Below are 72,089 nucleotides of genomic sequence, written 5' to 3' on the forward strand. Positions count from 1 at the left end.
CAATTGCAACACATCTAGATGGATTCGACCCTCACTTTTTACAGTAGGCTCCTCGACAAAGACATCCATCAATTTCTTAATTAGAACCCACCATTTTCTCCAAAGTAGCAGCTTCCAGAACGAGAAAATTGCGAAGATTTTGTGGAATCAAATCTATTAGTAAACATTACGAAGTTCAATATGTAACAGTGAAGAAAAATAGAAGGAAAGGCGTTTGTGATGAGGTTTTCTTGGCAGTAAACAGGCAGCGTCAAACGAGGTCACAAATAGACGAAGATTTGTCGAAATACTTTGTAGATTCCCGAATTATTGTGGGCGGGTTGGTTAGATTTCATTGGAACTCCTAATGCGCAAACACGTCGTGCACATAGGATGGTGGAGAAGACGGGGAGACTTTGTTTTTCACCATAATTGTTTTATTCTATTGAATTAAAGACCAATACAAACTAATGTTTCCATTAAGATCTTAGAAGTCCTCCTAAACAGTTAGCTAAGAATTAAATTTCTTAAATCAAATCGAAAAAAAGTATTTTTTAATTTTTTATAAGGTTAAGCTCGTTTAGCGAATATCACAAGTATAATGCAAGCAACATAGGCTATCTAAAACTATAAAGAATGATCATATTTGAAAAAATATAAGGAAATATGAGTCACTGATTCCAGAGAAAAAAAGAAGTAGTAAGAAAATTGTTGCATAAGAGTGGGCACTGATTGCAGTAACGACATCCACGTCTAGAGTCATGCATAACAAATTGAATTTTGAGAAAGCGATGACGATGTCTGGACACATCCTCGAAAAGAGAAAAAAAAGACCAATTGTAGAAATATGCGTAAGTTTGATATGATTATTGCAAGTGAGTAGAAGAGTTTTTGGACGACTCCACCACCTAAAGAGATCTTTCGTGGACAAAAGAACACTACGGGAATATATGTATGCATTGCTGGTTGCTGAGCAACATTCTTAGCGCTGATCCTTGTTCTACTTAAACACACTAGAGTGCTAACGTTGAAGATTAGTCATTGAAAATGAGCGACCCGACGCAGATACGATTTCATCCCATCTCTTGGCGAAATAGCGACCTCTTGAACCTCAATATGAAGCGGCTGAGGCTAGTGAAGCCGAAGAAATGACGTGAAACCTTGCACATCTTTCTTATACATGCATGAATTTCGGTGAATAATAGAGTGTACAGCTTCTTATGTTCGTCAATTGTTTGTGGATCTTTCCAAAATTCTGCAGAAAAGTTGTTGATAAATAGAATTGTAAATGTGAAAAAAGATGTTGATGTGAAGTACCGATGAAAAGCACATATAGGCGAAGTTTATGGATGAATCAATCTCAGATATGCAATATGTTATCTGATACTCTGGATGTCTCACTGCAGGAAATCAATTTACACTAAGGATTTATGGATGAAATTTTTCCAGAAGTTTTGAAAAGTCACCATGCATGAAAGTTTTCGAATCGAAAGTGTAACTGTGTGCAAAGCATTTTGACGTCTGTTTACAGGGCACGTTGTTCATCTAGGATTACCTGTACAAATAAAATTTAAAAAAAGCACATTAAACTATTATGGTTACAAGGAGAAAAAAAAAAACAAAGATCGTAGTCTATATTTGATGGGGATCTTGATTAAAATGTTCATCCACAACACGTGTCTGTTTTTCAATAATTGAATCCCGGATGTGTATTGTAACACGGAATTAATTTCAGAGTTAAGATGCATCAACCCAGAAAACCTCCTTAGAAATTCTGGGCATGCATATTTATAAGTGAACACTCATGCAAACACATATTTCTAGATAAATGTTTTAAAAAATAAAGGTCGATCTATATTTATTTAATGAGGGTGTCCATATGGTGAGGTAAAAGTTCCGGAAAAGAAAAGGTAATGAGTGAAAATGTTTAACATATTTAGCAAAGATTACTTTCAAACTATATCTGCTCGCAAGTAGCAAATAACTCCTGCAAAAAATTGCTGTACTTAGATAAATAGAGTAAATTTAAGGGTAAAAATATATAAAATTTTTTCACGGATATCAAAGAGGAGGTATGAGTCATGTATGTATTATCAAAAAGCGAATGTATTTATGTTACTCGAGACATTCTGAAGAAGCATAGGAACGATAGCCGGATATGAAAACGAAGGCAGAAATAGGGCATAGAACATGCTGAGTATTATTTACATATGAGGCTGAAGAGGGGCTAAGGATCAATTGCGGTCGAGGAAAATCCATGGATAGAGGAATTTGTGGGAAGTTCTCGAATGTTCTCAGAGTACATTTGTATTGGTAGGGAAGGTATATGGTTGCAAACAATTCCGAAAAAGAAAAGGAAATAAATATGGTCTAACATATGAACATATGGTAAATGCATAATATAAATGATTAATAATGTGAAGAGAGGTGAAAGAAAAATGAATGTAAAGTATGATAAATATCGAGAACTTACAAAAAATAAAATTTAAAACTTGTAAATTCTTTTCAACATATATTAGATATATATAATTGTGAATTTGAGCGTTTGATATTCCAGCCACAAGCATCAAACATGTTTACATTAAACAACCGTCACAGAATTGTGAATGCGAGCGTGACCAGGTGAAATAAGATGTTAAAAAAAACATCGAGGATATCGCCAATTTATGCAGCTCTGGAAAAATGACACGTTTGTCGAAATTTCCTGCAGCTCAACGTTTCGTCTATTCAGTGTAATAGAGGTTTTCGTTTTTCGCATAGGTTTAATTTTTAGCGATATGTAGAAGTGTGCTCGCTTAAATTTCAGGACGTTTGTACTGAAAAATGCTGACAAGTTTCCTAACATACGTGAAAATTATTATTTAAATATCCAGACGAAATCGATGTTTTTCCACAAAAGAAATCCATTCTTTTAACTTTATAAATAATTTCATATTTTTTGTGTTTATATCTTATACACCTTTTCTAGAGAAGTTGAATTAAAAGCTATACAACTCATTTCTCCCTCTCTCTCTCTCTCTCTCTCTCTCTCTCTCTCTCTCTCTCTCTCTCTCTCTGATCTTCTATAATACATTATTTAGCAACTAGTTCAGTAACTTTTTTGTTATTACGGGAGTCAACCTATGGTATATTTTGTGGATTAGTACTTGTATATGGAACATAAAGGAGTCAGTTCATATAAATTACCTCAGAACGTCGTGTCGTAAAGAAAGAGTTTCGGCTGCTCTAATTAAATTTGAACTCAGACGTTGTTTTCAACCACTAGTAACAGCTCGAACTCCTTAGTTTCTGATCAAGATTGCGAAATTAAACTCTTCAAAAAATAAAAATCACCTCGTTTTTTGGATAAGAACTTGCCTGACAAAGAGAGAGAGCCATTAAGAAAACCATCTAATCAAAAAAAAGGTTCACTGTATTTCAGGTAAAATCACTGGTCAAGAGGGTTGCTTTCCAGACTTCATGTACATAATTCCAGTCAATACGATAAAATATTCGTCTAGCAATCCAATGAGCTGAATAAATGGGAGGGTGGTTTCGAATAATTGGGAAGTTTCATATTTCCAATATATTCTTGTATATTTAAATTGGGATCAATTTGTACACGATTCTTCAGGACTGGATTTCAGGATATAAAACGCCCATTTTTGGCATATAGATGCAGTTTTGCTGTAGAAAGTGGGTAATGGCGTAGTTTCAGGTAAATCTTATCGTAGTCATCCACACAATGCGGATCCGAACGTTTTTTTAAAATACTGGAATAGTGAGATAGAAGTTCAGCAATTTAATGTTAATTAATGGTATAACTTTGTGCGCAAAATAAAATTGGATACAAAAACGACCATGAAAATAAACAAAATACGATTTTGTGGTTGTGAGTGATATTGGCTAACATAAAAAAGTAAATAATTTCAGTTAGGAATTCACGTCACCTCTCTATAATGCATTTAGGATTCTCTATAATGAGAAGTAAAACTCTAAGGATATTTTCCTAGGAGTGCTCCCATGATCATTCGACCTGTGTTTTCATAGGAATACTGAACTTTTCTATTATCCAGACAATAAAGGACACTTATATCTACTGTTGAAGTTAGAACTAGGTCTAGGAGTTACTTAAATTTAACCTTGAATGCGAATATTCCGCAGACGCCTGGGGCGAGCTTCAATTTTTTTCTCACCTCATTGTCACTGCAATAATCAATATTTAGGAATGATCATGGTAAAAAAGAAAGAGTGACGTGTCACAAAAATGAAACGTCGCTCCTTCGAAGAACACCAAACTGCTTAGAAAAAGCCAGAACAACTGTTAGTACAGAATTTTACTTGTTAAACTAATAATTTCCTTCACGATCACTTTAGAACAATTGATTACAGTCACCTTGGAACTACCGTGATCTTCTTACTTCAAATTCAAATGCTTGAAAAATATAAGGAACAGACCATACAATGTGATGTTCAGAAAAAAAAAGAATAAAAATAAAGATAAAAAGACAAAGTCACTAGCGTATCAATCCTATATTTATTATACTATTATTTGTTTGTTTGTTTCTTTTTTATCCAATATATATATATATATATATATATATTTGGGATTCATCAACGCGTTTTATTCCAATTCGTAATTGTTAAGGTTCTGGAACGCGTGTTGGCCAAATACAAAGGGTTAGCAGAGGTATTAAGTCCATGTTTTTATCCTCCCATACAAGCCGATTATAATTTTATCGACTCAGGAGGGATGGAAGAGATGGTTGGCACTGGAGCGGTTTGGAACCATCCACCGTGCGTCCACAGCGGACCTCTAACCTACTACGCCACCAGCGCCGAATAATAATAAAGAAATAAGAATAAAAGAAAGGCATCTTCTTTGGACGATAAACCTTTTAACGGACGTTGATATCAAACGAATACCGTATAGTAGTGGAAATTGCACCAAAACCAAAGATTCCATGAAACTAGTGATTATTCTCAAATTACTTACTATAAATTGAAGTAAACACTCAAGGACCATAGACGAGTGCGAACAATTATCACCTTAATAAATAATCGGTTAATATCTCGAATAAAAAGGGTTTCTTAACGGAAATTTACGGACAAAATTGTCCAAGCTGATTCGAAAAAATTGATTTGGGAACTGAGTGAATTGAAAAAAAGGTTGAAAGATGAAAAAAGGAAAAAAAAAGGCCGGCAGCGTATGGATTCAGAAACGAAGCGATACTAGAAATCTCACATGCGCGTGTGATAGATGAAATTTGAGTGGGGGAAGTATTTTCCCACGGTTCAACTCACTAGCAGTTCGACAACTTCTATCTCGTGTTGGGTAGAAACATTCGCTACGTCGTGATTCTCGGCACAAATTCATCGAATTACGGCAGAACACACTACGTCGTTCGAGTCGAAACGGCAATGAACCGCTTCGTTTTGATGGTCCTGGAGCGGACGGCATTACGATAATGTGAGTCTGTAAGAAAATAGTATACATTGTAACGAAAACTGACAGTGGTGGAAATCAAACCAGCAATTTTTCCGTAACACTTTGGAGATTAATTTCGACGCTACAAAGTACGTAATCAAGGATTGAAAGTGCTTAGAAGAGAATATCAGAGGAATAACACAGTTACACAAAGTTCCATCAAAAAGAATCAGCTTGTGGTACAATTTTATAAGAGGTCGTAATCGCAGCGGGACCCTGCGCTAGCTTCAGTCAGGTTATTGAACTTAGCCTCGGTCCCACCACGTCAACTGGAGAGCACGCGGTTGCGCGATTGGACCACGAATCACTTTATTTTGACCCATCCGTAGAAATTAGAAAAGAAAAAAAAATAGAAATTTATTATCCACGTATGATCTTGAGGTAGAGTTCGGAGTGTGTCAGCTCTGCACACCTTATGACATATAAAACATGTTCATTTTGATTAGAACAATTGAAAAATCCTAGATCTTCTGAGATTCTGGATTTAATCCATCTAAACCTTCACCGGACTGTTGAAGATATGTTGTAGATAAAGTATTTCAGGCAATGAACAGTATAGTAAGTACAAAAACACTAAAATTAGCGTGTAAACAGTCTGAATCAGTCCATTTAACTTAATTATCTTCCAGGATAATTGCTTAACAATCACACATATTCTTAGAACACATTATGAAACGGTTTCCACAGAATCAAATGTTAGGAGGCAAAAATCCGGAAAATATCATGGGATAGTGATCGTTGTAATGCTTATCCTATATGAGGTATATGAGCCTAACAATGTTAATAACAATATGGCAGCCCTCTGTTTTGCGGAAGTCGCCAACGGTCTAACAGCAATACTAATATAATTTATAATATTAGGTAAAAATTCAAGAATCACAACATATCAGAACTATAAAATGAGTGAAATCTCTATATAATGTCTGCAAATAACGACGATGCAGGTACGAGTAAAATTACCAGTTACAAAAGATTTTTTAAGCATGCAAAGAGGAATTTTTAGGGGAATTTTCCAAGTTTCTCGACTTAGCATCTGCCTCCTGTGTTCGTAAGCAAGGATTGAACGAAAGATACATCGATCCGCAGCCCATTTGTATGGATAGTGATCTTTGAATTAGATGCAAAAGAATTTGTAAACAAATGCGTTTTTTTTTGGTGCACTATTGCTGTATGTAAATTAAAAAAAATTCAATAAACAAACGTGGTATATGAAGAAGTGTCCAGTACGAGGTTTAACGATGCTTTCGAGCGATACTGCCTCTTTAGCTATTCAAACATTCGGACGTTTTACTTATTTTTCAGGATTTGAGTCTGTGATCTCTCCGAAATGTAAAATCATCCTCTTCCTACTTTTATTTCTGTAATTTTCAGAATTTAGATTTTTGATAAACATTTCATTGATAAGACGGAGGGGCCCCGAATACAATTAAAGTCAGGGCAAAACTACTGATATCCGTGTTTGTCTCCGTTGTCAAGTGTCTGGAGCATCTTCGTTAAGGACCACCCAACGAACGTCCCAAAACATTCCAAAAGTCCGTCCTAAAATCCTAAAAGCGACGGAATAATCCGTCTCAAACCGTCGGAACCGTTGGAAGTGGACAAAATTAAATTTTGAAAATACTATTCGAATGCAAATGAGCTACTGATTTCGAATGTATTTCCAAAATTCACTTTTGACAAATGTCTGTGCTAAAAATAGGCAAAGTTTCCCAACCTTCGTTAACTACTTTCACATCTCCGCAATCGTGACGTTAGAATATCCGGGGGAAATATCTCCGTTGAAGGAAGAGGTGGTTTTCATAGGATTTGGGCTTAATTTCTCAAAATTAGAAGAAATGTTTTTTAATTTCGTAATTAGAATTTATTTTAAGAGTTTTTGTACCCCACATCGTACGTGGGATCGAAATTTCAATTCTCTACGGAAATTAATAGCTGTGCAAAATCTGATCGGAAATTTTTCTTAGCGAACAATTTTTTCTTGACATTATTTTAAATTGTAAATTTCTAGCTTTGAAAGTGTCACTTACAACTTTGCACTATTTCGTTATTCGTTGCAATCTTTGAGCAGCTGTCAACAGCCTACAATGAACGCTTAAATCCGGCGTATCGGTAGTTTCTCAGGATTCGCCTTCCTTTGCAAGATATGGTTCATACGCTTAAATTTGATGACAACTGGATGTGGTCTGAGTGATCAAATTTGGGAAAATTTCGACATTTTTTTTTCACAAAAACCAGGTGTACAGCAACTTCATGCGTGGGTCCCTCGGCGAGAACCTCTGTTGAAGATTCGCCCAGTCCAGCAAGGAGATAAGGAGTTTTTGGCCCGAGGATGGAAACGATGGATGAATGTCAAAAATATTTAGCATGTTAAAGAAAAATATAATGAATTTCTGTGGAATTTTCAACAATTACCTAGCTATTGCTATTATTTTTACAATGAATTTGGGATTCCATTCGGGTAAGCTTATATTCAAGTATACGTATAGAGATCATCTTGACTCCTATTGTGACGCAGTCCCAATTTTCATTTTGTCTGCAAATCTCACTGTGTAGAGTGACGAATTTGAAGTCACATTCCCATCACATGTCATGGCACGTGATGAAACGTGCAAAATCAGGACACTGACAAATTGCATTGACTTAAAATGTTAATCTTAGAAGCAAAACCATCTGTAGAAGTGTCAACAATGAAGAAAAAGTCATCTTGCAAACACATTGTATGTGAAAGGAAGCGTCTCACTGTAGGGAAATATTTTCATTTTACTCAGGATTAGAAAAAATCGACGTTGCTTTGATGACGGGTACGTATGCAACTGATTTTTGACATCCGGCATTAGCAAAAAAATACTTCCTGAATTAAAAAAAAGTCGAATCCTTACCTGTTGAGAAGAAAAAAGAACATTGATTTATAAAGAAATATGAGACAGTTACATTTAGAATGCATAAAAAGTACGAAAAGTACGAAAAATGTAGTATGTATGTCTCTACTATTAATTTAATACATTAGACCGCATGCTAATGGAAATGTCAGTGCATGTGAGGTAAAAAAAATCAGATCCGTTCTACATAGAAAAAAAAATCTATAGAACCACGTTAGAATTTTTATCTCGCTATCAAAGTCAATTTCTTTAAAAATGTAAGTGTTTTTCGGTGTATTTACTGAAATCGAATAGAAATGAAGCTGTGAGGAGAAATGTAGGAAAGTTTTCTCTTCTGTTTGAAAAAATAAAAATAAAAGGAACAGCTGTTTACGCTCGTATGGTTTGCAGTAAACACATTTTTCGCAATGGAGTACGTGCTATAAATGCTTATTACTGCTAATTCCGCCACTAATCGCTTGGCTTATGTGTATATATTTTGTTGTGCACCGATTAAACACTCCTGCTTTTTCTGGTACATATTCAGGAGAAGTAAAATCAATTTTTTTTTTAAATATTTATTACATACTTTGTCGTTTCCCAATTATGTCGGTTCTGTGTATTACTGTAAGAAAAAAAATAGTTAACACATGTACGTTGAATAATGTGTTCAAAGTTTTCTGGACGATAGAGGGCGAAAGTAATTCTTGACGAAAACTGCACCATCTTCGTAGTTTTTGGAGAAATGGACATTTACTTGCACTAGTAACCGTAAGTTTCTGCTTTCAGAACTACAATTTCCTAGTTTTTCTATATTTCGTTACAGTTTTTCTAAATATTGGTTTAAAATTGGGACAAACTCCTCACTATGTACTTTTGTTTATTACATTGAAAATTCCTCCAAAAATAATCTCCCTGTATAAATTTATTTTCTTCAAATTCGAAAACTCTAAAGTTGTGAGATCCCGCTCATTTCTTCCTAAAATCCTAAATTTCTTCCCATAAAAAACGGCCCGGAAGATGCGGATTCAAGTGTTCCGGGGCGCTATTTTCTACAACGAGTTCTATTGGAGCGCGCCAGCCGTGTGCACTCGCTACATCTTTTAGGCCGTTTTCTTACGGCGATCAGGAAGGAATGGACGGAATCCACCTCCTCTCCATAATCTAGGACCCCGTATGGGCATAACCCACCTGAAACCCGTAACACCCCAGATTCGCGGGGTGATGCCTTTAATTATGGATTATGAACAAGTTTCCAGTTTGCTATTCTTTTTTCTCAGCTTTATCTAATGGTCCAATGATATCTCTAGATTCCTCAGTAAAAAAAGAGCAACAGCGTGGAAAGTTCTAAAGATTTGCCCCTGTCTGGAACTATAACTCTTTAAGTATAGTAACTGTTTATTTATTTATTCTTATTGTTTACTTATTTTTCTTCAATTTACTTATGTTATGTTAACTGGAACACAAATACCGCACACACGATTTCTTTCAGCATCGCATGACTGGATCCAGGGGACGACTTCAAGAATATGTACATATTCGTAGCAACTTCTTCAGATAAATGTGGTCGCATCCAGCATTTTAACGGATATTTTACAGGTGATGTAACAAGTTTACATGTTGTGATCCTTGTTTTTTCCGGATATATTCTTCAGAAAAAGACGTCGGAAATTCTCTCTCGACAGCCTACAGTGACTACAATATTCGTTGAAGGAGAACGGCAACGATACGTAATTTTACGTGAGTCACATGATGCAAGTTTGGCATAACTTAATAGTTCGAATATTAATATGTTCATTTTTTAAAGCTCGAATACAGTAGATATCGGAATTCTCGGTTAAAATATACTATTTATTATTATTATTATTATTTATTAAGGAAATAGTTTTCTCCACCACTGAAATCCATTTTGAAAAGAAAAATCAAGAAATTTTCCCGATGATTGTCGATGTGTTTCATTTATTTCTCAACGATACTACACGTTTATAATGTTCCTGTAAAATTAAGGAATCTAGGCAAATCTAAATCAAGGAAAATTTCTGGAATTTTTATTCTGGGAACAGAAAAAAATTGTAAGATATTTATAAGAGGGAAATGCTAAGGATTGCAACTTATTCTTATTTACCTAGTCGCTTCAGTTTCCAAGAACTTCAAAAAAAATCCGAAGGTAAGCTTAGGAATACATGCTTAGATATTAGCCAATCTGTGCTATCGAAAAAATTACCATCAATTCACAAATTCATGAAGAAATTCTGTCAGGAAAGAAAAATAGAAGACAAATCACTGCCTAGGACTTTTTTAGTGCCATGATTTACTTCGCTTCTTATATATTTTGATTTTATTAAGCCTAGAACGTTTTCCTGCAAGAAGATTTCTGGCATCCAATGTTTTTTTTTAATCCTGACGAACCAAAAAGTGAAAAAAGACGAATCTGCTTCGAAAAAGCACTGCTACCACAATGAATTTCTTTAAAGGAATTCTTTTCCATGTGACTTAGCATCGTTTATCGAAACGCCAAAATTTTAGTGAATTAAACATCTTAAACATGTAAACTATATTAACTGTAATTATTTCTAAACTATAATTCTAAAGTTAGAAGTTCGTAATTTCAAGTTCACATATAATTCTAAATTTGAATTATTTCTCAAAATCCGAAGAAATTAGAATTGTTTTAGAATTTTTCCATTTTTAAGCATATTTAAGGTTTTTAAGTAATGCACGAGTACGGATTTTTTTTAAATAGAAGGATTAGATTTTTATGAAATGATTGGAAGAAATAGTAGGCATGTAAACATGGCATGGCTTGTTATACCATTGGAGAAGGTCGGGAACGTCAATTGTCCTATGAAGGCGGCACGTAAATGAATTCCTTGAAGAGCTTGTCACATGAAAATGTGCGCTTGATGTGTGACAATCTATAGAAGCGAGAAGCTATTTATCCAGAGAAAAATTTCGCCGAGATTGCAGCAGTCAATGTAACGGATGTGAAACAAACTCGAATGTTTATGACGGTTTTATAATTTTTTGAAAACGTATCTATTCAGGACATTCACAAGAACTTTCTAGTTTTAGTTTTACTGATCGTTAAAATTTACATTTAAATCTATAAGAAACAAAGAGCAATTTTCGGCGTTTAGAGGAGATAGAAAACCTGAGCAAAAAAAAAAAATCATAGGCTTTGAATACCTCCTCCACGCAATTCTGATGGGAAAATTTTGCACTTCAGGCTTGCAAATCCTGTTTGTCGTTCGAGATTTGTTTGCACTCTTAGAGTTCTCTAATCTATACATTTTATTCAGTAAATATAGGTACGTGGTTGCCTTTTTTTTTCTAAATTAATGAATTGGATAATAGAGGTGGGTAGCTGAACTAAACAGATCTTAAGTTTTAGTACCAAATAACGGCAAATATATGTATATATTATATAAATGTAACACTGTATAAATATTATATAAATATAAGAAATATATGTATGTAAGAAATTTTGCAAGTTGTGCAAAGAAGCCGTGGCAACCAACCAATGGAAATATTTCTAGCAAAAAAAAACAAAATAGGAGAGAAAGAAGGGGAAAAAAATCGGATAGCATTAGGAAACATGTACGCAAAGGAATATAGTCACCGCCTTATTGGATTCAGGAATCGAACAGCGTTTCTCCCATCTTTTCTTTCTGCTCTTCAATTACTGAGAACATAAGAAGATTTAGTATGCAAAGCGTTAAGGGTTCATCAGCTATACATTGAATAAAATGTGAAGATTGCTCAAGATTTTTCCTCTTAATATATACTTAAATAAAAATCTTCATATAAATCCTAGAATAACAATGTGAAAAACTTCATTCATTTATGCAGTAGATTATTCCTCGTGAATGACATATCCTTCACGTAATCATAGGATGTTCCCAGTGGGCTTGGATTTATCGCATGGGCTATTTTGTATTATTATAAACGGTTGCTAGAAAGTCAACAGTCGTTGAGAAACGTTAAAAAAAAACTCCCGCTCACATAGGTATGTCATTTCTTTCCGGAAATTACCCAACCCATCTCGTATAGTTTTCCAACAACAAATTAGAGATGAATTTCTCATAAATTCAACTATACCAACAAATTAAGAAGAGACATATGCAAATAAAATTGTACTTGGAAAGAATGACAATGAAGTGAGGTAAATTAAAGAGTTGAAAACAAGAAAAAAATAGGATTAAAAGCTGGAAAAAAGGAGAAATAAGCGCCTCAAAGTAAACAACATACAATATCCTGTGAAAAATTTATTCAAACTCCTACATTTCCTCATATTACTTGATTCGCATCTATTAGGATAGAGAGAGGAGGGAAGAGGTGAGGGAGTGGTTCTGATACCATGAAAACAACATACATCCTTTTGGAGGGCATTGAAAAGCGAAACGTCCTAAGCGAAATGTTCATTCAAAATTTAATTTTCTTGCTCAAAAATGAATTCTTCCTTTGGGTTGCAAGAAAAAACGTTATGTTGAACAAGTCGTTGTTTTTCTTTATTTTAGTGTGAATTTTTAAAAACATTGGGCAAGGTTTTTTTTTAATATTTATTGATGTTTGACTGATAGCAATTATACTTCAGGTGCTTTTAAATTTTTACAGTGTTTACTGTTGGGATTTGAAGATTTCAATTGCAATGACTCATGAAATAATTTGTTGAGGTTGTAATTTTTTAAATAATTGGTTGATAAAAATTGCTTGCCGTTGTAATTGAATATATGGACCAAAAAATTCTAACTCCACAATTTTTTTTTGAGATCTTGTTCTAAAGTCTGGATTTTAAGATCAGTAGTTACGACCATAAATCAATAAGTGAGACTAAATCTCATATATAGAGTGAAAAATTGAAGCTTTTTCGAATTCATCAAGTGTGTATGTTCTGGTAGGAGAATACGAAATACTGAGACCTACCAGGTCCCAAGGCTTCTTCTTCTAGGATTTCTTCTAGGCTATTTCCTTAGAAATATAGATGAAATAAATTCAGGATCCGACAGCTTAGCCATTGCTTCCAGGATTTCGTATTCGCATAATTTGTTCGTGCACAATAAACGGCAAAGAAGATTCAGTGAAAATGTCTTTTAGAATGCACAGATTAATTGATTGGGAGAAATCCAAATCCAAATCCAGTGACGTTATGTGAAGAGCTTTCGGATAATGTAAAATCGAGATAACTACGGAAACATAATTGGAAAGCGTTGAACGATACTGCAGTGTAATGGAACGTTCACTAAATTAAATTACTTTTTAAAATGCTGTGAATTTTGTTATCGAAGTAATGTTGTATTTTAAAATTAATCCGATTCTGGAAAACGGACCTACCCACGAAAAGGCCGTGTTCTATAGGAAAACTTAGAATCGTCTTTAGGAAAGAAGATCACATTAAAGGATGTTACTGAGACTTTAAAGGATTTGTACATGAAAAAGAATTGGAATTTGTCAGGAAGCAGACAGATAAACACAGAGTGGCTTGTTAGGATATGCTGAAGTGTGGTCTTTCCAGAAAAAAAAGGTGGAGAAGGGTTCTTCTTCGACAGCCAATAGAATGCAGGATCTCCTGAGAAGAATCTTCATGGCACCTTCCACGAAGGTGAAATAGGCCCTTCCATGAGCAATGAACATTTCCGTTGTGTTCTAACGCATGTTTTTCTGCATCTTTTTCTGAATTTAAGTGAATAAGGTGCAACACGTTGATCAATCCTTTTTTTTTGGATGGGCCGACATCAATTATGAATTGCTTGGGGGGTATAAACGTGTGTGCTCTGAACAATGAGGCTAGTTAGTTTTTAAAGTTAGCGTTTAATCTCTCCGACAAATTTGGTACCAATTTATTGACCTTTAAGGTGTGGAAACTACGGATACCCTAAGGCGGTTTTGAACTTCACCGCACAAATTATGATCACAGTCGAACTTCTTACCATCTGCGCTACGCCCATATTTCTTGCGGCTATTAGACGTAATTTTTTTTTGTGAAGATATTAAAAAAAGTTTATGCTCCATAACAATCACATGAACATCGTCTCAAAAAGGTTATTCGAAATAATTGTGAAGAAATTCAGATAGGTTGAACAAAGAAAAACTTAGAAATCTCAGTCATTGATCGAGAATTTCTTGTCATGCACTTCTCCTGGATACTCGAGCTGCAGATTTACTCGTCCAAAGTCGTAAACCTTAACAGAATCGGAATTACATCTCAATATTATCGTGTCTTTCATTAATGATTCATGACGCATCCACTTAAAATGTAATTTTTCTCAGCAAAGTAGATGGATTCTGAAGAGAAGAAACAATAAAAAGGACAAACAACAGAAAACAATAAAAATATCATAGATTTTCTTAAAAATCAATCCTATAATTTTCGCACATAACTGGTTCTTTCCTCACCACCAACGTATTTCGTTTTCATATATGATCTTTCCTTTTCTAAATTCACGTTCTAGCGAAATATTGACGTTATATTACATAGATTTTTTGTTTCCCTGATTCTTCCTTATTAGGGTCATACCTTTATTTTTCTAGTTTTCGAGGATTTTTTTTTGCTTCATTTGCTATCTTCTTAGTTCTCATTTTCCTCATAAGAATTTATAGTTACTGGAAAAAAGTGGTTGTTTAAAAGAGTTTGAAGTAATAGAAAATTCGTTAAGACCTTTCAGTTTACATTATAACGTAGCAGCTGCTCTGAAAAATTCCGAAATTCTTCTTAACGGTTTATTTTTTAGTCAAAAATTAGCCTGAACGGCAAACATATAAGATTTGTAGCCGCTTAGAAACGTTAACTTTTTGAGTGTTTGAAGTAGGAAGAAAAACCGTGGCTTTATTTTGAAGTCATTCATTCGAGAAAATTTGAAAGATGTTGGTTTATAAATGCGACTGAATTTTGTTGAGTAACACGAACGAGGAATTACAGACTCTACACATGCTCGAATGAGTTTTTTAAAATGGGAGAATATCGCTCACCGAACTATTCGATCACATTTTACAGCTATTCTGAAACCGTTGATTTTTCTCAATTTCAAAAAAAGAACTCATTCCCAATTTGAATCACTCTAATATGAAACGAACATTTATCGCTTTTTCTTGTGCAAATTTATGTGTGAGAACTTTTTTAGTAGGTTTTTGTTGCCACTAAAAAATCTTTTCTCAGTGCCTTCTCTAAACAGAATACGATTGTTGCCGACGTGGGAAAAAAAAAAAAAACTTTTTGTCATCCAAAGTTCAAAATGAAAAATTGTCTTAGTGTCGTGCTACCCGAATGGAAGATAAGCTTAAAAAATTCTAGGATATTTCTAGCTGTTAACACAATGGATCGAAATTGTATTTTACTGAGAAACGGTTTTAAATTCCACCTTGGATGGAGAATTTTATCTTGACATCTGTGATCTGTGACACGTAGAGATAGAATTACTCGTTGCAATAATTCTATTATAGTTATCACGGTTCCGTTTCGAAACAATTCTACGCTTTAAAATTGCCCTTCAAGGACTACCATTAAAGTATTCCGAGAATCCGGAAATTAAATTCACCAACACAACTCATTCAATTTATATGCACGCTTGTAGATTCTATCATTTTGCAAATAGAATTTGGCGTTGAATACCTTTCTTGCTCTTGTTCCTACTGTAACGTAGTCTTCAGGCAGTCGAATAGCCCATCGTTTATATCCGAGCTGTAGATGAAAAATGAATGGTAATGAAATTGAGAAAAAATAATGGTTATATTATAAAATAAGGAAGGCAGAGAGAGAGAGAGAGAGATTCGGATGCATCTATGTGGATGAGATAAAAACGTTGACTAACGTTCGCCGTTTGCTTCTCATCCATATCGCAGTTATGATGAATAGTCACGAAAGGCTGAATTTCCGTTTGTGTTGATGGGAATCTTGCTGTGTTTCCCTCAAGCTGGAACATTCCAGTCGCTTCTGTATGTGTTTGATCCAGAAGTTGGGCTAGATCTATTAAATAAAATTATTAGATCTATGGAAATACATCCAAAAGCGTTGACATTTGATGGAAAAGTACATGGAAAGAAAAATAAACGGCAAAACATAGACACAAAATTAAAATTAATGTAGTTTCGAGTTTAGCCGTATTAAATGCGCATATCAATAACCATACATAATAATGATGATAATATACCTAATAATAATAATATAATATAATATAATAATATAATAATGCAAATTTAATTTTTAAATTTGGAATCGATACGATTTACATACATATTCTCCAAACATCATGCTAGTTTCTATATTTCAGAGATTTCGTGGATCATATCAGTGGAAATTCAAGTCATGGTCCAAGAATAAAACCTCTAGAAATTAATGAATTACATTACAAAACTTTGTCGCCTACACATTATTTATTTTGTTATAGGGCCATTGATAATGTCGATTTTTTCCTACTCTATTTTTTTTTCGAGATTTCACTGATGGTAACATAAAATTTAAACATATTAATATGCTTTCTGATTTTCTGATTTTTTTATGACTGTTAATTGATCTTAAAGGCATCACCCCACGAATCCGAGGTGGTACGGATTCCAGGTGGAGTATTCTTATACGGGATAGTAGATTATGGAGAGAGGGTGATTCCGTCCATTTCTTTCTAATTGCTGTAAGAAAACGGTCCGAAAGATGCGGTGCGTGCACAAGGCTGGCGCGCTCCAATCGAACTCGTTGTAGAAATTAGCGCTCCGAAACGCTCGAAGCCGTATCTTCCGGGCCGCTTTCTACGGCAATTAGGAAGAAATGGACAGAATCACCCCCCCCCCCCCCTCATAATCTACGATCCCGTATACGAATACTCCACCGGAAATCCGTACCACCTCAGATTCGTGGGGTGATGCCTTTAAGAGATGAGACCTAGTCTTACTCAGAGTACAAATCTAAATTTTAAATAAGTTCGAAGTTTTTCTATGATTTCTGCCACCAATTCACTTGAAAGAGTCATGTTTTGTTCAAAAAAACTGCTTCGAAATAAGTTCTTGGGAATCAAACTTCCAAATAGAATCCTGGACTACCTGCTTTACGGTGCTGCATAGAGAACAAGAAGTTCACTCTCAACAAAACCGTATTGTTGCAATCTCATTGTTGTTCGATCTGTTTTCATAAAATTTCTACTGAAAATGGTACACCCAATATTTTTATTTTCTTTGATCACTCCCTTTCATTCCCTTCTTCTCGCAAAATAAACCTGACAAAAAGAGAATCGGATCTCTTTGATGTCCTCATTTTTCCATCGCTCTCTATTTGTTCTTGAAAACTTCAAAATTGCACTAGAAATAGTTAAAAGCGAGATCTTTGTGTTTTTCGAGGATTTTGGATGAGTGAGATATCCAAACTATGTCTTAAAAATGAAGTTTTTATTTTCTGCCTATTGAGAGCTAACTCTTAATATCCTTCGATCCAATATTTGAAATGTATTTAAAAATTCACGAAAAACCATTAAGAGAAGTAAATGCCTAACTTGTAAGGATACAAATTGATCTTTCCAAACAATGAGAATCTTTTCCTAGATGAAATAAGAGAAGAATTATCAAACAAAGAAAAAATGCTACGTCAAGCATTTTTAAACCTGGACAACATTATTGTGGAATAGTCTTTTATCTGATTTTACCAGCAGATGTGAACTTTTCACTATCCTAAAAAAATATCCTAGCAATTTTCTTGTTCTTGAAGGTAGACTTCTCAGAGGTGACGAAGAATCAAAAAAATTTTATGTGCACATTCCAAAGATAACTGAATTCATTTACTTCAAGAAAAGAGTAGTGGAATCTGCAGATTTTCAGGATGTTAAATGAAGAAAATTTTATTTATTTGAAGCAGTATCGTCATCTTATTCTATTACTTTATTACTGTTACTAGCATGATCATAAAAAAATAAAAGTAAATATGGTAAATACAATCCTTATTGTTTACCATCAGCAGCGTCTTTCTGGTAAACACGGAACAATCGCACAGTTGCACCTTTTATTCCTTTGTCACCACACAGTAACGTTCCTTTGATAGCCATCGACCTAAAGTTCATTTCTTAAAGTGTTTTCTTGAAAACAGAAATATTAACAAAATTTCTAATTCAAATGAGGGTCATAGGGGAAGTAAGTGCAAATATACAGAAAGTATAAGTAAACATCTCTTCCCTTCTTTATCTCATCTCCTCCATAAAGTGAGATCCATTTTCTTCAACATTTTTACTTTTGAATAGGGATCTAGGAGCAACTATTTCATTATTCTCACCTTTTTTTAATGACAGCTATATATATGTTTGAAAAAATTGGATTTGTGGCATAAAATTTTTTTACTCGTTTTTTTTTCGTTAATTTATGTTTTATTTTGATATTGTTGTGATGCCATCATTATGGAATGTTTTTGCTATTTATGATCCATGTTTAGTTTTACTAGGTTTGGATTAGGTTTGTATTTTTACCTTTTATTGATGGAAAACATAAACGCTGCTACAGTAGTCAAATATTTAATACAAAAATAAAATGAGTTTGTGACCAGCTACTCTGTGTAAGAAATACCGTTTGAATCGGAGTGCATCCCCTAGAATAATTTTTAAATTTAAGAGGACGACAAAATAGTGATTTGAAATATTAAATATATCCCTCCAATATTATATTAACAATAAAAATAAGAATTTTTTTAAAGAATTAATTGGGCCAAATCAAGCTTGATTACGGTATATTGGAGTAATTAATCCGGAACAGTGCAAATAACGCAGATCAACCGACTTTACATCAATAGTATAATTTCTAAAGCCTGCAATACCACTAGAAAAAAATTTAAGACAAAAGTCAGGTCAAAGAGTAGGGGAATATAAAGTAACCCATGATCTAAAGGTTCCTAAATATCAGAAATGAACTGAATGACATCTGTTAATCGACATAACTGATAGAGAGTGTTTTAAGACAGAATAAATGCACAATCCTGGCTACTTTCTAGGTTTTCCTAAGCAGGCTTAGTTCAGGATTATTAGATGAGCTGGTATCCCACGTAAGAAAACAAAGACATAGATCCCACTATCAAAACAAAATGTTTGGCTAGAAAATTTTGTTTTAAGCTATAAAATGAGCTCACTTTTGAAATATAACCTTTTTTGAACATATTAGGATAGTATCGATTCCAGTCAATTGATAATTTTTCACTATAATTAAAAAGGTATTCAAAGAACTAAATATATTCATAATTTAAAAATTACATTACCTGTTAGCAACATTTGACGGAATATCCAAGTCACCTCCCATTCCTGCCACACAGGGTACAAGTAATAGCAATAAAAGTGTAGCCATGCTGAAAAAAAATGTTAGCAATAAAATTTTTCTAACCTCTACCAAACCATGTAAACAATAGATTTGAAAGATGCTATGACCGTTGGGACAAATAAGAATGCGGTGTCAGACTATCGAGTGACTATCGTTTGTTTACTTTTCAGGACCAATTACTGATAAGGAGTCCAAGCGGCGTCCATTCGATCGGATCCGTTTTAGTACGGACAAGCTGACAGCACTGCGACAACAATAAACTGTCTATGAAAGATAATCGATAATGGGAAATGGAAATAACAAGTAAATCCTGAGATCTCTCAGGATTTATTTATTAATTCCATTTCTTGTGCTGCTTAAAATTAAAAAATAAAAAAAATAAACTTGAACTTGCTCTTCTTTACCATTGAATTTAATATAACTGGTTAATTTTATCTTATGCTTTTCTTTCTTAATCCGAATAGTAAGTTATTCTGGATTCACTATGTATTTCAGTAAATAAATCCTTGCTGTTTCAACATAATCGTTATCTATCGTCCACCTTAGGTTGAATAAACCTTGGTGAATGGAATTTTTCCAGCTTCATCTAGGATAGGATATTTTTCAAACAGTATACGTGCCCTCATCTGTCTGGTGGATATTGATTGAAAGGAGAAATTACATATTTTTGAGCTAATTGTTACCTTTGCATCCGTCGACCTAATGGTAAGTTGTGTGCAGTTAATTCCCTTGTGAACAGAAAAATGAGGACTAATGAGGTAGTACTTAGTCATTCGTCAAAAGTGGTCAACATTAGACTAGAAAAAGTTAGGGGATAGCTGAAACGAATTGAAGATTTTTTGAACTAAATTCTATGCCGATATAATAATAATATAATATAGATACAATAATATATAATAATATAATATGTACAATATAATGTTATATAATATAGATATATAGTTATAAACCCATATGTATCATAATATAGTTCTACTAGAATATTTCTTTTAAAGGTCAAAAAGGTTCGAATTGTTGTCCACACACGGTCTCAGTGGGACCCTCGCTAGCTTCATTCCGCTGGGGCTGAGCAGGGTCCCACCTTGTCAATTCGAGAGCAACCACTTAAGCAATTCCACCACAATTCAGTTGATTCGTAATTTTATTTTTATTTGATCGTAGGAGTGGAACATTCCTTTTTGGATGAACTTGGTAGATTTTAAAATGCAGGGATAAACATACATCGAAATTTTTTAAGCAGTGTTCAGGGATGAGAATTTGATTCGGTCCATTTATGGATGGATCGATTATTTGTATGAGAAGGTAACTACGTATAACGAGTGCCCTGAAGCAATATGAAGGACCAAATCCACTCTTTCCCTGGAATACATCCACGTCAGGATCTGTATAGAAATGCTAGCTGAATAGAATTTTCATCTTGAACCCCTCTGTAAGAGTTTATTGAATAAATTTGTTCTCCTCTTCGTAAATAATTTGCTGTGCACATGACCTTTGATTGTTATTTTCAAGTTCTATGAACTCAGCAAAGAAACACAATGTGTCTTGCAACGAACGAAGGACGTTGACGGTAATAACGATGTCATTTTCCGAATACTTGCTTTAAAAAAAGTACTACCTTAATTTTGATGAACATTGCACAGCTCCTCTATCTAAATTTCATTCGTCTGCAATAGAAAGGATCGCCAATAGTAGCTGTTGGAGATAATATCTGGTTCGTGTCCAACGCATTGGAAACAGAAAATTCCCGAAAAATTCCCATCCCTAGTCTGATAATGTCCTCGACATAAGAATATATGTATGTATGGGTGACTCCGTTAGCATTTGTAAAAGGAATATTGTATTGTGTGTATTGTTTTTCTCTCAAAAATTTATCATTAAAACAATATTTTATAAATCCCCAAAAACTTACGTTCATCTTTAGAAATGGATGAGACTATCAGTTTGAGTTTGAGAATTTGAGTTGAGAGAACCAAGTTTGAGAAATTTATTATTTGTCCGTCCCATGTTATTCCCACAAAATATAAAGCACCTTCATAGGATTTTTCAATATTATTTTTCAAAAGAAAATTCATATGTGTTTTTATCTTTTTTTGCTTATGTTTGTCAATGCATATCAACTTAATTTCATGTCTGAATTTATATTTCTTCACATCTAAACTTAGTTATACAATTACTATATAACTAAGCGTTCTACGGTAGTTACGGTAGTCCACCGTCGCTTTTTACCCTTTTTTTACGTCGCTTGCAACACTGTTTTAACCACATATCCAGAGGGCTTCTTTCTTTTTATGTAGTTCGGATTTTCCTGGTCACTTTTCTTCGCCCTCGGAAGCTGTTGAGCATCAATCAGAGTTCAGTATGTGGAGCAACAGTATCTTGACTTTTTCAGTGCAATACAGACGAATCTATGTTTTTGTTCACTATAAAAATGTCTTCCATTATTACTGGTTCTCAACTTTTTCTGGCTACACAGGCACAGGATAATTTGTTATTGTCGCAACTTCCATTGCCATATGAACTGAAAAATTATCGTCTTTCGTTGAAACTTGTCATAATCAAGTACCTATAGATATTCATAACACGAATCGAACAATATTGTTCATATTAGTGTTGAATTTATAAATGCAAATTTCAATTAAAAACACAAAACCGTTCAATCACCAGGAAATGCTTACATGTAGAAAAACGCACGAAAAAAAAAACACTGAGCTGAACGCTGGCGTAAAGAGTAGAAAAAAAAAGAAAATAGAAATGCAAAGAGAAAAATTGCAAGTGCTGGCGTGCAGATAGAAAAGATTAATGGTCGACTCGTAGCTTCTTTGGAAAATAAACGACTTGGTTAGGGACGAACGAACGTTTGCAAATGGAATTAGCAACGTTTTAAGAATTACATGAAAAAAAAACCAGAGAAAAAAAACGTATGAATGCAAAAATACGAACGACCTGAGTAGCTCGAAGCGAATCGATTCACGATTGAAATGCATAGGCACTTGGATTCGAATTTGATGATGAAAGAAGGATGAAATAAAACGATTTTCGAAGAAAAAAAAAACATCAATAGAAATATGTTAAATGCAAAATCTAACAAGACACGTTAATTTAAGAAAAAATAACAATTTTTTTTTTCTAATACTATAATATATCTAACAACAATATACAACAGCTACCATTGTTAAGGTGCTAGCAATAACAGGGGTATAACACGGACCGGATCTCGTAATTACCGGTATTCCACATGTTATGAGCAGATCCAACATTAACACCGAGTGCACAGATCACAAATCTATCAGATTCAACCTCAAAGCCAGAGGTCTATACAAGAGATTGGATTAATCCAGAATTTCGTTTTTTTTTTCTTATCCAGGATTCGTTGCATTTTTAGCTGCTTCTGGTACAGCTGCTGCGACAACGTCACTCTTATCTTTAGTGAGATTCATCGGAAACACTTTTTTCGACTGTAAATATAATCTATGAGTACATGAATAAACAGAAGGAGAGAAAGGAGGCAAATAATCTTTAACCTTAACTCTTGCAGTATCTATGGTTGGGAAGAGATCCTCCGATCGGCGCAGTTTCTGCCGGCGATTGCAGAACCATACTCGAACAACCTGAAACGGAGAAAGATTCATATTTATGGCATGATCAGTACAGTTATGTCACAACTACTTCTTTTGATAGTAGATGGGATATGTGAAAAAAAAACCCATTGATCCTATCAGAACACATTTAAAAAAAAAAACTGACATCTCGTTCCAAGTCCAATGCGTTTGCGATTCGAACCATTTCTTCATGTCCAGGACGTGGATTCGCTAGGAAGAAGTTATCGAGTGATTTTCGCTGAATAAAAAAAAATTGATTTGGAAACTTTCGAACAGGATTGTAAACGTATCCAGTTTTTTAGAATTTTTTTCTGCATACATATGTAACGGTGCAAACTAAATACAATTTACATTCAATTGCGCGTATAATTTTTGCACAAGCACAACAGAGTTCTACAGTTTCCCTTTCAAAAGGTAACACGATAGTCATATCTGTCCTAATATTTCATGTAAACAGTAAACTTTGCAACTGGCTGGAAATTTTCGTCGTCGGATAATAACAAACCTGTGATAAATCAAGATTCGTCCGTTTTCGACGTCTTTTCATAATAGGCTCTGAGTTCGGAACATGTACAGGGACTTCTTCTACACATTCCTCCACTTTCTCCTTTAAATATAGAAAATCTAAAAGAAAAAAGCTTCGAGATGGCAGAAATTTCATTTACTTTCGCTATCTCAATCGTTCTTAATTCCTCAACATTCGCACCATTCGCTATTGCTGCTTCCTGTCCTTCTAGCCATTCCTTCAGTAGCGGTCGAAGTTTACACATATTTTTAAACGATAGGTTCATTGCCTGTAAATTTAACCAATTAGTGACTAGAATTACATTGATACTGTAGAATTCTATCACCTCAAAACGAGATATAGTGGTTTGTGAGAAATCCGTTCCATACTTCCGGCCCAACGCAAGACCAACATCCCCTTGGGTATAGCCTTAACAAAATAAATGCAAAATTTAAAAAAAAACAGCAATCCAGTAAGGTACTGATTTCTTTACCGAGTTTGATGCGTTGTTTCTTGAAGTGCTGGGCAAAGCTTTCAAGATCATCTATTTCTGGACGCGAATTTTGTGGACTGGAGGTAGACGCCTAAATTGAGCATAGCAATCATTTTTTACAAAAAGAAGGAAGCAAACCTTGAGGGAGAGTGCCACTTCTCAGTAAATTTTGGTGATTAAGTTTGATTTTTGTGACATAAATCGAAAAAGACGAATGTGAAGACTGATCTTTTTCTGATTTCAATGAAAAATACCTCAAAGCTTACTGTAAAGTCGTCGAAGAGTTTCCGTTTTGTGGGTGGTCGAAAGGACATCCGCGGTAGAGTGCGGAATAGAGGTGAGTTGAAAACTGCATCCATATCCGATGTACTCCATTGATTTACGGATCGTGATGCCAAGGATAGTGGGTTTAAAAGCGTCGAGTTTTCACACTTGTTCATCCGTTTTGATGGTTGCTCAAGTCGTAAACAAAGCGCTTGTGTTTCGCCTCTAGGTGTAATCACTCGACTCTCTGGTGTTGAGTCACTTGTGCTGTCCGGTTGAAAAAGTAGACCGTTTGTGGCCTCTGGATGATATGTAAGAGCGAATTTTGGTGTGGTTGGCGATGCTACGGAAGAGGTGTTCATCAAGGATGAAGTGTTGACAGATGATGACGACGCTTTCGCCTTGTTTGTTCCACTTTTCGCATCACAGCTTGTAGAATCAGCAATAAGCTTGGAAATAAACGACGACAACAAAGAATGAGCATCGGTAGTGGGCCTATTTGATGAGGCATTTGTTCGATTGGTTACGGTGGTGGAGACATCCTAAAAATGACTTTTTTTAAAGTGAAAGCAGACCTGTTCAGCCATGAAGTATTTGAAGAACTATGTATCGTATGTCTTAAGAAAAAAATCCAAACTTTGAAAAAAAAAGAGAGAAAAGTGAATTTGTTTTGCCTTCACAGCACCTAGAAAAATGAAAAGCTTTCATAAAAAAACCTCAGTGGTATCTCCGTCTTACAACGTTTATTCTTTCTATTTTTTCGCTAGTTAGTGATTGCTGATCCCTAACAACAACAAGGGATCTCGATCTAACAATATGGAGTCAAAATTTAACAGGGAGCTCATAAAAACTACAAGTGTGGGGGGGACGAAAAAGCGCTCAGTAAACCCTTTATCGACCTCATTGAACTTATTAGACCTCAACTTCAGACAGAAACACGGTAACTTCATTGGATGATCTCCTAATTACTAAAAATCGAAAATTTTCCCAGCGGATTTTCAGAAACCTTGTCCATTTTACTTGAAACTATCGCAAAATAACTGACCATTTGTTTTGTTGCTTCTGTTACATCAGACGAATCGTTCCTTGTGGATGTGCTCAGCAATGATGTCAAAACTGCAAGAAATGTTTGTGAAGTAGAATAATATCTATAATATTTAAGAATTAATAATTTGCCTCATTGCAACAGTCTTCAAGTAAGAATGAATTAGTCTAAGGAACAACTTATTTGCATCATAGCGAAAGTCGCTACATTTCAAAATGAGGATCATTTGCATCAGCCTTTTCGAGGGATTGCTATGAACTTACCAGCTTGCGAATCATTCTGAGCGATGTCCCTTAGGCAAGTTGACGGCAGTGGATTTAGAGCAGCTATCCGAGCTTGCTCATTTAGAAGTTGAGTGGTGGCGAAAGCAAGCGCAGGATTTCCTGGAAGAAAATCCACCATAACCATTATCACAAGTGGGAAGCCCATACTTTGCAATATACAATGTCAAGACTTCCATTTCGTTTCAAATTAAGAATTCATTGGATTCATGACATTTTCATAAAATAACTTGCAATGTTTTAAAGTATTAAGCAATAGCAAAATGAGCATGAAGGGGAATTTCGATCAGATTCCAAATTTTGCTCAATTTTACTAAATCCTAAATCCATTAAAAAAACCATGTAACAAAAGACAGTAAGTGGAACAAAAAATTTCTTAGCAGTGAAGAAACTGTATGTACACGGTGAGGAAGATCGACAAGGAGTTACTCTACAGTAAATACTAGAATATATGTGTTTTTAGGATACGTGGGAAATCACGAATAATTAAACTAAACGAGGCTCCAATTATCTCAATCATCACCCTTCCAACTCCTTGTTTTCAGGATGTAATCATTGTGTAAATATCTCTAATGTTCCCACACCAAGCAATTTCGAAGAATATAACCATTTCATCAATTCAGGTTGAACCACTAGCTCGTCAAAAACTCCGTCAAATTTTTTTCGCCGATATTTTTTGATCTTTCCAGAGATTAATAATAATATTAATATTAATGATCTTTCCAGATTCCTCAGTCCAAAACTTCTTCATTTATTCTTGAAATAACTCCCTTAGTGGAATATTTGTAGCGAGGCGATCTTAGAATTGCTGCTGGAGATGTCTAGATCATTAGGAGGGCTGCCTGTTGCGAGACGGCATTTTTATGAGGGTCATTTGTTGGAGATAAACGGGAGAAGATAAGCGATGAAGCAAAACTAGCAAAATAGTAGTAAAAGGTATTTTTAGAACCTTTTTGACAACATCGAATTTCTATTCCGTTCAAATGCATCATGAACCGAGTTATTTTCCAAATCCAGTTAAGGACTGGCTTCTTTTTTCTTTCAAAATTACCAGATTACGATCATGTGAAATTATGTTCGGACCTGAGGTTAATAAAAGTTGAAGTGTAGCCGCTTGACCACCGCCTGGACTCGATCCAACCAACATAATGAGCCGTCGTAACATCTCCATTTGATCCATGGATCTCTTCGCGCTTGGTTCAGCACTTTCTTCCACCCTAAAAAAGAATGTTTTTGTTGTTTTTTAGTCCTATACAAAAATACACGGCATATTTTTACTTATATAAACAAATATTCGTGAAGCAATTGAATTTTCTCATGTTGCACTCAGAATAAAGATCACAAACAACACTGTAAGTTTAGCTTCTATTCCTATTCCTAAACAGTGCCTTAGCCAAAAGAACAATCAAAACGCATATATTTTTATAAGCCTCAATTTTGGCAAAATTTTGGATCGTAGTGAGTCGCAATGACTGTTATATCGTATCTTGTCTGCGTTTTAGAGCGTTACTGTAGTGAAACTTTGGTGATAATAATTTTTAGAAATTTTGTTTAAGATCGGTTTCAGTGTTTTTACCGAATCTGGTGCAGTATATGTACCTTTTTGAATGCATGGATTGATTCAATCCTGCATTTCAATGTCAGGAAACATTGAAATTTTTTGAGGAACTGCTTCAAAGTCTAAAGTAGGTTAAAATAGTGGTAGTAGTTTAAAGTAGATTAAAATTTGTTTCGAATGCACAACAAATCGTCGTTCGTGCGACTTACAAGATGGGACCCTTTACCTAATGACCATAAAAACAAGTTTTTTGTAAGGTGTTCTTCAGAGAAACGAGATAGATGAATAGAAAACAAGTATAAAACTGAAGGATAAAGTGAGGAAACATTTCATTTCAATATTATTGAGAAAATAGGTAGGCTATACACTAAAATTGCTGAACAAACTCGTTGAATAAACGGAGGCATCTAGCATCAGGATGCGTGCATAAACCCTGAATAATTGCATTGATCCGATTACACAATAATGCGCTACTATAATTACTTCGCTACTAACTTTATCGTTCACTTAAAATATATAATGAGACTCAAATATCGAATATACCACTAGTTCAAGTCAATTCCAACATATTTTAAATAAGAAATATCCTAAAATACTCTCGAAAAATAATATTAAGTATTCTTGCAACGTCTTCTTCATTTTAAAGAACATTTCAAAACATGGGAAATTTTTACATTCAATTTAATTTTAAAAAGAGGAAATTTCTGAAAAAATTCGGCAGATTTCATTGATCAGAGAACTAATCAGAGCAAAAATGAAACGAAATCTTTGCGATAATTGTCGGGATAATTACAAAATTTTAGATATTATGTGAATGAGTAACCACATTTTAATAACAAGCAGCCCAAGTTTTAAAATGTCAACCAACTTCAGTTGCAATTAATGCGAATTTTAGCCTACTTCAACTCCAGTATAGGTTTATGCCTCACGATACCATTTAAAAAATAAGATGCTGAAAAAATCGTAAACATAAAATAAATTCTGCAATGTGGTTTTAGGGACCTTGCAAAGTACGGACAAGTTTTACTGGTCAGGACAATGGTGGTTTTTTGTCCTGTAGTACCAAACTGCATGAGATTGATTTTATTTATCGGTTCTGAATTTATTCGTATGATTTTTTTCTCCTTTTCTTAACCTTTAGCCATAGTTTTTAGAGTTATAATAGTCCACACCAGTGGTAGTGGAACAGTTGAGAAAATTTTGTAGGGGTGAAATAATAATAGGATCAAATAATGATGATTAGTAGTAAAAAGTATGATAAGTATAAAACACAAAAATATAGTATGAAATAAAAAATATAAAAAAGGATTATAATTAATCCCCTCGACACAAGAATTAAAAGGAGATGTGAACAAACACCATCTTGAATTCTAGTCTAACGAATTTGGACTGACCGTTCTTGTTTACTTTACGAACGTTTCTTTAAACAAACAAATAAAGTTCTTTTGAAGAAGATGGAGACCACATGCTGAAAGTAACAAGGTACGCTGCATTTCTTGTCCAGAAAGTAAACATCAAGAAAATTTCAAGGATTAACCGACTTGAAACTGAGAATCATGACGTAAATATCGCTCATCTACATACGAACCACCTCAAAACTTTGAATAGCAGTGGAGAATGCAAGGAAACTCTAAGGAATTAAAAGAATTATAATGAAATAGAGAGACTCACACTTTCTGTAGTGATCCCATGTTTGGAATCGGATCCGGCGGGCATTCCTCTGACATCGCTTGATTCAGTTGTCGTTTCATGTAACTTTGCGGTGATGTCCGTTTTTCGAGGTTGTCCGCGTTACTCGAACTGACAACGTGATTACTCGAATCGATCACAATTGTGTTTGGATCGACCGCAAACGTTGCGGATCCGATATGAAATTGTTGAGGTTCAGGTGACGGTAATGAGGTTGGTGAGATCGTTCTATCGTCAACTGAGGTCGACGTTCTTTCATTAACATTTAGTTGTTGAAGTTGATGATGATATTGTTCGACATCGACATGTGTTGTAACGACTTCAGGTTCGGTGATGGACGTATTCGAATTGCATGACTCTTCATCGCACTGCAAAACAATGGATAAGCGTTGTTATTGTGCATTCAGGATAATGACAAAGCGTTCAGCCTCATACAATTAAACGCTAACATTCCGCAAATTTATACGATTTTCATTCCAAACATGATGAATAGTGTCCTTTGGAGGACAAATGCTCATACACATGCATGGTATCATATATGTTCTATATGACACATGAATTTTTGAACTTAACTTTTAAACATTTTCGACGAAACAAATCAAAATCAAGGAACAAAGAAGAAGAACTACGGGAAGACGAAACTGCAGAGCGTGAATAGCGTCAGAACATAACTAAAAATTCTGAAATTATCCCAAATGATTAAAGTACAACTTGGGGAAATTCTTTTAAGAAAAATCAAAACACTCAAAGTTACAAAGAAAATCAGAAATTACCCTTTTTTCTTCGAATGTCAAAGTTCCGCGTAGTCCCAAATAATTTAACCTTCAATTTAACATTTTGGAACAGAAATTGCATCGCAACATTTTTTGCAAGCGTTTGAAGATATATGAAGTTAAAATTTCGGTTAATAAAAGATGAATAATACGTCAACGATGACTTCAATAGTCTCCTCTCCCCTATAAAAGGTTTGGCCCAAAGATGTTGTTTGGATTGGTGAAACCAAACCAATCTCATTATGACCTTGTCAAATTCGTACCTTTCCTGGAATAGCAAGTAGTACTATCGAACCTAACAAAACACTTTTAAATTATTTCAAAACATGAAAAATGTAACAAGCGAATAGAACTTTCCATACTGAATACGAAAAACACTTTTCTTTCTGGATGGAACTAAAAACATTTTGCCACAAGTACAGCAGTTAAAAATTTTTTGGATCTATTTGCTGAAAAAAACTCTATTGAACAAAAATGTGCCAATTAAACACTCTGAATCAGTTACACAGCTGCTTTGGAGAAAATCCTTGCTTAGCAAATGGTTAATTCTGTTATTTTAAAGAAGGAGCCACCAACAATAAATAATGTGTTAGACAATAGAATACGCTGTTTCTATTCGAATATTACGAACTTCACGAAAAAAAAAACCATTCCAGCAACTTTTTTTTCCTAAAACAACAAAAGAAGTGAGACATTATGCGGCTTATCAGGAAGCGAAAAGCAAACACAACCATGGTAGCCAGAAATTTGCTTATTTGCAAGCACTGGATGATTACAAATATGCATACACGCAAACTGCATGAAAATTTCAGGCTGGGAAATTCGGAGAGCACCTAAAATTATGAAATAAAATTTGAATAAGCTACATCAGCGATAGAACACATAAAATGAGTTTTGTTATAAGAAAAACGTGATGCAAAAAGGGGCCAAAATTTGTCATTTCATCCGTAAAACGACTGTTTTGATCCATGTTGCTTCCTAAGCTTTTAAAAATCGTTGGATAATTTTGCACTTTGTCGAAAGCAACGGGAAATTTATTGATATCATTCGAAGACATCAACTTCTACATCATTACTTATGTTTAATGATAAACACCCTCTACAATTTTCTCGCTATCCACAAAACTTTTGAATGAAAATAAAGAAAAAAAAAGGATAACAGGGAAGAGGATCCAGTTAATGATTTCACGTTCTGACATCGTGTCAAGAAGTTGTACGCACTCATAGCTAATGCTTTTGAGGAAATCAAGCAGAACTGGTTTCCCGATTCGTAACGATGTATGTGGTCCATATGGCAAAATAATTGCTAAATTAATTTCAAAAAATAATAGATAAGAGGAAAGAACAGTTCGTATTCTACTATAGTTATATTAAGAATAAAAGATAGTGTTTCTCAAACTCAAACCTTCCCCTAGTCTACTAATTTACAGACAATCTATTGACGTCCGGAAATGCCAATAATAAAAAAAAAAGAATCGAAAAAAGCTTATCAGTCTTTGTGCTTTTGTAAGAGGACAAAAAAAAAATCCGTAAAGAAACTCCAGCAGTGGTGATGGAAGCATGATCACATCCGGTTTAGTTACGATAAATCCAAGAGAAAATATAGTGAGGGTAGGATGACTGAGAGTTCGCGATCACATGCAAACGCTGAGAGGAGGCGCGGCTGATTATGCAAAAGCGCATATCGATTCGAGACAACAATTGGCTGCTAGAGGAGAATGCTTCGAGTTCAATTGTGAGTTATATATGTGGGTGGAGTCAGACAACTTTTTTTCCCTTATTCACTCACTTCGATGATTTTTCGCTTCACCGGATGCCCTTTACGTCGCCGAGATCCTGTGCACGTGCTTGGTTTCCCGATTCGTAACGATGTATGTGGTCCGCATGGCAAAATAATTGCTAAATGATTTTAAAAATAATAGAGAAAACGAAAAAAAGAGAAAAAAAAGAGTTCGCACTCTACTGTAGTTGTACTAAAAATATAAGATAGTGTTTCTAAACTGGAAAAAAATCTAGGAACTACGAAAAAATGACGCAGAAAAATACCAAATTATTGCCTACCCCGGAAAAATTATGTAATTAATTAAATCTCTGTATACAAACTTGTTCCCGATATGACTTTTCTATAAAAAAAGAGCAAATTGGAGGCGGTCATGATGACGAATATGTACTCAACGAAAATCCGGAAACTGGCAGCAACTACTGAATTAAACATTGGAAGTCAGACAGTGAGATTAGCCGGGGCTAAGAATCACAAGTCACACTCTGTTGTTGATTAGAGTAGAAACTCCTAGTTTGCTTTGATTATGGTAATCAAGTCTAGAAATATTCTTTGTATTTTTACTTTACTTATTCATATTTAAATTTGGAAAATGATCAGATTTGCTACGAAGTTTCTTTGAAGTTTACTTTTTTTTTTGAAAAAGATTCTGGGATTCAACCGCACAAATAAATGAAACATCTATGTGTCGGCATGGTTTGATTATGAACATAACGAATTTTTTCACTGAAATTGCACCAAAACTTGTTTATAATAAGAAGTGGTTCTACTTCAGATCTGCAAAAAAATCTACAGATAAAAAATCAATACTGGATAATTTATTGCAATTTTTTCGAAGACCTCCAAGAATGGGCATCATTTAGACCCGTTCAATTCTTCATATCTCAATAGATGACAATAATCATAAAATTTAAGCACTCTTCTAACAACAAAATCATGTTTAAAACATATTAATAAAATTTTATTTATATACAATAAAACCATATGCAGAATATGCTATATTTTTCATCTCATAATTGAATAAAACTCCTAAAGTAACACACCGTAGCTACAAAAAAGAATGGTAGTATTTGCCTATAACTATATTAAAAGTGTTTGTTTTTGTATGAAATAGTTTTCTCAACTCAGAAATTGTATCAAAAAGTTGAGAGACCTCTATTGACTCACCCTCATTACTCAGTGACACATAACTGGCCTCATCCATAGTAGTATCATCAGCCTAGAAAGATAAATGTTTATGGAAAAGAATAACTGAAGAGTTTTTAGCTTTTTTCGCTACTAAGGAAAACGAAATCAGGTAAAAAAAAATAGACTAGATAACATGTGAAAAATGATCGGAGGAAAAAGGAAAAAAAATTGGAAAGAAGGAAAATCGTCGACCACCACGCACACGTATCGAGCAATTGAAAGCAAAAAGAAAGGTACATGGTGGGCGGCCACCCAGTGTGGTGATTATTGAGCGTAGATCAATCCTGATCGATGACATTGATGACCACAGATCAAACGTGAGAATGTTAACGTCGGTAAGTAGCAGGGAATAATTCACGTGGATTCTCAGTGGATTAATCGTAAATAAACATTAATATCCATAGAGAATCCATGGTGTGTAGTTTGATATAAATGCAGAGTACACAAGTGTATGTATAACTGCGTTTGATAGGATGCAAATGGTCAAAAATGCGGTCAAATAGGACTGGGATGGATGGGGGAAAAAAGCGGGAAAATTTTGGACAGAAGTAATCAAAAATTCTGAAATTATCCCAAATGATTAAAGTACAACTAAGGGAATTTCTTTTAATGGATTCTCAGTGGATTAATTGTAAACAAACATTATTGTCCATAAAGGATCCATGGTTAGTAGTTTGATATTTATGCAGAGTACCACAAGTGTATGTATAACTACGTTTGATAGGATGTAAATGGTCAAAAATATGGTCAAATAGGGCCAGGATGGATGGGAAAAAGAGCGGGAAAATTTTGGACAGAATAGAAAACATTCCATCGGACGTTTATCAATGTGTGTGTCAATAAGCATATATGCATATGGAGGTGATAACGAAACGGCAAAATAGTCATGTTTGTCAAGTTAAACACCCATAGCCGGACGCTTTATTCAGTTCACTTACTCATAATATTATGAAAGACAATGAGGAATAGTTATTGAACGCTGAACAATCACATTTTATAACATAAAAATATAAAAAAAGGAGAAAAATAAACAAATAACATGGATATAAACGATAACAGATAAACAATTATAACAATATTATTATAATAAATATATATAAATAAATCATATAGATGAAAATAAATTAATAGCAAATAATATAAAAGAATAAATAAATAGAATAAGAAGGAACGGGGAAATAATAAAAAAGGAATAAGAAGGAACGGAAGAACCAAAAAAGAGTGTAGAAGAATGAAAATAACTTGAAATTCGAGCCGTTTATTTTATGAGTTGATTGTAGGTTTAAAATTTTGCACATATACTTAATTAATGTGATTTAATTGAATTGATAGTGCATCAAATTACCTTTTTTTTTGTGGACAACAACTGTGAAAATTACTTTGAAACATACAATTTAAAGTGTTAATTCTTTTAACTCGTTAAACTTTTAACATTTAAAATTATTATTATTAACCCACATTTAAAAATTCTTTTCAAATGTTGGATAATAATCACTCCAGAGGAGCAACATTGGAAAAGAAAGGAATGTTACTCTTCTATATGTCACACGTCTGATTCATGCAATACCTTAGAGTTTTAAAGATCAGTTAGAAATCACAGTATTTCTGGAATTGTTAGTACATAGAGAGTAAAAAGTGTACATACACTTATATAGAATCCACCAAGGAATCCTTGGCGACTTTTGGGAATTTTCATATAAAATTGACTGAAAAGTGCTTTCAACGGTCAGCCGCATTTTAATTTTAACAGTTGCAAAAACGAATCAATATGTTTCATCCATTTTGCTCCAGAAAAGTACATGAAAATCAATAAAATAATGTCGAAGAAGAATTTTTTGATCCGAATAAATCGTTCTAATTCAAAAACGAATCTATTTAGACACCTCTAAAAAAGTGCCGTTAGCACCGTAAGAACTTATAAGACTTCCTTATAACGTCAATATCTTCATTCAATACTATTTAAAATTAAATGGTAAAATTTGTTAATATTGAAAAATAAAAACTGCAATGCTATCCTCCATGTTGGAGGATCAAAAAAAAGAGGTGGGATTACTAATGTGCATTCATTAACTAGTATAGATAATACTCAATTTTTTCGCAGTAAATGAGAGTCCGCTCGTTTTTTTTTTCTTGTGATGTAAAAAAAGCAGATTTTTTCTCTAGATGAATACAAATGAAATTAATCGAATATAGATTTTAGTGGAAAAATTCTGTAAAGATACAGTCACGTTTTACATACTCTCGACAGTTTTTCTTTTCTTTAATGTATTGTATTGTTGTTATTTGTGTTACTAAAATATTGGAATTCTTCCGAGTTTTTTTTTTCTCCCCGAGATACCTTCCAAGGCTATTTGACGATGCGAATGACATCGTAGGACGGTGAAGTCTTAGTAAAAACGCGTTAGTTCCACAGTGGATCTCAAAAACATCATTACAACACTAATGTTATCTGCCACAATTGATTAAATCATGTGATTATGTACGAATGCACTGTTAGGTGAGGATAACTCGCTTATCTATCTATTAATAATTTTCCGTTTTAAATTTATCAAAAAGAAAAAGAAAAAAAAGAAAAACGTTTTACATTTGGTTTGGTTAAGATTCCAAGCAACAATCCTTTATGATTCCAATGAATAATCCTTAAATGTTTCTTCACGAAAAAACAAGAGAAAAAAGAACTCGGATAGAATACGATAGACTGAACGGTAGATAGATCCACCCCCGTAGATAATTCACAAATGAGGAAAACAGTAAAGCGAGATTGAATCTAATCTGACTGAGGCAGATGATCAGCGAGAACAGCACACACAACTGTTGAGGTAAATCCTCTGCCTCAAAATATGTTTATGCAAAACGAGCGGTGATTTGTGGAGCCGCATGCGGTCGACAGCCCCTCGTATTACACAATCATTCATTACCTAATCCCGACTATTATACGAAATCACGCTCTAACACCTGTTCAACACACGATTTTCGTTGAAAATTTGATGTTAAACAAAATTAGTAGCCCATTTTTGGTCATTCAGTCTTTTTAAGGAGCAATCAGATCATTAAAATGGCTTCACTTTGAACGGAGCAAATCTACAGGAACGGAAGAACGATGTAAATCTTGCAGGATAGATTGAAAATGATTTCCCTGAAAAAGTGAAACCAAAAACAAAAACTGGAGAGAAAAATTGCGAAGAATTGGTAATTGATCAAAAATAGAAGAGCTCAAAACATAGAACAAAACAGTGTGAACAAGTATCGAATTGATCAGTGATTTTTGGACACATATTGTATGACACATGAGGATTTCCAGTGAGGAAAACTGAGGACAATTTTGAAACTGCAGAGAGAGAGAGAGTGAAAAAAAAACCCACAAATGCAATTTTACTGTCAACTAAAAAAATAGTTCAGTCAAAAAATCGAGAGAACAGTTACTAGGTAAGTTTTCCGAAAAATTTTAAGTGAATAGCGATGTCAATATTCACCCGAAATGTGACTGAACAACAATGGACGAATGAATGATCAGAAAACATTATTATCTTGATTTTGTTTCTATCGATTAATGGAATCGAAAGGAGTTTGAAGAAGGTGGGAAGGTAAATTTGTTGACTTTATTCAGATCAGTATTTTAGCATTAATAATTCCAGGACATGGATATCACACATGGGATGACGTGGATAGATATCATTGATAGGTTGATAGGTTGATTACTGACCCAAAGCCTATTTATCTATTTATCCACTGATTGATTAGCTTCTAGAAATCCATGACAAATCACCGTATTTCAAATATCTTATCATAATTCTCAATTTGAAATATGCGGTGAACAAAGTCTGCAATTCTTGACAGTTCTATCATATCTAGCTAGAGTGTCCCCATCGAGAATATAGAAGTGCATGATAAAATCCAAACAGAATCGTGAAATAAGAAATTATGAAATAATGAAATTTTAATTAAGAGGGTTACAGTTCCGAATTTTCTAACCAAATTTGATTTTTCAGCAAGTTCAAAACAAAATTTTCAACTTTTTTCTCATTTTTTCTCCCTACCTTTTTCCATTTTTCTTCCTTACTGGCCGAGGATTGAGAAAATGAGCAGTAATGAAAAAAATGAGGAAGAGACTGAAATCTGAAGTATGTGGTGAAATATAAACGAAAAAGATGCTTGAAATAATCCCAAAAAGCCTCCAAAGCAGATGAGAGAATCACTTTCTGGCTTTTTTCTTTCGAGGACAGGAATTTTTAAACATTCCATGAAAAAGACAACGCATAGAGATCATCATCAAATCATAACTTAATCCAATACAGAATTTAGACCTTTTGTTCAATTATATTGTACTTTTGTTGTTAATTGTTACTGTTACTTTGTTACATGCTATTGTTGCTTTGGTTTTTCTAAATTCTCAAAAATTTATCAGATTTATCACAGATCGGGCGGGTGTGGTGTAGCGGTTAGAGGCTCCGCTTCCTGCACGATCGGAGGTTCGAATCCGCCCTAATGTTCACCAAGCCTTTCATCCCTCCGGGGTCGATAAATTGGTACCAAGCTGAGAGGATAAAAACACTGGCTTCGCTCATCGGCTAGCCACCGCAAGTCATTGTCTAGGCCAGATACACGTTCGTAAACCTCAAACGATTCTGAATTGAAGTGAACGTGGGGGCGCATCCCAAGCGGATTGATTAACGCCAGAAACTTTATCCTTTATCCTTTATCACAGATCAAATTATTAGCATAAAAAAGTCTGCTGTACTCGAGAATATGATAAGGAAAGATTGAAACTGAAAAGTTCACAATGAGGAATTAATAACCCGTGAAAAAAAGCGTAACAAAAATAAGCAACACCACTGATGACAGGTCTAGCTATGCGAATGAGTTTATCTCACAGTTCAAGCGCTATTCACCTCTATTTATTTAACAGAGAGGCGAGTTTCGAGGCTAATGAGGGAATTCTTTCGCAACAAATTTTCTGTATAGCAGGCAAACAAAGCATTTTGGTAAATTTCACAGAAAAAAAAACACAACTTCCAATCCCTATGCCATTGTTAAAAACCAATTTTAAATTAGCGCTTTTCGCTGTGTAACAGAATATTTGTAGATTTATTATGATTTTTAAAGACCTTCATTGTTTTCTGGAAATTAGAGAGAGAAGGTAAAAACCAATGAATTCTTTCAAAACACCTTTAAAACAGAAATTTTTAGGTTTTACTCTATTTGAAATCTATACAGTAGTTACATAATAAAATACATAATAAGAAATACAATACAATACAAATACTAATATAATAAAGAAATCTATACACTAATTATAATAATATGTACGGTCGTCACGTCTTAGTACAATTCAAAGAAAAATTAACGATGACGTCGATTAGAAATTGTCATCTCATGTACAGTTTTCAACAAACAATCCAATTTCCGTACAGGTTTTTTTTCCTGTCTGTACCGCCTCCATACCTATTCGCCAATGTTGCATGTGGCGTCGTGATCAGAATTTGATTAAAAATTCCCGAAGAGTCACCCTAGTTTTAGTAGTACGTTTTGACAGTTTCGTGCGGGGCATTAGAGAAAAAAAAAGAAATGAGAACAAACATATCGATCAGCTCCCAACTAAGAAATGAGGATTTCAACCGGATGGAAAACGAAGACGAACGTAACGCTATGCGAGATAAGTAGATGGGTAGATGAGATTTCAAAAAGAGTCATATATACACTCACACTCATATCACTAATATTCACTCACACCAGAATTGTATGAACGATTGAACTGGGAACGAACTTTTCACGCTGGCATCAGAGGGACGGTCGACAACGACGAGATCCCCCGTCCGTCCCGTCTGAGCCTAAATGGAATGACGCTTCCGGTGGATGTAGTTTTGCATATTAGATGGGGATATGCAGAAGCATTTGCCTATGCAAGCGAAAGAATGCCTAAAGTCAACGGAGGTTCCATGAATAATCACAATTGCAAGAGGACGACCAGCTTACGACTGCTATTGCTGAGAATATTGTGATGAGATGAGGGTAGAGTTGAAATATCATCCATCTACCGCCAAAAATTTCAACATATAGGTAAAAATAGGTAAATGATGCTGTTAAATTCTAGAGAAACAACAACAAAAGTCCTTTATCAAAAGGAGACTGTTTATCTCAAGAAAACAAACAATTTTATCTATGATATATGTACAGAGTATCATATAAAGTGAAACATTATGCAGTTGCCAGTCGTGACTGTGCAGCGATTTCCACATAATTAAAAATACATATCCGTATTCACCTATTTAATATATTCATCTCGCATGAAATAACACATACAATTTCTCATCAGTCTAGCCTATACATTATTTTTTTTTATTTTGTCTGTTAAATTTATGCATCAAAATTGACACTTTGTGAAAGAAAATTCATTGTTCAATAATGTTTCGTTCTTGTTAAATTATTATAATTATTAATAGCAATGTCTTACTGAAAAATGAATAAAATATGTACTAACTAAGGAAAAGATTAATATTTCAAGATATTTTAGTAAAACTACATATCACTAATATTTACAGTATAATCATCTCAAGGAATTGATAGAAGAAGGAGTATGTAGTTCCAGGAACAAGGATTTGGTTACTACCATCCTGCGCTGCTCCGCCTCTTATAATTCGTCTCATTTTTTTGGAAAATTTGTGAAGTCTTTGTCGACTACGATAGAAAATTGTTAGTCCATGTGAAGTACTTCGCGAAAATTTTAGTAATTTTATTCAGCTATAGAAATAATTAGAATTAATTTTGATTGGAGGGATATTCTGACTTTAATTCTATAAGGTAACGAAGAGATTAGTAACAAAATAGATATAGATGATCGGAGAAAATCCGGATTATGAGCAAGAGATGTCTAAGACGGTGAGTATTTGTATCCACAGTTATCCGAACATTCTTATACAGAAACGATTAAACTGTGGAAAAGTACTTGGCGCACATTCTGACTAAGCATACAGTTGAGTGCTACCCACGCACTAGTTAAATTACTAATCACATTGTGTAAACATCTAAAAAATATGACTATGTTTAATGTTAATTCTAAAAAGCTTAACTTAAAGCTATTCTAGGGAAGTTAAAGTAAAGTTATTTAACTAAGTAACTAATAGTATGTTAACTAGTAGAAATATAATAAAATATTTATATACTAACGAATTTCATATCTATGAAGAACAAGAAGAAATGTTTCAAGAGACAATGAGAACAGAATCCTTGATTACTGGAAAAGCGTAACACCTAAGATTCCGAGGATTGAACTTATTTGTAAAAGAAAATATGTTACTCGGTTTTCACAGCTTTTCCTGGGATTGTTGGAATCTTTTTCAAGCAAATCGACTTCTAAAAAGTATACCACGGATCTGTCCATGCTTTCATGGTCTTCTGAACTTTTAGAGGTTAATAAAATTTGCTAAAAAGCTAACAGAGCAGAGCATAAAGAAGAAAAGATCATTCCGATCAAAAATGAGGAATGAAAGTGAAAAATAACTTCGTCGATCCTCATCCTCTACCATAGAAATATTTTGTTGAAGCATAATTTCCTTTCCCATCAGATAATCATAGAAATGCAAAGATTTCATAAATTGTAATAGTTGTGTTAATCTAAGACAACGGGCCCAGTGTTGCTTTGTGAAAGAATCCTTTTAATCCTGGAAAAAAAGACGTCAAAAATATTAGTTCCTGTTGAATGCACAAAGTCGTTCTTCTTCCTTCCTTCCACTCTCTTCCTCAATGTTCCCTTAACATCAACAGCAGTCAGTACGGATGTTCCACCAAATTTACTAATAGAACGAGTTCGGTATAAGCTGAGCGACCTGTTACGGTTCGTTGTCGTGGTGGTCGTAGTCATTAAGCCGGTCAGAAGCACAGATCACTAATGAATGTATTGTGTACGAGTGTGAGGTAGTATTGGTATGGATTGATTGGAGGTGGCTGGTTGGTTGGGTGGTGGTCGGCTCTGACTTCGTTTACATATAGGCAGGCAGAGTGAAGTCTCGATAAACACAAAATTATACGGCGATCGGGCGCCGCACTATTTGCATACCGGCCAGGCGAATTCGCAAGACAAATTATGCAATCGCGCGACATCTCGTCGCGTCGCTCGATGTCGCCAAATGTCGCCGTGAGAGTAGATCGCAGCGTTACGGTAGCGGTTGAGAAGTTGTGGATGGAAAAAAAAGTGAAGAGGGAAAAGAAGAGGAGGCGGCTCTATGGAAGAGTGTGACCGAACGTGGATTGTGCCAGTAAGTGCGTGTGTGTGTGTGCGGCGGTGGTGGGTGAGATCATATGCGAGTAGATTCCCGTAATGAGAAGATATAAAATAAGTAAATGAGAGGAGTACGTCGTAACGCGTAAGAGTGACGTTTGCGATGGGGGAACGATTTCGAAATTACTACTTAGTACCGAATGACAATTGCTGCCAGTGTGCCAGATTCGTTTCAATGCGAAATATTGATGATAAGGATCGGTATACGCCCTAATTTGTGAAAACATCAACGGTGTGATTGTAGCGAATGTATGTAGTGTGTTACCTGCGATGAGTGAGTGAGTGACGGACGGACGGACGGACGGACGGACGGACGGACGGACGAATCGAAGCGTCGTCGTCTCGTCGTGGTGCAGCTTCACGCCCGTCGGGCTGGCGCTGATGGCAAAAGTTTGGAGAGAGCGAGCTGTGCGACGACGACTAGGTTCTCTCCCCCCCCGCCAATCAAATCAATAGTCAAATGCGGGCTAATGGACGGCAAGTGTAGGCCAGAACTGGTTGCCAATTTGCATGCACATTTCTTCTAAATTAATCAATTTCGGCGCTGCCTCACCTTCGGTCACGCCATATCAAACACATCGTCACAAAACAGATATGCATACGTTGATGTGTACGTGGACGACCGATTGCGCGCGTACCTCAATCGGGCGGTCCTGCTGCTTTCGTCCCAAACGATCACCGCCGAACCACCGAATAGCTTCACTATCGTCGTGAACGCCGCAGCAGCGATTCGACGCGTCGAATCGCGTCGAATCGCGTCGCCGCTTCCGATCCAGAGAAAAAAAAAGCGAGCGAACAACCATGACATTTTTTTGTTACATTAAATATACACACATACACACATACGCATACACATAGACTCTTAATTGATAAAAATTTACGAGAATGTGGAGCGAGTGAGGATTAACACCCCCGCGGACGTGAAGAACATGTACTGCCGCTGAACTGTAACTGAAATCACTCAATTTCAAACCAGTAAAGTGAAGTTATTCGTCGAGTTCGTGATGGGTGCAGTAATCCAAACTTTTTTTTTTCTCTCCTCCTACGGAGCGCAAAGCAATTTACAATAAATATGCAAGCGTGAATTGTGGTGACCTTGTACGGCCGCGTCCTTTTCAGTTCATCTTTTACAATGGCATATGCGTATGTATGTTGTCGGCGTAACATCCAATTAAAGGCAACCCCTATGAAAATGTTTCCATATGACAATTTGAAGTTAAGTAAGTATGTTAGCAAAAGCAGCATTTAAAACCTGTTCGTTCATCATGAGATGTGAGGTAGAAATGAGTTATTTCTTTCTGCCCTAGTACAGTATGATTGCGTTGTCGGAAAGATTTTCGCAAGTTCAATTAAATTATCCACGATTTTAGCGAGGGAAATTTTGATTCGCTATTTTATTTATATGTTATTTATTTTATTTTCATTTTTTTTAAATTTATTTTTGTTTTTTTTTAATTTTTTTTTAAATAAATTTTTCAACATGTCCTCCTCCTCAAAACAACATTAACGATTTTTTTATGATAATTATTAATAAAAATCATTAAGTAGATATTAGAATATTGACTACTTACAAATATTCATTATCCACAAATCAAAAATGCTCTAAGTGTCAACATCAGAATAGAACCACTTGTTCCATTGAGAAAAATTCTAGAAAGAAAGTGATCTTGGTTGGCTAACAGTTTATTCATACAATTTTGTCCCCAAACAGTTATGTTATCCATGCTTCCGATCAGTACTATTTGGGGAGAAAAATCATACCTGGGCCATTTTCGTAAATATATACTAGTATTTATAAATTTGTATTGTTTCATAGTTCTTAAAAATTCTTTCTTTTAGAATTTATTCTCTTTCTTGGAAAGAGAATAGCAGTTAATAATTTTGTTTATCCGAAATATTAAGTTAAAAATAGGGTTTTGACTTTTTTTTTCAGAAAAACGCTATGTAATTTCAAGGAAATGAACTGTATCATATGAAAAATTTTTACAGTTTTATGGGATTCATGCTACTGATGCTTTCTTTAAAAAAAGACCTTTTCCTGAACATCGATCTAAAGTACGACAGTTCGGTTTAATTTGCTGTAATCATTCAGGTGTAATTTACATGAATATCAAACAAAACATTCCGAATGATTCTTCTTCCTGGCAGCAGCAGCAGCAAACATTACTTTTTTCCAAGTGAACAATTATTCCAAAAATTCACAATCAAATATTATTTTATGTGTATTAATAAGAGATCTAAGATGAACGGGATTGATAGTTTAGGGATTATTAAACGATAGTTTAAGGATCTACAATTTTGTGATTATAATAATTTCCAGAATTCGCGAGAATAATAGTTCTTTTCATATCCTAAGGGTCTATTGATGGATACGTAGTTTCTCCTCTAAAAGTCTAGTAATTATATAACTGGTAGTAATTTTTGTTTCTTATTTCAATATATTAACACATTAATGAAGTATGGACCTCAAAACAACTCTCATTTTTTTCGAAGAAAGGAGAGTCCGCATGGCGAGCAAGCGTAAGATCCGGAATCCCTAAACTATTGATTTTTTTCAAAAAAGTAGCCATGTCAAATGAGTTATACTCCTCCTGGCTTGTCGAACAAATTACTCTTTCCTTTGAGGAAGCTTACAGAAAATCTAAACTTTTGAAATCGGAAGAAATTATATTTTTTTTTTGTTTGGTAGAGTACAGATACATAATTATTGCAGGTTTATTGCTTTATTTTTCTTTTTCTTTTCATGCGAAAAATTCCAGAATTTAACATCACAAATTGTACAGGCATTAATAATGAGCCGAATTGCAAATGACGAGATCGAGTGCTGTGAACACAACTGTTGACTAGAACAACAAAAGCAAAGATCAGATCAATGGCTAGAAATCAGCTGATGTGAGGTGAGTAGAATTCCCTCAAACACTCTCAATTTTATACGACACAAAATTCCGTTATATAACTGTACATATGACCATAAGTCGGAGATCATATTAATAACAAATTTAACAAAAAAAAAAGTAAAAAAACGATAATGATGATAAGAAATAATTTCTTCTTCAGAAATAACTGTGAAGCAAATTTCTACTATATTCTAGTCTAGTCGTAATGTAGTGAAGCGAGTACAACCGCAGAATCAGTCATTGCCTCTTCCGCGCTGAAATCATTTGAATAAGTACGGTAGAATAAGGATTGTCTAGAAAAAAAAAATTTTACCTGGTAGTTACTGAACTCGGAAACATTCCATCACTGCTTGCTTCACTTTTTTGGCTAGGACTAACGGGACCTTCGGAGGATCGTGTGCTATCGGTGGTAACCTCACCGCTTTTCCTATTTCCTTGGTACTTTTTCTGACGTGCTCTCGAATTCTTAAATATTCCATGACGTCACTTTAAACAACGTCTTCAACTAATTAATTATGTTCCATTTATTTTCCCTGACTTTGACGTCTTTAATTACTTCTTAAGCAAAACTAAGATGGTATGATTCACGTACCTGGAACCAGACTTGTGTCACACGTTTACTTAGCCCTGTAATGTTCGCTATTCGTTCCAGATCGGCTCCGTCAGGATTGCTGTCCACTTGGAAATGCGCCTGTAAACGATGTTGTTCTGGCTTAAACTCAAGTGAGTGGATAAAGTGGCTGCGGTATGGCTGAAGAGCTCCGTCACTACTTGTGAAAACTTCCAGTAGTTTGTGATTTTCTCAATCTTTTCGAATCCAAAGAATTTCTTCGTTAAAAATTATCTTACGTCAGAATCGTAAGACTAAATTCTTATTTTATGGCTTTTTCAGAGAAAAAAAAAGAATTCATATCAGTTTTATTTTTAAATGAAAGTCGATAATCCATGCTTGGTTCAATGTTATACTTTGATATTTGTTGAAAGTTTTTCCAGCTAGACTATACACGATGAAAATTACACACACACCTTCTTTAAATCATAAAATTCCACCTCCAGTCAGTTTTTTTATTTATACAAAAAACTGTGCCTAATCACCTGTAAAACGCTCAACTGTTCCTCAGCGAATGTGGTTCGTACTCGCTTAATCTTCTGTTTTTGTTGATTTGCTCCTGAAAAAAAAAGTTACTAGTCAATACTATAACCATAGTTTTGTTATAGAATCAAATGAGGGCCGGCCAGCCTCGGTGAGGTGAATCATTTCGATGCAACCTCGAAACCGAGAAAATCAAGTTACCCGAATCGCCGTCGACCAACTCGACAAAATGTTGCTTGCATAGTAGACGATTATCTTGTAATGCAAATTCTTCACCAGTACTTAGTTGTCTAAAAGTAGAAGTAGATAAAATAGTCAAATAGTAATAATATATAGTATTTAAAAATGTGTAAATAAACAGATTTCTATTTACCGTTTGCATTGTGCACATGCGAAACAAGCCAAATGAAATACAAACGATCGTGCACGTCGAACCCAATCGGTGGAATGGATCAGACGAGCACAGGATGCACATTTCGTGCCGAACTGTCTGAAAAACTAAATATATTAGTAGAAAAAATTATTTACTAGCATTTATTATAAATTCCTAAGTAATTGCTTCCTAAATAAATAAATAGATAAATTTCATTTGTCAGTTGTCGGAAAGTAATCGATAGAGCTCAAGGAAAACCCCTCCATTTAAGTCATAGAAACCCAACAACAGATTCTGCATAGAATATAGATTGTTTATTACCTATGTAATAACAAAGTATTATGTCTAGGATTCATCCAGTATTCATCCCAGTATTTTAATAAAAATCTAAGCTGTGATTATTTTTAGTGAATTTTATTTGTGATTCATTTAACAACAAATCCATTTAATAAAGATCTTGTTAAAACCGGTACATGCCTCTGATTGTGTTCTGCATCCTTTATCCAGAATGAGGGTATTCTTGTGAGAATTTTTGGCTATTTTAGTATGGGACCTTTTTTTTTCAAAAGTACAACTGATTAGAAAGACAACTCCTTGTTGTGAATTTTGAACGGCTCCCAAGAAATAGTTTCATCTTTTTCTGCAAATTTTGTACGTGTTTTCTCGGATCTCCGTGATTATAAGAAGTGTAGAGAAATTGGTCGAGAATTTGATAATCAGAAGGGAATTTCCATATGATGCGGAACTGAAGAAAAAAAAACCTTAACACACAGCCTGCAAGAAAAAAAAATTGATAATATGAAATTGAAAAATTGATTATTCCTCATACCTCATTGTAAGATATCATGAGGTATGAGGGAAAACGATTTAGAAATACAATAACTAAAGATCGTCGAATTTCACTCGAAATGTAGAAGATTCGTAATTTTGACTAGAGTACCGTTTTTTTTCAGACGGTTTACGGTAATAAACCGTAAACTGTCTGAAAATGTGAACTGTATAGAATTCCACAGAATTGAGTGAAAAATGTAGTTTGAAATACAAACAGATCAAGGAAGGAAGGAAGGAGTGCGTAAAAAAAAAACTTTACGATGCGAAAACAGGAGAAAATCAAGTAGAACAGTTGAAATGTGGATTAGTACCGCTACTCGAATGATGTTTAAGGAAATAATCGGATCCTGGTCAGTTTCGAAGTCCTGATAACTTCATCAGGATTCTAATAATAAAAAAATACAATCATGTAAAGCTATCTATTTAGTCGAAACCTGTTCATTCTACTTCTTTGTCTATACTCAACTCTTAATTGAGCGGATTTGGTTTTTCCAGAGGGATTTTGCCAGAGTACAATACTCTGCATGAACATTGAAAAACCGACGGTGAGTGACGGTGCGGCACCGTCGCTTGCTCATAACTGCTCATAAATCCACTGTACAGGATCCAAAGACAGCTTGCAATGAAAAACTCCACCAAATCCTTGGCATAAAGGAAATAATAAACCTTAGACTGGGAAATGAACCTAAGCAACAATCAAATAAACAAGAAAGAAAGAAAGAAAAGAAGAAGTTGAAAGAAGAGAGGAATTGGTGGGATGGAGGAAGGAAAGTAGAAGGAACGAAACGAAGGTACTAGCAAAGATGGATCTAGAAAAGAAATCAATGCTGCACAAATTGATCCTCACTCCTCAGATGAACATCGTATTGTTCACAGCAGTTAGAAGTGAACAAGAGGAGTCACCATTTATTGGATTTTTCCAGGATACATCTATTTTAGCAACAATTTATTATAACAAGTGGGCGCCAAGCTGATTGGTAGTAAAAATAGAGAGTCATCGTTCATTAAGAATATTTAAAATTTTGTAAATAAAGTAGGCAAAAATTGTTGTGATAATAGGAAGTTACTCCGTGTCCAGAAATTTTTTCTTACGGAATAGTGAAGATGTGAACGTGGCGAATTGGAGCTCAGACAAATTGGTGGATTACGGTGAAATGAATCGTATGTATAGTATATAAAATTCCAAACAGCGCTCTAATCCAATGTTAACTACAAATTATTATCAAAAAATCAAATCTACATTTCAACTGAATCTTTTACAAGTTGAAACATTAGTTTCTGTTCTAAGAAATGCGAGGACAAAATAGTTCCATCAGAGCTATCCCTTTTATATGAGAATTAAGCCCGGACAAACAAAAGGCAAATAGAAAGTCGGAAAAACGGAGTTTTTCCTCTTGTTTTTTATTTTCCTTTTGTTAACGTCTGTCATCCACACATAATCCTCAGATCCTTGTAGCTGGCAGCTTGTCGTCGTTCCCTTAAGAAGCCGTATTCCCGTTGACTTCAAAGCGATTATTGACTGCATCTGTCGACTGCTCCTTGACTGTTCCCCCGATGTTCTAATCCGTTTTCGGCATCCTTTATCCACAAGTGTTTCCCCGCCCACTACACCAATTATACAATTTGCATCTAGTACATGTTGCGGTTATGGAATTAATAATTTCGAATAGTAATCAGAAAATTACCTCTCAGTCTCCTCTAGCTATAGTTTTCCAGAAACGGTAGTGGATAGATGGGACATTTACATTAAAAAAAATCTTTTGAAGGATCACAGGATTACCAAATCTCAGTAGCAGTAATGAATAGATGTCACACTTACATGGTGTAGGTTTTAATTTCAGAAAACGAAGGGTTCACTTCGAAATTTTCCAAGTCTTCATCCATGCTCATAATAATCTAGATCAAATCTGAATCCAGACAAATCAGTTCTAAAAGTTGGAAAAGAATCCAAATTCTAAGTGCATAACAGAAAACTATCCTGGGATAAACTTTTTTTGAAATGATAATTGATACTAGCTAGAATTCTTGAAAAAAGGTGGATCTTTTTGACAAAGTTCTAGTAAATAAACCTATTCAGTTACTATTACCTAGTTGTATACTTACGTATACAGTAAACGTCCTGAAAGGTCAGAAGTCATTTCAGGACGTTTACTGTATACGTAAGTCAGAAAAAGTCGGAAAACACAATCGCTTTTATTTTAACACTGATATCTTAATGAATTCGTTCCTGCAAGCATCAAAAAATCTGTTAAGATTTGTAAAGAAAATAAAACTTCTTTCCAATATTACGGACGGATTCTTCAATTTTCTGTCTGATCTCTATACGTTCCCAATTGCTCGGTTTTGCGCAAAATGAGTGAAAATAGAGAGCGGGTTTTTTTTTCAAGAACACGTTCAACGCTCAAACAAATGAAAAAGAGGTCCTAGCTTCCGGGCAAAATCAAAAATATGTTCGCTTATTGTCATGATCTATATAGCGGCCACTTAAGGATGTTCAAAAAGTTTTAGAGAGCAAAATGGGTCCAAATCTTTAAGCGTGGACAGCTTTTTTTTCGAGGAATTTAGTTTTTTTTGTGCTAAACCAATCCTTCACAATAATTAGACTATCGTTTTGAGTAACGATCGTTGCTAATCCCAAAAATCTGCACCGGTATCGCGCAAATCAAATAATAAGCGGTTGTACCGCATCTAATCGCTGCTACCGTAATCGCACTAACAAGCATGCATGACGTAATTAGACACATTGACAGATGCGAGGAGGAGAGGTGAAGATAAACGAGGCAAATGAGTGTCACAAATAGCTAACAATGATTTATATCATGTTTTAGAAGGAAGCTAATTCCACAGTGAAAAAAAAACTCTTTACGACTGAGTTATCTTATATTTTTGTATAAACGAGGAAGTTTTAAAAATAGACAAAATCGCCTGATAATTTTGAAACGACCATGAAAAATCGCAATCATTCTTCCTCTTTGAAGAATTTTTCTCATCTTTGATAAAAATAAATGAAAATAAGAACGTTGATTTTGTGACGAATTGGTGGTTTTTTACGGAGACTTCAAGTAACATCATCAGGATTTTAAAATTGAATAATTTCTGATGTTTTAACTATAAGACCAAGAGAAAAAAACACGCACTTGAATGGAAAATTTGCAATCAATTAGTGTTATTTGGGATATATCAAAAATATGATATTTTGAATATAAACACAGCTAATAACAAATAAAAACAGTTTGTTAAGGTTCTCCATAAAAAAACGCAAACTTCATTTTAAGGAAGGAAATGTACGCAGAAAGCTATTCGATAAATGAAATAAAACTGATAATTGAGTTCCTCCAGAACTAATAAGAACTCCAATAAAACTTTAAATCTTCGGAAATTCGACACTTATTCGGCTCTTTTATTGAGGAGACTGTGACGCCCGAACACTGATATGATCTCGAAAAAATTCCTACAGAATCCCCTATCTCTCCTTTTTCACTTTATCTTTTTTTTAATGTAGCTCTTTAGTTGTCAACGCTGTTGACATCATTCTACATACTCATCGAAAGATGAGCGGACCCTAATGGATACGGTAGAGTTCCTGATTAGGTCCTATGGGGGACGATGCGAAGCCTGCTGGCACACGCACAGATGTCAAGAGAGCATCGTGAGTTAGTGGATTGAGTCAATTAGATTACAACAGCATGATGAGCTTCATGTTACGATAAAATTTGAAGAAATACGATTCTAAAGAGATCATACTATACCTTCCATAGCATGTTTTGCATAAAGTGTTCCCATCACGATAGAAACATGTATGTTGTGATTGTAACGACGTTGTACATGACGTACAGCGAAGACAGTTCTCGTGCCATGATCTGAAAAAAAATAGGGTCCTCTAAAATTGAAACCGTACCCTTTGTTCCGTGCAATTCATCTGAGGATATTAGAAATATAGTGTCCTACGTAAGACAGAAAAAAACCGATTGAAACAGATAATTCCAGGAAATCCCACGCATATTCCCGCTTTATATGGATAGTGAAAAGTAAAGGAAATAAAAACGATGCTGTTCAATAAAAAATGGGATCTACCAAGTTTTCCGAGGCCTTTCGAAGGTTGAAGGCTAAAAGCGCCCAGTTGTGTTCTTAGTTTATCTGGACTGTCTGGAGACTCTTAAGCGGAAATCCCAGCACTCATACTTTCATAGTGAACTTTTCCCTCTTTTCTTAACCTCTATGAGGTGATCAGAAACAAGATGAAGTGAGAAGAGGAATGATTCTCCTGCAACTTGCTGTGGTTACACCCTTGTACTTATCACTAACCTCAGAAAATACTGTAGCCAATTGGTTTACTGTACGAAACAGAGCGCTCTCATTCTTTGAAGTACTTTTCTTATGTACCTTTGTTATTTCTGGAGACTTTCTGCTATAACATACCTTCCATTTACTGTTAGAAGTGTACGTTCGTGGATTGCGCGATCACATCCGGAGCAGATTTCAGCTTCGTACTGAAATATATAGGTTTTAGTTAGAATTACGAATTAATGACAATTTCTTTAGAAAACTATTTCAGAAAGTTTCTTAACAAAAAACTGTACATCATCAAAATCGCGACACCCTTACAGCCATTGAGGAGTTTCACACGTATCCGGAAAGATTGTATTTTTATTTGGAACAGTATTGTGAAAAGGTAATTATTACCCTTATCCCCTGTAATTTCTCATCAAAACGAAAGTTTCTTCTTCTTCATATTCTTCAAAGCTCGGGAATAATTTTACTATGATTTCAGTTTAATTCGAAATATCCTTCCACTCCTACCTCTTCATTTTGAGTGAGGGAAAGTGAATAATGGGCACAAATTAAAAACAGTCTCTGATGAGGAATCATATACAAAATACTATTCACCGCCATAACACGGTAAACACTTCTGAAATCCTCAATGAAGCGCTCATCAGCTGAAAGCGAAGCGGCAACGGATACGGTGTCGTGACGATCGCAATTAGACGTACATTCAAACACATTCATGCGAGAGACAACTATGAACATCCCCCGCTACATCCGCTAGTGAAACGTCGTCCTCGATTTTATAAACATTTGTTGTTGCTGTGAAGATTTCGAAGTTTTTTTTTCCCCCCGTAGACATGTTGTCTCCACGGGTATACGGTAAATGCTTCAATGTTCTCAAAATTTGGTCGGATGCAATCAAATGCTATCTCGTTTAACAGCTATCTTTTTACAAAAAATGCAGCAAATTTTTCGACCCTTTCAGAGTCTTAGGAATTCGATTGTGGTGTGTTAGACCCCTCTCACGGCTGGACGGGCTTGGGACGCCATCTGATCTTATTAACGAAGCAGAACAAAGCCAAGAAAGAGAGCGTAGAGAAGAGATTCAATATCTTTCTAGCTTCTTACCTTTACTATTTAATATGAGACGTCGTTCAGTCAAACGTATAGGATTTTTGGGACAATTGATAGGGAACTGGAGATATGCTAGGATTAAAAAAATGTGGCTGATGTACTAGACTGGATATTCAATGAAGATTGTCACGAGAAATCCCTACGCTTTTGGACCATTTAAAAATTTCAGACTTTTACAGCTAGATTACAAATTCTATGATATATCTCAGCTCCTTGCGAAAAATATATGCACATTCAGCGCAAGCAAGTTCAAACGGTACATAGAATCGATTTTTACTTACAAACAACAACCAAAACAACATCTTTAGTACCAATTTTCTTTCCGTTGCATTGTCAGCTAAGTAAGATTTTCGAGATTTTTTTAGATTTTTTTAGATTTAGATTTAGATTTTTGGATTTTTTTGTAATGCGAAAATCTTTCATGGCTACAAGAAAATACTAAAAATTATCAGCTGTTTCAAACGGAACCAATAGGAAAATCTGTTGAATTTTTTTTTGAAGAAAATGAATCGAAATGAAATTAAAATAGTGCATGAAAGTTTTGAAAACAAGCTTGAATCTAACCAGGATTACTTGTGAAATTATCAAAATGTATTGGTTTCTTGTACAAAGTGAGATCCGACTCTACGCTAAATGTTCTAGAAGAGAAAAACAGAAATTTTGAAAATTCATTATGATCCGAAACGGAAGCATTATTCTATCGTAAATTTCAACAAATTTGGAATAAATTTATAATTCTTAATATCGTATCTGTGCTGAGTGTGGATTTAGCACATCAAAACAACGGATCTCTCTCCTATTGAGAAAAGGACTTAAATCAAATTCACATGGCAAGTTCAAAGTCATCTGGACAAAAAATAGTACTTATGCTGCTACGGGGGAAGCTACTTGTCAAGTAAATCCTTTTTCCTCATTCCAGAGATGGTTCAATAGTAGGAAAACGTTTTTGTAAGACAATTTCTTTATTGCGCTGATACGAGTAACCAGGTTCCGGTAATGGTTAGCTTTGAATTAGCCGGAAAAGCACAGTGAGACCACCGTTATCGTATAGTTGGAACACTAGTGCACAACTACAGTCTTTCGTTCGTCTTGGATAATGGAACCTGTGCTGTGGATCTGCGACAATTTGCAATAGAACCTCTTAGCAAGAAAGGCACAAAAATTATTGACTGATTAGGTGGAACACATTCGAAAAAATTCGTGAAGAATGTGATAAAGCATTCTTAGCTGCAAAGATGCGGAAATCAGAATACGATGCTAAAAAGTCGGCGAAAAGTCACGACAACGACCACACATCACGTACACGACGAATCCAGACCGATAGGGCTCGATGATGTGACGAGCCTCACTGGTCCGGGGGCGTCTCACCTTGAGTGGCGCCGCGTAGACGAAATCTTCATCGCTATTCATGCGACTTGCACAATCCTGGCCGACGACGAATTGTCGCACGTCCGCCGTCGACGCGGCGAAATCCGATCGCGGCACGAGCGTTTCCGGCAACGCGACAACGCATTCCGGTCGCATCACGACGAAATCTGCTCGCGAAGCGGGAAAATCTGTCGTGAACGCGGTCGCATCGACGAAACAGCTCTGATGAACCTCCATGAAGATGCTCTAACGAACCGCTAACGAGCCAACAAACGACCTAACGAGCAGATACAAAAGGGGCGGGATGGTGATGGAGCCGCCCCGGCGACGTGATTGGTCAGCCAGGCACATCCCAGCTGCTGCGCTTGGATAGAGACTGGAAACGAAAAATTCCTATGCTCTTCTACATATTCGTCAACGAATTGGTTTAGACGATGTTAACGTGTTCCGCTGGACTTCTCAAATGTCACAACATGATGGAGAAGGAAAAAGGATCGTTTGTGTACATGACAAATCCTAACAGACGAATGAAATTGCGGATAGAAGTGATTTTTTTCAAAAAATATCAAGAAGATCTAGCACCTCATCTAGCGGTCTGCATGTCCGAGTAGGATCAAAAAAGTGACTTTTTGTCCGCTTTGTTTTCCTCGCTCTTCCACAATTGGGCAGGCGATTACCGTAACATTTCAGCGAGAATTTTCTCGTTGAACTTGATTTTTTAAGAGGAGATAGTGATGTTTGCTGATAAAATAAAGACTGCCTATGTATTTAATTCCCTTTTATCGCTAATTTTCATTTAAATATCGACAGATATAACATCGTCTTGACAACACAGCTTCCAAATCATAATTTTACTTGAAAAAAAGGTTGTAATGGAAGGAGAATGAATAAGTATTGTTATAGTTAATACAATTATATTTACGTATAGTGGTTTTCCTAAGTTCAGTGACCTTAGCGCTTAGAATAACAAGCTGTGACCGAATTAATCGCGTTAGTCGAGAAGTGCGGTAAACCTGTCGCGATTGCGCACACACATGGTGCGATTTTTGATGACACTTGGCAAGCTGACACCCGTCTTCAATCCTTAACGAATTCGAACGTCTGTTCTAGGAACGAAAAAAAAAACAAACAGATCTCTTCTCCTTTATTTGAAGCAGTTGTTGTCAAAACTGTACTGTACTTGATGAAATTCGCCTAAAATCAACAATAACGTTTCAAATATGCATGAATTTGAAGGATCTATATTTACTTTAAACTACTTTATGATCTATGCTCTGTAAACTTCGCACTATTCGTTGCTGGTCATTCTTGCCGATAGGGATTTTATAGCTCGACCGCCGCTTTTGTGCTGCAAACGCGCTAAATTGAATCAGTTGATCGATGTAAATCGAGTTACTTTGCGCTCAAAACATCGAAATCTGCGAAATCGTGTTAAACACCCTAGGACAATGCCAAAGGCGAGAACGACATCAGCAAGAAGAGGTCCTTCCATCGATACCATTTGGTCACAGGTTTTTTTTTTTCTTATCGGATTCAGATGTGAACGGATAGAAACATGTATGTAAGAAGAATGTGTCGATCACTTCCTGAGCAACAAAAAGGGAACACCACCTGTAAAATTTTGGTATTAATTAAATGCTGTTGTTGTTGTAGTATTTTCTTAGCAGTTAGAACAATTAAACGTTGCATGCTACAAAAATTGGTTCCATTGGGTCAGATGTCGAGGTGAGTAAAAGGAATACCAGGGAAATGAGTCTCAGGACGCCGTAAAGCTAAAATGGTCTCGTTACTAGCGAAAAACCAAAGAATTTCAACTAAATAAACTTCCTTCTACTCGCTTGGAAGAATTTCTGGAATATTCTTAAGCTAGAGAAGGGCAAGATTTTACCTATAATAAATCCAAAAGAAGAGACATGAAGTGAATTAATCACTGCATTCACCATCTTTATCCTGGAGAAAAATCCATGTGGGACATTTACGTGGGTGTGCATTTCTCGTAAAATAATAGCTGAATGAAGAACAGCGATATCTTAACCAAAATTCCCGAATCAGCCAGTTCCGCGAGAATTCTGGATTGAAAGGGATCGGTCCTGATGATGTATCGTAGTCTCAGGTACCTGTGGTTGGCCGAGAGCCAGCGATGCGAAAAATAGTGAAAGAGAAAAGATAGTGTGTGTCCACAGCGGAACTGTATGTTTCACAGTTTTCTCTCCTATTTATACTTCGATTTTCTCATCTCCTCTCTTTTTGTAGTTATGAGTCACTCCACCTCACTATTCTTTCCAGGACTGCAAGGGTAGGTCACAAGTAACATCTTATTTTTTTTTCGACTTCTCTTTTCTTACTCTTCTACTTGTTCTCCTTCAATCTTATTGAGGAGAGCGAACTTCGTGATTATTTTCGTTGGTAACTCATAAAATTCTTCCTGGAAAAACGAAGCTGTCCAGAAAAAATGGGCGGGAATCATGTTAGTACTGGAAAAGGCCTTAAAACAAAATATGGAAACATAGTGGTGGTGGTGGAAATAGAGTGAGAGCCATATACAGTTCAAATAGGTACCGAATGAAATCCTTCACGTGTAAGTCTAAGAGTGTATTCCTATAAAAGAAGACACCTAAGGCAGCTCATACAGTAAAACCATAAAGTAGAAATCATCAGAGTGTCTCCACGCCTTCCAAACTGACTTCGCTGTTTGAGAAAACGGTCAGGAGTGCCTTGCCAGAAGTTTAAACGTGGATCTTGAAACGGGGAAATACAAGGTGAGATTATTTCCCATCTACGTATCCTCACTATTTCAGAATCATTCGGCGACGCCATGGATACGGCTCTAAATGAGTGACAACATATTCGGAAACCAATCTATTAACGTTTTTCATGGTTATCCAAGAAAGAAATGGATCTGTTGAAGAATTCTTTCAATGACTTGAAGTCACAATGCCACGAGAAAGAGAAAATGGGGGTACTGTATTATTCATTAAAGGCATCACCCCACGAATCTGAGGTGGTAGAGATTTCAGATTTAGTATTCGTATACGGGATCGCAGATTATGGAGTGGGGGTGATTCCGTCATTTTCTTACTAATTGCAGCAGAAAACAACCCGGAAAGTGCGGCGTGTGCACACGGCTGGCGCGCTCCAATCGAACTCGTTGTAGGAAATAGCGCGCCGGAACGCTCGAAGCCGTATCTCCCGGGCCGTTTTTTACGGCAATTAGGAAGAAATGGACGGAATCACCCCCTCTCCTTAATCCACGATCCCGTATACGAATATTCGACCTGAAATCCGTACCATATCAGATTCGTGGGGGGATTCTTTTAAAGGATAAAATTGTCTGGCGTATCAATCCACTTGGGATGCACTAACGCGTTTTTACTACAATTCGTAAGCATTGAGGTTTTTGGAACGAGTGTTTGTCTCTACAATGAGCTGCCGGGGAAGCCGATGATAAAGTCAGTGTTTTTATCCTCCCAGACAAGTCAGGTACCAATATGTCGACTCCGAAGGGATGAAGGGTTTCGTAGACACTAGGGCGGTTTCGAACCATCGATCGTGTGCCCATAGCAAACCTCTAACTGACTGCGCTACACCATCCTTGTATTATTCGTTCTCAAATATTATTTCATATTTCTGTTTGTAATTTTTCCCATTCCGGCTAACTCTTCCACTATGTGAATTGGTGCCTTTGGCGGAATTACTGAATACGTCCAGTCATTTTTTGGACAGTATACAGATCTACAGTGTATGGGTTTCTCAATGTGTCAGCTTTCATTTAGGACTATATCCATGCATCCCAAGGATTCTGAAAGAGTGAATACATTAACATACGTACCTGAAAATAATCTCACCTCGTCTATTCCTCTGGTCATTCACTATTAAATTTCTGGTTGAGTTCTGCCGATGGCCCACACGAACAACCAGATTGGGCTAGTGAAGTCAAGGATATCCTGAATCATGTTTCATCGTATTCCATACAATTTATGCCATAAAACGCCTACAGTATGTACATAAGAGATGAATACATTGACAAACATTGTAGTAAAGCGTTAATGTGTCTGGCAATATATTTTTAAAACACTTTTTCTTTAAAAAAAAAGAAAACTAGCAAGACTGAAGGAAGGCCGAGGATTTGAATCTCTAGCTATCAAATATAAAATTTTAGAGCAAATATTTATATGATTTACGAGGAAAATCTTGACAAGAAAATGAGTTCTTCTAGGAAAAAGGCGGATTTTAAGAGTTTTTTTGTGAACTAATTCAAGGAATGTTGAAGGAACACCAAGAAATTGAAAACAAAAAACAAGTAAACAAAGAAAACTATTAATATGATATTACTCAATTTATATTTGTACAAAAATGATGTTTCTTAAAGTTTCATATATATACGTATTATAAACGACAATCTTAATCTTTTGTATTTGATTTTTACCATAGTTATGTTTTATTTTTTGAGGAAAAAGATCGCACAAAGAATAAAATTGACTAGATGTGTTCCGAAGAGCTGCAAATTTAGATGCTTTTCCAGAAAAAAAAAGGAAATAAGGATAGAAAATGGTACTATGGAGTAAACCAAACAGCGCTGAGTTTCCTAGAGTGAGATGGTCCACGTGAAACTCACTCAAACAAAAACTAGTTACTAGTAACTCTTACAAGTAGACCACTTTGCAAATACGATGGAATATTTAAAAGAAGAAAAAAATAAGAAAATAGGAACAGAAACTGAAAAAAATCCCATTCTTCTGTGTAGGTTTGTCACAGTCTTTAGCACTAAACGTTCACCTCACGTGATGCCAATCTCAAGATAAGCTAGGAAAAAGTGCCTTATTCGAGAAGATTCCTTAATTTTTATAAATTAGTGAACGACTGATCATTGGAAGAATTAAAAAGATTAGTGAGCAAAATTTAAAAAAGTCACTTCGACAGTCACTCCTCCAATCTTCTCCAAAGAATATTTCTGCTTACATGAGAAAAATCATATAAATGGTGAACAAATAAGGCAATAAAGTCCAGAAAAGACGATAAAAATAAGAAACGGAAATTTCTTAATGGTCCTTTTTCTTTTTCTTGGGACTTTTTTCTGGAGTAGCGAAATGGCTACCTAACACATTTTTCCATATCGTATAGGGAATTGTTCAACCTTGATGAGTCCCTCCCTCATTCAGCTATCGTTCATCTGGAACTATATTCGATCATTCCGAAATTATCCTGGAAGAATGCACATATGTGGGAGGAGAATAATTGTAGCTTATATTCTCCGTTTCAACAACCACATTTAAGTTCTTTGCCGGCGGGGGTTATTGTTAGCTTATTGGTGTTGACTTCTATTTCATGATACTGCTTCCTGGATAGATCTATTTTATTCCGTGACTGCTTTCAAATTAAAGGAGTTTTCAGAAACGTTTTCGTGGATCTGGTGAGCTCTGTCCACCAACGATTCTGCGGCCATCTTTAGTCTTTGGTACTTTCCTGTGATTATAGGTTTTTCGATTGTTTTATTTCTGCTGTATCCATGAACTCTTTTTTTTCAAATAGTTTAGTGGCCTACCAATAAGAACGGGCATGAATTATGTAATCGATTCCTTTTCTCCCTTTCTTCTTCTTCTTCTTATTCTTCCCTTTATTGTGGTAAAACTATAAACCAACGAGGAGACGAACAAATAATGTTTAGGATATTCATTGTGTTGCATTCATCTATGGATGCGCGATAGAATCCGGAAAACGAGTGAAAGAAGACGGTGACCATGCGATATTTGTGACTGGTGTTTGAGGATTTGACGGACATCAGGAATTTGGTGAAATCACGTGCTCTATTCCAGAGTACGTGACCTAAAACAAATGAATTTGTCCTTAGTTCCTACGTGGTTGATTTGAGGACATAACTGGATTGGAAAAAATAATATCCATACGAAGCTTCCAAATCGGAGATAATTTGTATCGAAGCCCTCTTCCCACTTCTTATTTGATTATGTAAAGTATACAACGAGGATTTTCGAACGATTCCGCAAGTTTTGACCATGACAGGAAATTGATAGCCTTACAAGGGGTGATTTCTGACGCTGGTCCTGAGCGGAACCGCTGTGGGTCGAGGGCGTAGGAAAGCCTCTTTTCCATCCCTCTTTATTCCTGTACAGTTTTATTTCTTCATTTTCTTATTTCTTCATGTTTCTTCTGCCTGTTGCTCTAAAGTTTCCGTGGCAATTTCGATATCGTACTTTGTAGATTTGATTGGGTCAAGGGAAATTTAGAAAAACATGTAGGCGTTCGAGGTTCAAGTCCTCCCAAAAGTGCATCGGACGCGTTTTTCCATAGATGTGGATTAGGTCGCGTTATAGACCAGTAAGTACTCAGATATATATATATATATATATATATATATATATATATATTGACCACTTAGTTTTTGAGGTATAACGTTCTTCCTAATTGCCGTAAAAAAATAGCCCGGACGATACGGCTTCGAGCGCTCCGGGGCGCTATTTTCTTCAACGAGTTCGATTGGAGCGCGCCTGCCTTGTGCACGCGCCGCATCTTCCGAACCGTTTTTTTTTACGGCAATTAGGAGGAAATGGACGGGTCACCGCCCTCTCCATAATCTACTATCCGGTATGAGAATACTCCACCTGAAATCCGTACCACCTCAGATTCGTGGAGTGATTCCTTTAAATAACTCGGAGGCTCTAAGATCTAAGGATTAGCCTTAGAGTATCTATGACATGTAAACTAAAGTTACTCAGTAAGAGAAAACAGTAAGACAGAACGTTCTAAAATAAGGAACGACCACTTAATGACCCTTCAACCCCACACCCAACTACATTTTTCCCCAGTTTTCTGGATTTATTGTAGAGTTGCGCATTCTTGTTATGATAATTGTGAACTGTGCAACAGCTTGTATTAGCGTAGAGCTCTCAAACTCAAAATTTTCCTCAAACGCTGCCAACTCCCTACCTTTAAATAGCACTCATAAATATCAGGTGATCACCGTCTCCTCTCACTCGTTGCTCGGATTCTTTCATGCATCCGTAGTTTAATGCCAGATAATGAACATCCTAGACGTTATTTGTTTGTTTCCTCGCTGATTTACAGTTTTCTTCAAAAAAAAAGGAAGAAAAAGAATCGAACAACTAGTTTTCTCTCCCGTTGTTGTTGGTAGGAAACAAAAATATATAAAAAAAGTTATATGCATACAAGAGAAATCAACAAAACTACGACTATTACTGGAAGAGAACTAAGCACAAAAAATTCCGGTGGAATCGTTGGTGGATACAGCTTGGCGGAGCCACAAAACCAATATTGGGAGACTTACATGGAAATTTAAAGGTACCCTGGTATAAGAGGCATGAACACAGCCGACAGTATCACAAAATAGAAGTCCAGAAACACCCTTAAAAGCAGTATACCACGAATATGAGGTAAAGGATACCCCTTAGCAGAGCTTGAGATAGGGTACTGAGATATCAGGGTTAGTTCCGCTCATCTTTTCCAGATCGTCGTAGAAAAATGACTTGGAAGACTCCTTTCTTCACGACGATTTCGGTTGGACCGCGTTAACCCTGTGCACGCGCCGCATCCTGTTGCGCAACGGTCGAAGGCCGCTGAGTTCTCCCTGATTGTCTATTCAAGTGAAACCAATGAAAAGGTTGCTGAGGGGACCAGATCGTATACATAGAGGAGCATTCACGTACGCTTTGGGACGACTAGGAAGAGGTGAGCCGAACCACCCCAGATCCCGCAATCTACAACCTCATTTCCAGCTTTTCCCGTGGCTTCCCTTACCACGTCAGACTCGTGGAGTGATACCTTTAATGTTCCACTAACAGTCTCCATCGCCCAAGTCCTTGAATTTGGTTGCTGAAACGGGGAATATAAGCTAAAATTAGTTTCCTCCCACACATGTTCATACTTTCAGGAATGATTTTGATATGATCGAATATAGTTCCGGATAAGCGTTAATAGAATCGAGGACTCATTTATTTCGAACAAGTGACTTTTATAAAAGAAGAAATGTGTTAGATAGACGTTTCGTCACTCGAGAAAGAAATCCCAAGAAAAGCAAAAAGGATCATTAAGAAATTTCCGTTTATTGTTTTTATCGTCTTTGATGGATTTTAGTGCCCTATCTGGCATGAATTGTTCTTCAAAAGGAAGGTCACTTTGATCTTTTTATTTTGTTTATTAATATTTTCATTACTTTCAATGACCAATCTTTTTTAAACGTATAAAAATTGTCGAATGTTCTCAACAACTGCATTTTGACTACGTTCATCTTGAGACTGACATCACTTCTGGTAATGGTTTGGAGCGAATGATTGTGGCGAAGATACACAAAAGAAATTAATTTTTCATTTTGTTTCCACTTTCTTCTCTCATCTTCTTTTTCTCCTCTTCATGTAAATAATGTAAAATAAAGTTGAATGTGATCTGTTTATAAGAGTTACCAGCAACTAGATCTCAATCGTTTTAAGAAAAGTAGACAGGATCATTAAAGAAACTTTCGTTTATTGTTTCCTATTTACTGGAATTTGTTGCCTTACTTATTTCCCATTTACATGAATTTTTTTTTTAATGTAATCAGAAATATTCTTTGGAAAGGGCTGACGGAATTTGTAGGTACGGATTTGAATTTGATATAAAAATTTTCACAAAAGAAGACAACTTTTTCCAATTTTTTTTTGTTTATTAGTTTTTTTCATTTCTACCAATGATCAATTGTTATAGACGTCTAAAACCTGGTTAATTTTTGAAAAGTAAAGAATTTCACTCTCATTTTGAGACAGAGATCACAAGGTGTGGAGCAAATGATCGTGCCGAAGCTACACAAAAAACTGATTTTTTTTTCAGCTTTCAGCTTAGATACATAGGTGAGGAGCCGGATCCTGTTCTGGTGGAGTTCATGTAATAAGGATCCCTTTGCCAACCGTCCAAAAATGAACGGGATCCCTTTGCCAACCATATAGAATTAAGAGGAGGTATTTTCGTCAACCATCCAAAAGTGAAGGGGATCCCTTCCGCAACCGTCCAGAAGTGAAGTTGCTGGGACCACTGTCTACGATTATCGCATGTATGCTTAGATATTCCATCGTAATTGCAATGTGGTCTGTTTATGAGAGGTACTAGGAACTAGTTTTCGTCTGAGCTTCACGTTGACCATTTTTCCTTGGAAATCTCAGCGCTGCTTCGTTTATTCCATGCACAGCCTCAACATATCACTTTCTATATTGTGGACTTTTTTGCCCATAAGCACCACATTTGCCCTTTTTCAAAGCAGAACTAGTCAGGCCCAGTGTTAACTAAGCCTTTTATTCCTCCGGAGTCGATAAATTGGTACCAGACTTGTTAGGGAGGATAAAAACACTGACTTGACACAGCGGCTCGCCCCCGCAAGTGATTGTAGCACTGCCTAAGCGTCCCTAAATCTCCGAATTGATGTCGAACGCGTGACCGCATCCTCACGGGGATTGATCAACGCCTTGTACTCTTTCTTTTATTTTTTATATGTGCAAAACTTTTAGAAGATACCCTTTTGTGAAAGTGTGAATTGATGGCAGCACGTCATGAAATTGCATTGTTCGGATATTTCCTCGAGCGAATAGGGTTAAGAGCGCAGATCTCGATCGTGACCGCTATCGCTCTGGATTTCCTTTAATGGTCCTGAAAAACGACATGGGAGACGGCCTTGTCTGTGCGAATTTTCCTACCAGACACCTAGCAACATGTCGTGTGTGCGGGCGCAGACATACGCATCGTGTCCTCCAGTGAACGGAAGAAACAGCATAAGCAGCCAATTGAATCTTTACATCCTGGAAAATGCGGTGCGTATGCGTGCACACGTACACGTCGCTGGGTGTTTTGTAGGAAAATTCGATCAACGAGGTAACCTTATCGTTTTGTGGACCCATCCCAACAGTTTTGGGATTTGTGTTGCTTGATACCACATGCTAATCCACTAACAAATGTTTTTCTTTAGGACTCATTATTTCACATAGTTTTTTTTTATAATTTGAAAGGATCCTTCCAGAAGACTTTGTTTGTTAATTGCATTTATGGAAGCTGTTTTTTGGTATGCCGCCTTCTTGAGTCTGTCTTTATCTGATAATATGTTAATACTAATTCTTGTTTAAAAAATACTTCGAACTAGATCAAGGAGAATGTCAAATTCCAGCTTTTCCGAAGAATCCTTATTTTTCTTGCTACGGTTTTCTTGAATTTACATTATAATAGCAGATTCGATAGTCGAAATTGCATTTGTCAATTTTCCTTCAATCGTGCTGTGGTTTTTTTTTGAAAAGAAGAAGGGTATTAAAAATATTACCACGAGGATACGTAAAAATATTACTTCAATGTTGGTAGCAGTGGTTTAATCTTCCAAGCTTTTTCCCGATGAAAAACCTCGTCTCTCTTATGCTTGCCACCTTTTTCCAGAACAATGTAGCGATTTTCACAGTTCAATATTTGAATTTTTATGGTTTTGTGATAAAATTCAGAATTTCTTGTAGTACATTAATATCAACACAATTTGATAAGGACAATCTTTTCCCTCACGAGAATTTTCTAGAAATGTTAGGATCTATCAATTGACATAACAAGTTTCTTCACTGAGGGATTCTTGGATATAAACAGCTACCCTTTTATTCATATTACTCTCCTTCAAATTACTTGTTTTTTTTTATCTTTTAATAATTTGTTTGCTGACGCACATTTTTGTTATTTAATATCCTACAATTATTTTATTTTAATTACTTCAATTAATTTCAATCACTAACGAAAAATTTTCTTTTAAAATAATCCTACTTTGTCTTCATAATAGAAAAATTACTTCTGGTTTACGGTTGGGATGGGGTAGAAAAATTCAAGAATTTTTTCCATATTTTCAAAATTCCTGAGCAATTATAGAAGATATAAATTATAGAAGAATGATAGCAGAATATATGGAAAGGTGAACACTAAGACCCCAATGTTGTTCTTTCGTTGTTTTTTTTTCTGGCTATTTTCAGCAATTTATTTTGCTGTAAAAAACTACGTCACCTTTGTTTTTGTTTGCTGGAATTGATGATATCCCTCGAATAGCTTTCTATAGTACTATTTCGATGTTTTTTTTCCAAGCTTTTGGTCGCTTTTCAATGACACTCCGTCTGGGAAATGTGCGGAATGACTCCTTCGGGATTTTACAAGGCTAGGCTGATTCATATCTGCAAGAATGATTGTGGGAGAAAAAAAAATTGATTCTATACCTATTCAACATCGAAAATCCTTCGTCGTATCGTATTAGGAAAACAACAATAAACGCAGTAGTAATTTATATTTACGAATTGTTATATCAGATAAACCTCAATTGTTATCTGTGAATCATAGTGATCGTGTGTCTTCGGTTGTTATGTACAATTCTCTAAATGATCTGTTTAAAGAAATAACTATGGAGTGGTTCATGGTCATGAGATAATCCCGTTAAATGCATTCCTGTCCCTTTATACGATTTCCTCCTCACATGTTTCTGCTTGCAACAACTAAAAATAAGATGTTTTTCTTTTCTGTTCGTATTCCGCATTTTAGCAGACCGAAGACCAGGGATCAACGTTTTTTGATGTCTTTCTTTAGAATTACCATCTCTCTTGTAAATTTCATCAAGAAATCAAGTAATTCGTCATAGTCTTACAAAACTTAGTTCCTTATACTGATTATTTGAATTTAACCTAGACTGAATGTATTGACAGTGAATTAGGATTCAGTAAGAATATCACATCTTATTTTGGTACATATAAGCGGAATTTTTGCTTTCGCATTTAATTTTTTCTGATTGCATAGAGCATAACAATCCTTGGAAAGATCCTCGAAACGCTTTTCTTTTGAATTTCATCTGAACAGCTTCCCTTATCAATGCCGAGCTTCGCGCTTTCCACGCCTCTTTTTCTCTCCTTTTTTTTTCAAGCGATAAAAAAGCGTTTGCTTCTTAGGTCTCAAGTACTGCTCTTAAGACATTTTCATTTAATTCGACATTGAAATCTTCAAAGTGTACTTTGGAGTAGAAAGTTAGTTAACTTTATTACAGTTTATTTGTTTTTCCTTAAAAACTGAGTAAATAAATATCCAAATTAGTTTTTTTTTTCTGGAGTCATAAAGTCGTGGGAAGATGAAGTACTGTGTTAAACATACGGACCTACATACTCATTGATCCTTTAATAGAGTATCCGAGGAGGCTAGACGGCAAATCCGAAATTGACAAGACAATCCGTAGATGACTCCGTATGTTGTAAGTAAACCGAGTGAGCTAAACTTACCTTAAAAAAAATTGCGCGTTCTTGAGAGAAATTTTAGAAAATTATCGACATTTGGGATTGCTATGGCCACAGGAAATGAGTTCGATGACATTAAAATTCAGACAAAATCAGTCTTTTTCTTCCAGGAAATTAGTCAACTTCAATTATTCACCGCAGAAAAATACATTTACCCGACTGAGATCTACGTAAATAATTGACATCTTTGTGATTTTTGTTATCCAATGCTTTCTACCACTTTTTTCTCTTCAATTTTCTAAATCCATATATAAAAGAGGTTCAATTGTTCCGGCTTCATATTTTTTGGGTTTTTCAAAAAGTATTTTGTATGACTGACAAATTGTAATCGAGGCCATTCGTCAGAGTTTCTTTTTAATTACACATAGCTATTCAGCTGTCAGAACAGTTCTGTTTGGGATCCTAGCGATGCTATGTGCATTCCAAAGCTGCTTTTTTCATGAATGGGCACTGATGAAACGTTCACATCGGAATTTATCACTAGTTCTTATTTTTGAGCATTCGATCATTCGAATTCCTCTTTGAATATGATATTTTTTTTGTTCAGATATTAAAATTAGTTAAAGAATTCTTCCTATACTGCAGTTATTTTGATTGTTTTTTCTTGATATTATTGTTTACATAATGATATTTATTACTAGTTAAACTTTTTTCAACTAATGTATGTATTCCTCTCATATTTCACAAAAATATGTCCATATTTCCCTAAAATTCGCTAGTCCATTATTTACGAATTTTCTGAATGCTCATGTATAGAAAGCTATAAACTCGAATTTCTCTGGATGCACGGATCTTCTCATTACTTGTACATTACGAAATTCGGAGATTTGAATTATCGTATTACATTGTTATATAATTATTAGAAAGAAAAATATATACCAAAATGATTTAATATAGCGTTTTAGAAAAGCTAATTCCTGTTAAAAGCATTTTTTTTTTGCTATAGAAGGTAACAAACAGTTTATAAATATTAGAAGAGTGTTTAAATATAACTCTTATTATTCATTAAGTCTAATACTTTCTTATTATAGCACAATTTTCTTTACCAGTAAGATTATGGAAACGTAATTGCTACATAGATTACCTAGAAGAAAATTGAACATGATAATTTTGCCTTCTAAGAATTCTCTACACAAATATCCAACAAAAATTTGGAAAAGTTTTTCAGGAAATTTTTAAGCTTTATAGGTTCACATGTATATAATATCTATGCTCCTCAATACATTTTCAAAAATTCGTTTCGAGCTAATTTTGTTCTATATATATATATATATATATATATATATATATATATATATATATATATGGAATTTTATTATAAATTATATTTTTATCGAATATGGAGCTAAGATAAGAAATTATTTATATTTACTTTGATTACGGTATTTTCATTGTCGGTAGAGGAATTCTCTTTCCTATTAGACGAATCCCCTGCGTTGATAACCGTAGATACACCTTATCTTTGATGTTTCTCCGATGTTTTTTCAATAAAATTATTACCTTCAAAGTTTAACGCTATATTCTATAGCTTTATATAGTTCCTTTCGGATAATCCGAACTACTAAGAACAGAAATAATGATAGAGTCGATTTTCTGATGACATAGACGGGTACAGATGTACTGTAGGTCGGAAATAAAAATTATTAAAGGTATTTTGAAGCGAGTTAGGAGTTTTAAGAAAGGGAAAACAAAGATTTCAAAATGTTCACAAGTCTTACAATTGTAAAATAATTCGTTGCAGTGCATATGAAAACCAATTTATGATTAAAAAAAGAATTCCCGAGCAGGCTAATAGTTTTTTTTTTTAATGTTCTTTGTCATCTTAGTAACAAAATATTACTTATTACTGATACTGAATAAATCGAAAATAATAAATAAATAATGAATAAATATTACGTGTTACTGATATTGTTTTGTTGATTTTTGTAGCAATAAGTGTGAAGAATAAATCTAATGTAAACTGCCATGTTCAAATCTAATTTCTCATTTTTCGATCGTAATCATAAATTAGTAACAATTAATTAATTAATTAATAAAATGGGGCAAAATAATTAAATGGTTAATAAATTAAACTAAAATTACAGATGGGATCTCTAAAATTTTTTTGCCTCATCGTTTTCTTTCTTCGAACAGCTGTCATTGTTGTGGTCTTCCTAGAAGGTCAGTAACATCTACAGGTATTAGGTGGTATTAAGGAAAGAAACAAGGCTAACTCAGATTAAGTCATTCTTGATTGATTATGAGCTTAACCAGAAAGTCGTAGTTTGTTGGAAATTTTTGTTTTTTTTTTCACCCGAAAAATTTCTTGACACAAAATCCAATTTAATTTTCCACTAATTTTAATTTCATTTTAATTTTAACATTTCCATTGATCTACCTCACTGTCGCTTTCTGCTCTAGATATAGGATTTTCTTCCGTTTCTAACAAAAATTTTTATGTATTTCTTGCTTATTTTGCTCCTGTATTTTATCTTTGAATCTTTTTTTTTTGAAGATTTCTAATTTTCTCTAATCTATTTTACATACTTCACTTGTAGGTGCATAATTTAATTCTGTTGGAATTCATTAAATATTTGTACTACCGTAACTATCGTTTTCCACTCTAGTCCCTATGTCTGTATAGTGAAAATATCAGAGGAATTAGTAGGTGATGAGTGCTTTCTGTAGTAGAAAAAAAAACTTGAAGTGTTCTTCACCTACGGCGCCACTACTACGTACACACTGGTTGGACGGTGAGCACACAATCATTAGAACGTCAACGTCTTGTCACTATTTAAAAACAAATAGGCCGGTTTGAATTTCCTCTTGTTTGTCGAAGAACTCCTTCATAATATTAGTACAATTCTTGAGCACTCATTTGAGTTCGTTTCGAAAGAATATTGCACAAAAAAAATGTAGCGTATTCACTTTTTGGAACGTGAAATTCCAGTTGACCATGCGAGAAAAAAACGGGGTAAGCTCATATTCATTCATTTATATTCCTTCAACGTTATTTAATATATTACTTATTTGTGTAAAGAATAGAAAAGCGGAAAGTTACCCTCAAAATCCTCAAATCTACGAACGAGTCGATACAGCCAACAGCTGACCCATATTTTACTGCAACTCTTCTTCTTCTTCTTTTTTAGGGCGAACTTTGTTGGCCTCCTAAATCTTCTTCGGCTAATCATGCATATTGTTCGAAGAATGCTCTCGAATATCCTCTTTTTTTCCTCGAAAGGATTTAAGGACTTCGAGGAAAATGTTTAGAATTTTAGGGTGAGTATGATTGAGAACACTCTTCTGACAGATGACAATGTCTGACGTTTCTGGATGTACTTCACGTATCCTTGGAAGCACATCTTCCGTGTTATGAGTGATTATGTAATGATATTTTTGGAATTAGCTGTACTCAAGAGAAATTCGGATCTTTTCGCAAGAAAATCCGATAAAAGAAGGCAAAATAGCGGGTTTAAAGAAAAAAGAGGGAAATTTTCAGGATATTTTCATGGAAATCAGACTATCCGTGCGACAGGAATACTTCCTTCTCCTTCATTCACCTGTCTACATAGCAACTAATCTAATTTATACTGAGAAAACATTAACATATAGCATATTTGAAGGATTTTTTAGATTTTTTTTTCTGGAATTTCTCAGGCAACTTCTCCTCACCTATACGGGGATTCAGAAATTCTAAGGAAAAGGTATCATTTGAAAAAAAAACATTTTCCTGTATGAATTGAACAAATCTGCTATGTACCTCTGTATTGTAAGATATTCTTGGATCTCTCCTAGATAGAGAATCAACAACAACAGCACGAGAAAAAACCCTTTCCTTGGAGTCGCTGTAAAATCCTGAAAATCTCCGATAGATATGTGGTCACGTGAAACTTTTGTGATCCACTTGAACGTTAAGCGCTTCCTCGGCACCAGTACCAGAACTCATATAAAAACGTACCCATTAGCGTGGACGAAAAGTCAGCACGTGAACATAGCGTTTCTTCTACGTATAACAAATCAAATTCAATGTCTTTGCGAACGACCTTACACTCTATTTATAGCTTTAAAAAAAGAAGCTATATATCGTCTGGCGGAAACGGGAACTCGTCGTATTGGTATCGTGTCATTCTTCCAGAATTATCGTTGTATAACTATTGCCATTGCTGGAAAGTTCATGTGTCAGTCGGATTCCGGAGCCGGTCCCAGTCAGCATGTGATGAACAGATGACTCGATAGACTTTTCGTGCTGATTCCTTTGCCATTCCATGTCTTTTGTTCCTCATCGCGCAACCGCATGACATGTGAGGCAAAAACATGTCACAAAAATACTGTAATTGGCACAAATGTCGGCCACAGTAATCCTTAATCGTGTCGAGTCGTTCCTATACCAGTTCTACAAGTGTTTAGATAACTCTTATTGCTTTGATTTGCATGATTTCCACAAAATTTATGAGGTTATGTCGTGGGAGGTGTATCTGGAAGCCTGCTCCCATTCTCTCAAAAATTCATTCGATTGATCTAAATGAAATAATTTTTTTCCGTGTCTCTCGTTTTTTCTTTGTTTTTTTTCTGCTGAAATGAATGCATGTTTTTTTTTGTGGCTGAAGTGAATGTGTGCAGTAGCAGGGGTGAAGAGATTCCCCGAAAAAAAATCCTTAAAAATGAGTAATGATATTTTTGGTGTTCCTCCTCGTTTTGTGAACAACACATCGTCTATCATCTTCCAGGATTCTCTATTCATACTTAGATTTTTTGAAGCAGAATTCTGGGCTTGGAGCAGTCTTCCACATTTAATGCCTTACCAAGATTTCTGCAACTGATTATTTTGATTAATGAACATGTTTCCTTAACCAATTCAATCGTTTTGTTTTGGTTCAAAGTTGTATTTTAGATTCCTGTCAGTTCATGGACAAATACACATTTCTGGCTAATTACTTCCGTCTCCTGAATAGATTGTTTATTGCTTTGTTTTTGCTGGAAAGTTATTATAGAACGTTGAGCGACTCCCTCGCACGGGGGTTCGAAGTCGCATGTGTACGTATCAGGAAGGATTTGCTGAGTGTTCATTCTTCCTCGAAGAAATTAGTTCAAAAAATTCCATTTCATACCGTATCCAGAACTATACAAACGTATAAATGGTTCAAAGATAGTCCCAGAATCAATGTCAAGACTTAAATTTAATATTTGTAAAAGCTCAAGGATACAGGATTTAATTCCTGAAAGCATAAAAATAGATGAGAATAAAGTGGTGATCAGTTTCTAAGGGATTAGTGGACGGATATTATCGCCCACTAATCTCTCAGAGAATCACGGTCTTGGATTTAATCCTAGTACATCATTTATAGATGAAAATGATAATTCTTCTGAAGTTTGCTTCTTCGCGATTCTTCAATGAATCCTAAGCGATTACTATATTGTTTTGGCGGGAAAAAATTTAAAAAAATGTTTTTTTTGAAGAGAATTAATCAGGTCCTCTGTGCTTAGTCTGTGGATCTGTCACAATGTGGAGAATAATGCTGAATCTTGTGTGATAAGTTTGTAGTTTAATAATGTTGATTATTTACTCAATATCGTTGCAAACATGGTAATTTTAGAAAACTAATCAGCGTGAAAAAAAAATTCCAAAAAAAAAAAAACTAACACGGTCATGTCGAACTTCTCGTTTCTTGATCGTCGTCAAAAACCGGATGGTACATAGGTGGAAGTGGTTTAGTTATTTTGGATAATTTTGTCTCTTCTCTTACTTTTTTTTTGCTTTTATCTAAATCGGCTAGATTGGAAAAACTGTTGCAGGTAGATAATTATTTCTCTCGAGAATTAGACATAACGAAAAATATATATTTTTCCTGCCGCATAGGAAAATATTCCTTTTTATGGCGAAAAAATTGTTCGAGACAAATTGCTAGTCTGGATAGATATGTATTTATCTATGCAGACATGCAATTGCACTTGCAGATGATGAAAAATGATGCCTGTGGGCTTCGCTTTGTATTATCATCGCTGTTTCCAGAAGTTTACTTTCCGTAAACAGAACGAATCATCCATCTTTCTGGAGCTTTCATAGGGCAAAACTAAAAAGTTAAAGATTGCGGATACTTTGAAGTTGAAGTACTTGTGGAACGGCAAATAATGCTGTCTTCTCAGAAATTCTTACGAGCTAAAAAAAAAACACTAAAAGAAATGTTTGTTACGTGCTGTAAATCAATATCAAGGATTCCTTAGGGAATTGATGAGGAAGTTTGTGGTGGTGAAATCGTGTTTTGTTTTGCTATTAGGATATATTTCGCGAGGATTTGTTTGTTGTTCATGTTATGTTTGTCGTTTCTGTTCACTATGCTCTGGATTCAGTTCAATTTTTATCTGTGGGATAGAGTTTGTGTGGTATATTTTCGTACAAACTTCTTATTTTAGGAGAAAATCAAGTCAAAACAAAAACTCTGACCTCTCTTCGGTTCGCTATATTCCTTTCACTATTATGAATTAATATTATTATTAGAATTTATATTGAATTATTATTACTATTGAAATTGAATTATTATTCTTGATAGGACTGAATTGTAGCTTCAAAATAGTTAGCAAATCATTGAGTCTAATCTACTTTTTTCTATTTTAATGAAATGTCTAGAGAAAGAATCTTGAAATAATCTCTTCAAGTTTTCACAAAGTTTTCTAGGGATTTTTTCAAAAAAAAAAGTAAATGAGATGCTTGATTGAAATATTAAAGGTCTTGCTTTTTTGTTTCCAACCAGATGAAAATTTCTTCTCAGAAAGCGCGTAACAAAAATCTGTAACGTATTTTTGTTTGTTCTTGTAATCATGGACACCATAACATTCATCAGG

General features: G+C 35.1%; 2 protein-coding genes across 5 annotated transcripts; both read right to left on the reverse strand.

The window, feature by feature from the left end:
- Window positions 1–14,402: 14,402 nt before the first annotated feature.
- Window positions 14,403–19,602, reverse strand: RB195_021495 (uncharacterized protein; the record flags this gene model as incomplete). Its single annotated transcript, XM_064208259.1, has 5 exons — window positions 14,403–14,483; window positions 15,911–15,979; window positions 16,110–16,264; window positions 18,230–18,327; window positions 19,517–19,602. The coding sequence occupies 5 exons, from the start codon at window positions 19,600–19,602 to the stop codon at window positions 14,403–14,405; spliced, it is 489 nt and encodes a 162-aa protein (XP_064064140.1).
- A 3,329-nt stretch (window positions 19,603–22,931) lies between these two features.
- On the reverse strand, window positions 22,932–53,223 carry RB195_021496 (uncharacterized protein; the record flags this gene model as incomplete). Of its 4 annotated transcripts, XM_064208260.1 has the most annotated exons (21): window positions 22,932–23,030; window positions 23,097–23,183; window positions 23,320–23,412; window positions 23,680–23,781; window positions 23,840–23,968; window positions 24,026–24,108; window positions 24,173–24,263; window positions 24,439–24,978; window positions 25,482–25,552; window positions 25,745–25,864; window positions 26,846–26,979; window positions 28,992–29,377; window positions 31,571–31,680; window positions 32,729–32,780; window positions 44,514–44,612; window positions 45,017–45,090; window positions 45,216–45,304; window positions 45,388–45,504; window positions 49,968–50,078; window positions 50,638–50,708; window positions 52,987–53,223. In XM_064208260.1, 21 exons carry the CDS (start codon window positions 53,221–53,223, stop codon window positions 22,932–22,934), a joined length of 2,895 nt encoding a protein of 964 aa, XP_064064141.1. The 4 variants fall into 4 exon arrangements, with proteins under 4 accessions (XP_064064141.1, XP_064064142.1, XP_064064143.1 ...); XM_064208261.1 differs by lacking the exons at window positions 44,514–44,612; window positions 45,017–45,090; window positions 45,216–45,304; ... (2 more) ...; window positions 50,638–50,708; window positions 52,987–53,223 and having other exon boundaries at window positions 32,729–32,765; XM_064208262.1 differs by lacking the exons at window positions 22,932–23,030; window positions 23,097–23,183; window positions 23,320–23,412; ... (11 more) ...; window positions 49,968–50,078; window positions 52,987–53,223 and adding exons at window positions 44,118–44,175; window positions 44,235–44,386; window positions 51,106–51,225.
- Window positions 53,224–72,089: the final 18,866 nt, after the last annotated feature.

Source organism: Necator americanus, chromosome X, assembly GCF_031761385.1.
Source record: "Necator americanus strain Aroian chromosome X, whole genome shotgun sequence".
Classification (NCBI taxonomy): domain Eukaryota; kingdom Metazoa; phylum Nematoda; class Chromadorea; order Rhabditida; family Ancylostomatidae; genus Necator; species Necator americanus.